Here is a 72,089-nt window from a genome sequence, read left to right on the forward strand (position 1 = left end):
ACATGTTGCACGTTCTTCAGTTGCACGATCTTTTCCGAAGTAAACTTCAGATTGACCGTACCAGCACCAAGTACAGCATCATGCGTGCCATTTCCCATGAACAGGGAGGAACCTCGCCCGACCTGATAAGATGAAAACAAAGAGATGTCAGCACACACATGAATATTAGCTCTTGTGTCAACCCACCAATCAGGCGAGAGTCAAACTAAAAGGACTGTAGGTAAATAATTACTATACCTCGATCCTCCAGGCTCACTAATGACCATGTTTGCTGTCTTCTTTGGCTTGTCCTTGCGGTCTGGGCACTCCTTTGTCCAGTGCTCATTGGACCCGCAGACATAACAGCCACCCTTTTCTTTGCTCTTCTTCTTAAAGGTTGTAGCTTTGGGCTTGATGAAATTCTTGATTTTCTTCTTCTTGTGAGCTGCATGAGGGTTCTTCCTTTGCACTAGGTTGGCGCCGGAGCCTCCCTCATCATGCATTTTCTTGCCACGTGTGTCTTTTGCCCTCGCATTCTCATCCACACCAAGAGTGGCAATGAGGTCAGTCACACTGAACTCCTGCCTCCTGCGCTTTAGAAAAGTGGCAAAACCAGACCAAGTAGATGGCAGCTTAGCCATGATACCGCCGACCACAAACTTGTCGGGTAGCACACACTCCATGTTCGAGAGTTCCTTTGCCAGCATATGTATCTCATGAGCCTACTCTACAACAGATCGGTCATCGACCATCTTGTAGTCATAGAGCTGCTCCATCTTATATAGCTCAATGCCAGCATCGGCAACCCCGAACTTGGCCTCAAATGCATTCCACATGTCCTTGCCCGTAGGCATGTCCATGTACACCTGCAGCATGCTCTCTACCAGGACACTGAGAAGAGCCCCCCTGAACAGGTTATCTGCCTCATCAAACCTCCTTTCTTCCTCAGCCGAGAGGGGAGGTTCGATGCACTTTCCCCTGACCACGTGCTCACAGTGCATAGCAGTGAACCATAACGTAGCCCGCCTATGCTAGATCTTGTAATTTGCCCCACCATCTTGCAGGGGCGGCGATTTCAGTGACGCAACAAAGCTTGCACTTGAAAATGACCTATCAAGTTTTTGGATTGTTGAATATCTAACCATTTTGCAACATGCTTTAATCCATAAAAACGATGTAATAGATACTAACATGAACATGAGCATCTCAACATAAGCATAAGCATTCTCTACTGTACTACTGAAGAAAATAACAAGTAGCATAGTACTAATCAAATGCTTAAACAGAGAAGATATCAGTTTATACCTTTGGGTGGACTCAGTACCGATGCCCGCGGTATGAGCTCCACCAGAACCGCTTTCAGTGTCGGTGCCGGCAGCCGCGCCCGCAGCAGTTCTCCTCGTCTGCGCCATGGCAGCGACGGTTGGGGAAGTGGCATTTGTCGGCGAAGAGCGGAAGGAGCAGTCGCGCCTGAAGGGGCGCTCCCCAAAAACTTGATCGCCCGCCTACCCGTGCAGGTACGCTGACGGACGGAGTTCCGGAGGCCTGCTCGCCGGAGTCCTCTGTGCGCGCAGAGAGCTCCGGCCGGAGATGCAGAAGCTTAGCGCAAGTATGAGAAGGGTGGAAGAAGTGGAGAGACCCTCCAGACATGGGCGCCCCCTTTTTAACCATGTTCCAGAACTTCCCGTTACTCCCTGTCGGGGGGATGAACCTGGACAGGGTGGTTGGGAGTTAGGAGTTGGCGGCTAGGGTTTTCCAGGGACTGCTGGCAGCTAAGGTTTTTGGCTGTTGGGCTGAGCGCCAAAACTTGGACCATCCACCATGGCCCGGCCGCGCATGTGGATCTCCATGTCTCCCTTCAACTTCTCTTATGTGAGTATCTCACAACTCGCTATTTAAGTTGAATACTTTATTAGTGTTAACACAATGTGGTACTAATCTCTTTTCCACTTAGCAACAATTGTGGGCCTTTGAAGTTCTTTGATTAATAGACTAATGGTGGGCCAAGCCCAATTAGTCCAACACATCACACTATAGTAGTGACCAAAATCGCAGTCAGTATGCTCCCCTGATGACAGCATGCATAAATAAGTTAAACTTTTTTTCTCAGAAATGAAATCGCAGCCAATGGCTGTGATATACGTGTCTTCCTTTGTTTGGAGGGAAAAGCAAGTGTGGAGGGAGCTGATACTATACAGAAGAAAGAACCGTGTGGCCATGATAAAAAAAACAAGAACAAGAAAGCCGTGTGGCTGTTCCATTGTTGACTAAACACGGTCGGGCCGCCCAGGGACTAAAATGCGAGCGCTTGCTAATTACTATATTGCCCATACCGTTTGTTTATCATTTCAAACCCTTGGAGCTGGCGTTTCTGCATCTCAGACCATCAGAAGACGACCTTTTCCTTGGTCCGAAGGAGTTGTCTGTCACTCGTGTGCACGCAGCCTTCGCAGTTCACCAGGCGCACTAGTCACCTAAGGGGCATGATGTAATTAAACTGTAATGGAGGATTAATCCGGTATTTGTGGCAATAGGGACAGGGAGGAGGGATCGAAGGAGGCATTGGTGCCGTGTGGTTCTGGACTAGTTAAGTTGCCGGCGGCCATCCTCGTCTGCGAGAACAAGCTAGCCTCTCCGCGCCGTCTCCCCGATCCCCACGGCGAGCGAGGATGTCTCTTTCGGTTCTTCGCCCGGTCGGTGTTGCTCTCGATGGCGCCGTCGTCGCACGGGTCGAAGTGAAACCCTTCCCCTCCGCCACGGCCTCCATGGAAGCTCTAGCGCGCGCCCTGTGCGCCATCGAGTCAGGGTATGAAGCCATCCCCTTCTCTTGCTCGATCAATTCTTACCTAGTCTCATGTGGTAAAGTACAGGGTTACCGTAAAGCAACTTTCTGCCTACTATTGAGTGACAGCAGGGTGAGTTTGTTATTTACTTTGCAACACTCCCATGTTCGAATGTCAAATCCAGCATCCTTTCAGTTTAGCCTGCTAACTGCCTTAATTGCCAAATTTGAAGTTTTCCCCTTCCGATGCTTCAAAGTTGTTTGCAAATTCGGTAGGATTCAGGGATGCATTGGTTTGGAAAATTCACTTTTTCGATTTCCTTCTTTAGATAAGAGAGCATTACTTGTCTATGATTGAGAACTAAATAGGTACTAATTAATAACTACTCCCCCTCCAATTTTAAATATATGGCTTTAGGAAGCTTAATTAGTTTTATGTTGTCCTCACATCATATATTTAAAATAATCAACGGATGTAAATAGAAAGAAACTAGCCCATTAGGATCAAAGGCCATGTTTTGCTCTCCCTTTAGGATATATCAAAAAAGAAACAAGACACCAGTCACTACTACAGAATAGGCCTTTGTTCCAGGCCATTTGTCCCGGTTGCCTTTAGGCTCGGGACAATAGGTGGCTTTTGTCCCGGGTCCAAATGCTAGCCGGGCCAGCGGGGGAGACAGGGGCCTTTTGTCCCGGTTGGAGGTACCAACCCGGACAAAAGGTCCCTCTTTTGTCCCTGTTGGTGGCTCCACCCGGGACAAAAGGCCCAACCATTTTATCCCGGTTGGTGGTACCAACCCAGATAAAAGGACCCTTTTGTCCCGGTTGGTGTTACCAACCCGGATAAAAGACCCCTCCACGTGATAGTTCAAAAGAGAGTTATTCTTTACTGAGTCACATGTACTACTTAGGTGAGTTGGTAAGGAAGTCATGCGCTAGGCAATAAGTCTTGGGTTCGAATCCCGCAGGACGCAAAGATTTTTTAGCGTGAGGGACCTTTTGTCCCGGTTCTACCACTCGGGACAAAAGCCTCCAGGGGCTTTTGTCCCGGCGGCAGAATCCCGGTTCCAAAACCGGGACAAATAGCCCTTTGGAACCGGGACAAATGGCCCAATCTGTAGTAGTGAGTTCAACTCAAATGAAACTTGGCATCAGAAGCCATTGACAGATTTGGGACTAGAACATTATTAAACCATTGCAGCATATTTTTCAAAAAATTTCCTACCTTAATCTTGGCTCTAACAAAGTTTGTGTAGAGAGGTACCTTCCATTTCAACATGAATGACAATACAAAAGATACATTAATCCAGCGTGGTTATATGTTTTGGCTGCTTGTTTATTTTATTCTTGACGTATTGGACGAATTTGACATTGAATTTTTACAGGTTTGTTTGACTTAATGTGAACTGCATACACCATTTTTCGATACTTATTGAAAATTTTCAACATGTTGAATTTTCTAGTTGGGTGCTAGCAAAATCCATAGATGTATGAAAAATAATTCACACTCATCTAGGGACAAATTTCTTTCCTATATATTGCCATTTGGTACTTTCCAAGCTATACCAGCGTAAACAAGCATCCCCTGCCTTTGAGGCACACCCAATTTACTATGCATATCAAAGATTCAAGGAATCACCAGTTGACTTAGAATATGGTCCTGTTCTCAGTTGTTTTTATACAATACCAGAAGAAGTAGACAAGAAGTAGAAAATTTGTGATTACACATTTCTCCTAGGATCTTGGCAACCTCTGTTTCAGATACAGACCTAGATTCTTATAACTATCTAGGATCGAAGCCCCATCAAGATATGAAAGCAATCGTACGTACCTGTCTCATGTGGCATTATCCTTAATAACCTTTCCTCTTTAAGTTTATTGTAAGGGATGCATCATTGTTACTTATGATATCTACCTTTTTCCAAAATAGGTAATGAGCACCCAATACCGCCACTGAAACCTAGCTTAGCATTTTAGCCAAGGCATGATGGCTCTCCTCTATGTAACAAACACAAAAGAACCATCTGATCCCACCACCAACATATCAACCATTTCTACCTTTCCAAAAATAGGTGATGAGCAGCTCCTTGTCAATTCGACCTACAACACCTCCATATCGATCATGGCATGGCATCCATCTTCACCATCTATTAGCTAGTAATTCCCCTCGATCATCACCACCAATCACAGAACACTATAAAGATAAATGAATGCAGATGCATATTTGGTAAGTCTTTTGTTTAAGTAAATCTCAGAGAAACCATGGGTACCTGTCCCATTGTAACATAAAACTACATGTTCTAAAACCTTTTTCATAGAACCACAAGTACTGAATGGTCCAGGCAACATAAAACCAAACTTTTTTTAAATTTCTCATCTCATTGCGAAACGAAGAACAAATTGATTTATTTGTCCCTCCCGCGTTGCAACAATGTCATGCAGCATATCGTATGATAGCTTTGTTTTATGCGAGCATGCATGGAGGAAAAATGTTCACATTGTCACATCTAGCAATTACTTGAAACCCTGATCCCTATCAATTTAACCTACTCATTAGTCATGTCTACCGAGGGATGGGGATTCAACCTGATTAATTAGCTTATGTTTGTATCTATATGAGGAAAACAAGCAAAAAAAACTGTGGTTTCATGTTATATCGACTAACTACATCTAATTTTTTGAAACAAATCTTTTCCTTATACATTTGCACACACACACACACACACACACACACACACACACACACACACACACACACACACACACACACCTTTGGTTTTATGAAATTTTGTTTGCTCTATTTGTTTTTATGTTACATGTTCCATATAGTGTGTGTAATGGTCAAAGTCGCATACAAATGATATACTTGTCACACCTACCAAGAACATGAAATCCATGATTGTTTGAAATGAAGCATTTTGATAAAACACTTCAAAAGCACAAGTACCTAATGTGAGAGATGGCACAAAGCTAGGTTTCGATGATGACAGCCCCATGTTAAAATTACATCCAAAACTCCTAGGAATCTAAACATTATTCTGGGATAAAAGTTTCATAGAATACATTACTTTGATCCAAAAGGAACACATAGGCCATATTCTTGTAGGATTGGAATCCTAAAATATTACATGGTTTTTTCTCCAAAAGCAGGCTTAGTGGTTGTTTGATTCCTAGACCGGGATGTCTGCTGCAATAACAAATCGATTGAGTATTTTTGTTTTTTGAAAGACCTATTAGTACATTATTGACGGCTTATATTATAAGAATATGAGATTACATGCGCAAGGCGTGCAGCTTTTTTTCTGGCCATCTTTCTTTACTGAAACCTGGTCGCGCTCGCGGCCAGGGAGAGGGGCCACGTCGGCTCCGAAAACATCGGCCGTCGGATCGCGATCCGATGGTCAGGAATAGATAGGGACGTAAATTTTACAAAAAAAACCCCGAGCTTTGTTAAAATGAACATGGAGTCCATCAATTTAATGGAAAACCCCTCGGACTTCATGGAGCCTTACTTTACAAAAAAAACCCTAACTTTTAGTAATCGTGCCGTACTCCGTGAATTTTGTAAAAAAAAACCCTGGACTTTGTCAAAATGATTCTGAAGTCCATCAATTTTATGAAAAACCCTTTGAACTTTTCAGTAATCGACCGGTACTCCGTTGACGCCAAATTTACCAAATAACCCCTGCAGTCTACCAATTTTACGAAAATCCCCCCAGACTTTTTGCAGTTCAATTTTTTAAAATAAACCTGAACTAGAGGGCATATTTCTGCGTGGCAACGCCGCGCAAGGAGAGGGGCCACGTCGGCTCCGAAAACATCGGCCGTCGGATCGCGATCCGACGGTCAGGAATAGATAGGGACGTAAATTTTACAAAAAAACCCCGAGCTTTGTCAAAATGAACATGGAGTCCATCAATTTAATGGAAAACCCCTCGGACTTCATGGAGCCTTACTTTACAAAAAAAACCCTGAACTTTTAGTAATCGTGCCGTACTCCGTGAATTTTGTAAAAAAAACCCTGGACTTTGTCAAAATGATTCTGAAGTCCATCAATTTTATGAAAAACCCCTTTAACTTTTCAGTAATCGACCGGTACTCCGTCGACGCCAAATTTACCAAATAACCCCCGCAGTCTACCAATTTTACGAAAATCCCCCTGGACTTTTTGTAGTTCAATTTTTTAAAATAAACCTGAACTGGAGGGCATATTTCTGCGCGGCAACGCCGCGCAATGTTCTAGTGCAAACTGCAAAGCGGAGACAACAGTCCTAGGCGCTCATTACTTGCCATGTTGTGTAGCAATTAGAACAGAAAGTGACTTGGCCCCCGCCAGGAACCAAGTCCTGGCCTCATTGGAAAGAACACTAACTACACCCCTCTAGGGAGTTTTTCCCTCTGTTGAAGAACATGCCCTCTCCCCTTCCAGATGCTCCATAGCACCGATGAAGCTAGTCTGTGTATTCCTTTTGAGTTAGGCTGGCTTGGAGGGGTCGATCAGGGCAGTGAACCATTCCAACACCGACCACCGGCTATTTCAAATTGTTTAGCTGGAGGCGGGTGGCAAATTACCTGCTATAACCAGTTGTGTATTACTTTGTGCAGAGGAAATTATTATGTGGCCACTGAGGAAAATATTCTTTGTTTCTGGGAAGTTTGATCCTCCTGTGCTCATATATTTAATTTTTTTTGTTTAGTACTCCCTCTATCCTAACATAAATGCAATTCTAGAGTTTGGGTGCGAAGATTAATGCTAGCGGGAAATTACATATATACCCCTATAAATATGTAATCATTGCATCTTGGAAGTAGAGAAAGTAGAAAAAGACAACTAGAGCTAGGTTGTCCTATTCATATATGTGTATTTATTTTGGGATAAATTTTGAACTCTAGAATTGCGTTTATATTGAGACGGAGGGAGTAGTGGTTTATTTGTTTCATTGATCTAATTATCCGTTCGGTTCCATCACTTGTGCAGAGGAAATCCTGATGACGTGCCAGCTGAAGACGGCGGTGCCCAGCGGGGCGCCTCGACCGTGCGTGGCAACATCTTTATGTTGGTTCCTGGAAGAGGACCCAATGACTATCGGTTTATCCTGGATAGCGGAGCATCTGTGCATGCCACACCACGGTACTACCTCCTCAAAGACCTGGTAGCGGTTGCACCGGGCCAGACAGTTCGTGCAGCCAACGGGAAGGATATACCAATCCGCGGCCGTGGGCGCGTGTCTCTCGAGAACTTCATCGCTCTGGAGGACGTCGACTACATCCCCGGCCTCGCCGCCAACGTCGTCTCGGTTTCCAAGCTGGCCGACCTCGACTACGAGGTGAAGTTCAGGGGTGCTGAGTGCTTCGTCAGGGACAACACGGCTGGTGGCGCCCTGGTCGGGAGGGGCCGCCGCGTTGGCGGAGTGTACGTGCTGGATTACCTCTTGGTCCCGCCCGGCAGGGTAGCTGCTGCCGCGCCCCAGGAACCAGCGGCGAACTGAGAGTGAAAGACAGGGAGATGAAGCTGACGACCGGACTTCTTGGAATAAATAGACTACCTGGTTGTCACAAGGATACACGTCTCTGTTATGTCTGTTGCGTGATTGGACCAAGAGAACTGCAAACCATTATTCTCGGTGCATATTCAGTGCGCTGCATTGGCCTGTGTTGGCAAACCTGTCCAAGAACTCTGAATGGTACAACTAGCTTGGCATACCAATAATAACTCTATCATCATGAGCACTACACAGATCAATAGGTACAAACTCAGATGGCACAGCACAAGAATACAAATTAAGCTACTAGCTAGTGAACTTGTTGCAAGGGTAACCACTGCCCACCTATCTCTTGAATTTTTGTTTTTTGATTGAGGTACCTCTAGGCTCGACTTCTTGTTTCTCTCGGTGTATTGGGTTTTTTAGATATATATACGTAGGCAAAGTCTCCCATTACAATGTTAACTACACTACGGGCTGAAGAGATATAGTTGATTCCAACTGGTCTGTACTATTGTCCGTTATTGTTACTAAAACATTTAAATGTAAATATTATTATACTACCATTCCTTAATACATACTAATTAACTGCACGAAATGATGAAGTTATAGATTCCATTTTTGCAATGATAACAGTAATTCCCATTATGAGAACGAATAAGCCAGTTCTGAAGCCAATTATAAAACTCTCTTGGCGAGGATTACTGTTTAAACTAACTATGCATGTTTAAGAAATGTAATTAACGAGACTCAGTAATTATTCATATAGTAAGTAACTAATCTCGTATGATATTTTGTAGATATTTACTTCATGGGAAACATTGCATCAATCATTTAGAAAACTCCACATACACCACATATACAACCTTATTTTCAGCGTGCATATGGCCATTATTTTTATGTGGAAGCCAAGTCGTTTGGAGTGACATTCATGTGACAGTTTAGTATATATTAATAAGGAATCTGTCGTTATAGACACGTACATACACTACCGGAAACCTCCAGTATGCCGTGTGCCCACGGCTTTGCCGTGTGCCAGTATATAGAGCACACGGCAAACTTCTAGCACACGGCAAACGTGATGTTTGCTGTGTGTCCGAGCAAAAAACTCACGGCAAAGATTCAACACACGGCAAAGAAGCATTATTTGACGTGTGTCTATTTTTTAACACACGGCAAAAATTTTACACACGGCAAAGAAGCAATATTTGCCGTGTGCCTAATTTTTTGCACACGGCAAAACCTTTACACACGGCAATTTTTTTTAAAAAAGTAGATTCTGCACTCCCAATTTTTTCTGCTATACATATACAGTGTATTGTACTCCTTGTTAAATTTTGGTATATTTATCTTTTTTTTGCTATATTTAGTTATTTGATTTCATTAATCAGATTTTTGGGGTTAAACTGGAAGTGTTTTGAATAGTGGAGTATAATGGATAGAAAAATGATTTTCATGGTAAGGAGTTCAAGGTGATGGCATAAGCCTGAAACAGAAGTAGATTTCGAAGATCTTGGTCGCGAATCATGCTAAGAACTGTTTGAACGAATCGTTCTAAAATTCCATTAAAAGCAAACAAATTCAGAAAATTATGAAATTTGTCATGGTATCATGATTTCATGCATGTAGATTGTGGTAAAATTTTGGGAACATTTTGCAAAAGTTTTAACGTACGCTTGTTAGAAATCGAAACATCTCCAAAGAAGATCCGTGAAATTGAGACGGAATCGTTTACATTTGAACAGAACGTTACGAACGAATTGGCGTTTTACTTTTAATCTTTTTGTTTGTGCAAAACAAAACATAGGTTCTTTGATGCCAAAGTTCGGTTAATTTTGAGATCAGTGGTATAATTATAATTTTTTTGTAATTAAACAATATCATGTCATATCTATTGATCTTGAGCTATCACTGCATAAAATAATAGGTTTGTTGTGTATAATTACTAAACATTAATTGTTGAGTAAATTTTGCAAGGTATTTGAAGTATATGCAATAAAATTTAGTTAAACAGTAGGCAAACTGAATGAAAATATAAATTGAAAAGAAAAAATATTTGCCCCGTGCTTGGCCCTCGGCACACGGCAAACACGGGCCTTTGCCGTGTGCATGGCCGGCGGCACACGGCAAACACAGCCGTGCCGCGCCGCCCGCCGGCCACGCCCCGCCCGCCCGCCGGGCAAGCCCCGGCCGCCCGCCACGGCTCGCCGCACGCCTCGGCCGCCCGCCACGCGTCGCCGCGTGCCCTGCCGCCACGCAGTGCCGCCGGCCCCGCACGTTTGCCGTGGGCCAGATCGGCGGCACATGGCAAACACTTGCCACATCATCAATCCAAGGCATGAAAATGAAGCTCTCCCATTGGTTCAAAAATTGTGTGCCGGATCATCCCCCTCTCTCCCAAGTCAAGGCCGCCGGCCCTCCTCCTCCTCCTCTCTCTCTCTCTCTGCGTCGTCCTCAACGACGGCCATATGGGCGGCGGCGGCGGCGTCGGCATCGGACCCTAGGCCGGCGAGAGCTCCTCCTCCCCGGCCACCTCCCTCCCCGGCCCTCTCCGTCCATCTCCCTCTCGGGGCTCCTCTCCTCCCCCTTCGCTCACACCTCACCGGAATAAATCGACCGGTGAGGAGGGGCGGCGGGGCGAGGAGCGGCGGCCGCGGCCAGCTAGCTTGCAGGAGCAGAGCAGCTCGCGGCGGCGGCACGGCAGGGCGACAGCGGGGCGACGGCGGCGCGGCGGTGCGTGAGAGGAAGTGGAGCAGCAGCGGCGTGCAAGCCGGGGTCTGGGCGGCGGCAGTGCATCGGACGGGAACCAAGCGGCGCGGAGCTGCCGGTGGCGCGCAAGGCGGGGTCCGGGCGGCGGCAGCACGTCGGACGGGGGTAGCGGCGCGGCGACCGCGGAGCCGATGGCGGCGCGCAGATCGGGACCGAGCGGTGCAATGGTGGCTGCGCAGGCGGCGACGCGGCCAGGGTGCGTGCTCCGGCGCCGGCAGGCGGCGCGGCGGCTGTGGGCCATGAGGGATTTTTTTTATTTTTCCAAAAATAATTTGCCGTGTGCCACGTTGGCAGGGCACACGGCAAACTTTGCCTCCACGTCACCTTTTCAGCGGCCCGCTTTTTTTGCCGTGGGCCAAGATTTGCACACGGCAAATGCTTTACCGTGTGCCCGATACAAGGCACACGGCAAAGGCCGCTTTTGCCGGAGGCTGAATGCCGTGTGCTCTTTGCCGTGTGCGGCACACGGCAAAACCTTTGCTGTGTGCATATAGGTGGTTTGCCGTGTGCTTTGGCACATGGCAAAGAGGCGGTTTCCGGTAGTGATAGTGGAATATTCGGTTGGTGGGACAGAAAGAACTGTAGACATAAGATACAAAAAATATCCTTATTTGTTTGGGTGGTGCGCATGATATTTAATTTAAATGGCATTTCAACTGGAATTTATTGAGTCAAGTTCTAACAGTTCCAAACATAATGAGTTTGTATTTGCACACTCATCTACTTGCTTGTACATTGGTTTGAAACAGATTATCAGCTTTATTGCATCTTTATCATGCAGCCAAATGATTTACTAAGAGGGTAAACAAGTACTAGGAATCCTTCTCTAATTAATAAGCAGGATTAAGGCTAGAATAATCCTCCAGCATCATGTACTGTCCTCCCAGTCCTTTCTTTTAAGCAGGGGAATTTAATTTGGAGAGTGTGACAAGGGAAAAGTTAACCTAGCCCTGGCCTCCTCCCTTTATTGGGCGCGAGGAAAGAGAAGATGTCGGCCGCTCGCCCTTAACAAAACCCCTCGCTGAGACAAAAAGTACTGATATTGTATTCGGTGATTTTCTAGCTCGACGAGATTTACGGCACACACACATACTATATATATATACATATATATATTATTATTACTTTGCCCTTTTTCTTTTCAATCGTGGATCCAATTAAGGCTTGGCCCCACCATCAAAGAGACGGGTAGTATGTACTACAAAACTTAAGGTACAAAAAACATTGCCTGATCAAGTAGTAGTAGCTTTCTCATTTCAAAAACAACCATTTCTTCCCATCAACTTCTTTCTCGTTTTGGTCTCTTTTTGTGATCTGCTATCATTTAGTACCGGTTGGTGTTATGACCCGGTATTAAACGGCTCCAAGGGCCTCCCAACCATTTAGTACCGGGCTGTAACACCACCCGGTACTAAATGCCACCATTTAGTACCGGGTAGTGTTATGGCCCGGTACTAAATGGTCATGGTCCGGTACTAAATGGTTTGTCCTGTTTACATCAAAAGGATAGCATCTTCTATCCACTCACATGTGCTGTGTGGGTGGGATGTTAGAGGAGACTACACGCGAGGCCACAGATCACAAGTTCGAACCCCGATGCATGCACAGTTATCCCAATGTATTTTTTCTAAAGAATGGTACATTTAGTACCGGACGCTGCGACCGGTACTAAACGGCGGCATGCGCTCGGTACTAATGGAGCTTTTTCTTGTAGTATGGTTTGTACTATTGTCTGCTGTTGTTACTAAAACATTTAAATGTAAATAGTATTATACTACCGTTCCTTGCAATGCATACTAATCAATTGCATGAAATAATGAAGTTAAAGATTCCATTTTTTGCATGAAATAATGAAGTTAAAGATTCCATTTTTTTGCAAGAATAACAATAATTCCCATTACGATAACGAATAAACCAGTTCTGAAGCCAATTAAAAAAACTCCCTTGGCGAGGATTACTATTTAAACCTATAGACAACTACGCGTGTTTAAGGAATGTATAACGACTAAGCAATTATCCATATATAGTAAGTAATTAGTATCGCATGATATTTCATAGATATTTACTTCATGGGAAACATTGCATCAGTCATTTAGAAAACTCCACACCATACATATTCGACCTTATTTTCAGCGAGCATATGGCCATTATTTTTATGTGGCAGCCAAGTCATTTGGAGAGTGACATTATTCATGTGACAGTTTAGTATATATTAATTAATACAGAGTCTGTCGTTACCACCCACCCACGCGCTGCGAGCTCTCCTCGAGATGCCGGCCGCTTCCGCCCGGCCGCCCACCGTAGCTTGGCACCATTGCAATAGCTAACCCCGGCTTGGGCCAGGCCACCCGACCTGACGCCAAAACAGGGGCGCCCAAAAGTCATGATCCATGATCCATCACGTCACATGTTTCTCACACAACCCTGTTCGGCTGTGGCCTGGCTACTGGTCGGACGGGTCCATTGCTCACAACTACATAGTGGAGTATTCGGTTGGTGGGACAGAAAGAAACTGTAGACATAAGATACAAAAAGATCCTTCTTTGTTTGGGTGGTGCGCATCATAATATTTAATTTAGATGGCATTCAATAGGAATTTGAGAGTCAGTTCTAACAGTTCTAAACACAATGAGTTTGTATAGGGACAATCATCTAGTATTAGTTTGAAACAGATGATCAGATTTATTGCATCTTTAGTAGCCAAATGACTTAAGAAGGTAACCAGGTAGTACAAGGAAGCGATCCTTCTCTAATTAAGAAGGATTAAGGCTAGAATTCTCCAGCCTCATGTACTGTCCTCCTAGGCCTTCCACAGTGGGTAGCTTCACTAGTGATGCTTGAAATGTCATGTCACGAGTGGTGCCTGTTTTGCTTGCAGGCCGTAGTGTGTAGCATCACTCACTTCCTATATCTGGAAACCAAATAGAATTAAAAATTCCAAACTCATCTCTTCTCTCCTTCCCTCCAAACACATGAAGTATACTTTAATAAGCAAGCATCGGTGCATGTTCTTTCACCGAAGCCAGAAATTAAAATTTTTATCAGGCATCGGGTGCCGCAGTGTTGGAGCAATGGTAAGAGTGATGCCCAAAATGCAAGAAGTGCTTTCAAGCATCACTTTAGCACTACACTGTGGAGGGCCTAACCCCTTTTAAACAGGGGAATATGGAGAGTGTGACAAGGGGAAAGCTAATAACCAAGGCCTGGCCTCCTCCCTTATTGGTCGAGGAGAGAGAAGATGTCGGCCACTAGCCCCTTAACAAAACCCCCTCACAGAGACAAAAAGTGCTGATATAATTTTCTACCTCGACGAGATTTACGTCACAAATTATCATTTTGCCCCTTTTCGTTTCTTTTCAGTCGTGGGCCCAATTAAGGCTTGGCCCCACCATCAAAGAGACGGGAATTTATGGTACAAAAAGTTGCCTTTCTGTTTTCAAAAACAACCATTTCTTCCCATCAACTTCTTCCTCGTTTTTTCTCTCATTTCATTCCTTCTTTCACTGCCATGATCCCAGTAGACAGTATTCGAGGCTATCAGATGCATCTGAAAATTTTTATCTTGTAAAGACATTTCTTTTAGTGATCTGCCTACAAATGTTTACTATACATATAATCTTATTGTTTATGTACTGTATTTAACAACTAATTTTACTACACGTATTGATCATTATTCTTGTGATACTTTTTCATTTAGAGTTTCAGCGACAGATATTATAGAAGTCCTGGCACGTTTGCATTCAATCCGGATCGAAGACATTGTTCAGCTTATTACGAAATTAACGATCACTAGCACATTATTGTGTGATGCTTTATTCCTGTTAACGATCACTAGCACATTCAATCCGGATCGGAGTATATATTCGAGTTGCCGTACATGTGATTATACTATTACCTTTGCAGCATCCGACATGGCACGATAACACATGCATGCATGGTTATTTGTTTGAATTCGCGGACGAATAGGCGTTAGGCAGTCTACTCATCATGCAGCAAAGGTAGTGGTCCTTGACTTGATTCTCAGCCTCATATCAGCTTTAGTCTGCCTCGACAAGCGAGACCTTGTTTGTTCTTAGCGGGGCGGCTATAAACCACACAGGAAACCCGTGGGATAGATGCATTCTCGCCGTTGTTGCTATAAGAGCAGGTATTATAACTGGTGAAAAGTGGACTAAATCTAAAATGTAAGAGAGAGAAAGTAGGAGAGAGAATAAACCGGGCGAGTTGTGAGGCGCCGTCGCAAGCAGGCGACGTGCAGCGACCCCCACCATTCACCAGATTTTTATTGGCTACAGCTGACGGAACGCATTAAAGAATGGCGGGTCTCATCACCATCTCTCCACCCTTTTGCGTGAGCTGGCGTTTTCTCGTCGCCGGCGGAAGGCGAAATCATAAAACTTGCTCTAACTACTACCACTACCGGAAACCGCGAGTTCGCCGTGTGCCTCAATGTTTGCCGTGTGCTTTTCTTCGGGCACACGGTGAACAGAACTTTTGCCGTGTGCCGAGAACTAAACACACGGCGAACAGAAAGCACACGGCGAATCGAGACTTCGTCGTGTGCACCAGGCCCGACACACGGCGAATCAAGACTTCGCCGTGTGCCCATCAGACAGCCCACGGCGAAATGGGCTCCACATTAACGGCCGTTCGCTGCAGCCCAACGCCGTCAGCATTCGCCGTGTGCCCACAGCCCAGCACACGGCGAACCTTCATCTTTGTCGTGTGCCTTGGGGTAGCACACGGCGAAGTCATGGCCCCGTTAAACCGATCCCAACGGCCGTGGACGTCGTCGCCTTTGCCGTGTGCTGGAGTTAGGCACACGGCAAACGTAAGGGTTTGCCGTGTGTTGCTTCTAGGCACACGGCAAAGAAGAATGTTCGCCGTGTGCTGAGCCTTTTGCACACGACAAAATAAAAGGAACTGGTCGAATCCTCTAAGCAAGGCCATGAATACAAATATTATGGATAATCGTTTACAAATTATATGAAATCGAAACGTGAACTAAAAATTATGAAAATTGTCATGAACTCATGTCATCATATATCGAGTCTCTAGTAAAAATTTGGTTGGATTATTCACTTGTTTCACAAACGCTGCTTATAAACTGCTGTTTCTCCGCAAAAGATCCATATACCTTGAAAGGTTTTAGTTACGTGTGTATGTGTAACGATTTGTAAGTAATAATTTGGATTCTAAACTATTTCTATGAGTAACACACCACATAATAGTAGTTTATGTGCAATCATGATATTTTTCTGAATTTGTTTGCCCTTTTTTGATTTTTTAGTACTATTAGAATTAAAGTGGAAATATTCAAATTGAGATATACATGCATAAAAAAATACAAAATTTTGAAATAAGCACTTCATATGATATGTTTATTTAATTTAATAATACTTTGCAATGTATATTTCGTTAAATTTAGTGAAACATGTTTGGAAAACAAAATGTGGACAAAATAAATTAGGTTTGCCGTGTGTCATAACCTAGGCACACGGCATATCAGCATAACCTAGGCACACGGCAAATCGCTGATATTGCGTGTAATTTCTAATTTTGTAAAAGAATCATTTGAAATTGAAAATTAAAAAAAATGTTCGCCGTGTGCCCTGTATATGGCACACGGCAAAATAGTGTCTTCGCCGTGTGCCCAGGTCCAGGGCACACGGCGACCTCCTAAATTCGCCGTGTGTCCTAGATCTGGCACACAGTGAACTGTTCGTCGTGTGTCCTGCATCTGGCACACGGCAAACTTTGCAACACTTAGCCGCTCTCGCCACCGCTGGAGAGTATTTTGGATAGAAAATTATATTGCCTGTGATGATATATGCTATATATATTGACCTTGAGCTTGAGCATGAGTGTTAGTCGAAGCGTGTTATTTCTGTTCTATGGATATGCTTATCATGGTTGTCATGAAACCATGTGACACATCCATGCCCAAGCAACAACTCTGGTACGATGATGTTAAGATTGGGCTGGATGTGTCGCATTTATTTTTTTTTCTCTTTATAAGATCGTTTTGTATATATGTGCTGATTGGTTTACTATTTTTAATTGCAAGTGATTGAAGAAAGATGCCGGGCGGCGGACTTCAACGATCGGTCGCCTCACTGTACAGAAGAATGATGCCACACTCGATGCTGGTGAGGGCTCCGATAGGGGTTCCGAGTTGGGGCGAGGCAAGGGTCAAGGGAAGGGTGGACCCAAGAGGGGTGGAGGGAAGGGTGGAGGCAGGAGGCGTTGAAAGCCTTCGCCTGTACCGCCGTCTGAGGAGGAGGAGGAGGAGCCTGCCCAGGACCAGGAGCAGGAGCGGGAGGAGGAGGAGTGGCAGGCGCACGCGCAGGAGGAGGAGGGGGAGTTGTCTGAGGAGGAGGACATGGCCGAGGATACCTCTACGACGGCTGTCTGGTTGCGAGGTCCCTCGCGACTCCCAGATAGGCCGATACCTGTTGACATGTTATTACTACCTTTTCATTTCCTAACTCGAAAATCAAGGTACAAACTAATATTTTATCTTAATCACTTTTGCAGGAGTTGGATTGTCCTCAGTGGCGGTGCTCACAAACACAAGGTCAACGGCATCCTGGGTCTTTTGTGCAGGGAGCACTTCCCAGGCCTGGTCCACTATCAAGGATGGTACGAGCCGGCCTGGACGTGGGAACACTACATCGCCGCCAACAACGATCAGTTGGATCGGAGCGGCAGAGCCTTTGAGAACAAGGCGGAGCGGGTAAAGGGCGAGCTCTGGGTAAGTTTTTCCCGGCAAAAAATGGTGAATACATCACATTTATTGAACATTTTGTTAATGATGACATGATCCATCGTCTTTATATGCAGGATTTTTACAGGTGTGATGAGGGATACGAGGAGCGGGCGGCGATTGTGGCTCACAATCGATGCGTTAAACTCATGAAGGACATGCATTATGAGGCGCAAGTCCAGTGCGTCATCAACTATTGTGCACATTTCCTAAAGCAGAAGATCGGGAAGTCTGAGGCGAGGGATTTGAAGCTGACCCGAGAGGAATATTTACAGGTAAGTTTAAATTTATTATAAGATAAAAAACATCGTTAAATGTCTCTTTTCTTACATGTCATGCATTTGATCACGTGTAGGTTCCTGCGTGGTCGTGTCGTAATGACACCGTGTGCTGGGAGCGCATAGTGGACAAGTGGTTCGACCCCGAGTGGCAGGCTTTGCACGACAATGGCCGGCAACGGCGATTGCTGATGCCAGGTCCAGCGCACCATCAAGGCAGCCTCAACAACGACGAGTACAGGGCTAGATGGGTACACAATACACAGACTCATTTCTCTAATCTAACATTCAATTCAGCATAATTTGTAATCAACTTCTTCCTTTTTCGCAGTCGTCCTCACATGAAGGCCAGGAGTGCAACCCGTTCGTGGGATGGGCTCTGGCCCGCAAGGGCAAGGCGACATCCAACGTCACCTACAACCCTGACGACCCGCCCTCGGCGTACAGCAACCCGTCCGTCCACAGTCGTATCCAGGTGTACACAGAGATGGGAAGACAGGTCAATGGGCCAGACTGGGATCCGAGCTCCCAGCCCTTTGATGGAGAAGTCATTATGAGGGTGGGAGGAGGCAAGAAACATGGGCGCTACTACATTGGCGATGGCCTTGTAGACACGGCCAGCACTCTCACCCTCTCCCAGATTCGAGCGAGGAGCACGGCCATAAGCCCACGGCTGTCCGCGTCGCAGCTCCAAGTTTAGGAACTTCAGGTTATTTCTTATTTATTCATAGTTCATTCGTTTTGTACATGTATTTGCTTTGCATTGTAACATTGTCATGAACTATTGTAGCACCGAATACAAGCGCAACAGGCGGCGTACGAGACAGCACTGGCCGAAGAGAGGAGGATACGACAAGAGAACGAGCAGAAGCAGGCGGCCGAGATGGCCCAGATGTACAACTACATTCAAAGTCTTTCTATCCAAATGGGTAATCCCATCCCAGCCATGCAATTCCCTGTGGCTCCTCCTCCTACTACTCCTCCGGTGAGTATCTTGAAAATCCTTTAGTTTTTTTTTGAAGTATTAGATACTTAGAGAACTTTAGACTTAGAGATTGTGACTTACATTACTCACTTAACGATTTAGGGGACCTACATCTGATCCTTTGTGCTCTATTTATTGGCAAAATAAGTAAGCGAAATGGAAAGCGTTTGCAATAGCGCTAGTGTGTCTAAATTTCAATTTGGAGTTTTCATTTGGATATCCGAGTTCGAAGAAAATTTAAAGTAGGTTCCATTTTGAAAAAAATTACTGGCTAAACTATCCCAAACTACATATAGAAATGTTGAAATTGATTTGTAAATAAAGTCATTGGCGAAGGTTTCTTCATAGAAGAGGTTCATGGATTCGTTTGCGGTAATTTGGTCGATCTAGTAATGCAAATCAAATTCGAAACTGAAGTTTCAAGCTCGAATTACAAGATGCATTATCATATGAATTCGAAATCAGGTATTTCAATGAAAGTTTGAACTTCTGTTCTGTTTGTCCCAATGCATTTCAGTAAACGAGTGTAGCATATCTCCTCTCATGAATTATAACTTGAGAACTTGGTTTTTGTCTCACCTGTAATTTACTGTCTTACTTTTTTTGCAGAATCTATCGGCGGCATCGAATACGCCAGAATTGTCGCCGGGCATCTCACCGACGCTCCCACAGCAGTTGTTCCCGCCTCAGTTCGGCGGCGCCCCACCGTTCGACGACCCACCACAGCCATAAACTTGTTTATTTCAATATTTATGGACTTGTGAACTTCTGGATATATATTTGTGAACTTCTGGATATTTTGTGAACTTGCAGGACTTTGCATTGGACTTCTGTATGTGTTTGATGTTATTTGTGGCTAGTTGTGATATATAATGTCTGTGATGTTTGTTATGATATGTAATGCCTGTGATATATATGTTGTGATATGGAGTCTTTTTTACGTGAAAAACTAAAAAAATAGGATTTGTTTGGTCACTTTGCCGTGTGCCGGGGACTAGGCACACGGCAAAGTGACCATTTGGCGAGCCCTGAACACCAAGTTCGCCGTGTGCCAAGCCAGGGGCACACGACGAACCTAAATACTTTGCCGTGTGCCAAAGCCAAGGGGCACACGGCGAACCTAAATACTTTGCCGTGTGCCAAAGCCAAGGGCACACGGCAAAGTGGGAAATTTCGTCATGTGCCTGATTCCTGGCACACGGCGAAGTTCTCCGTCACGCCGTTAGGCCGGCGGTGTCACGACGTCTGGCCTTTTTTTTGCCGTGTGCCCTTGGATACATTCACCGTGTGTGCGACAGATAACACACGGCAAACTAGGCCTCTGCCGTGACTGGCGCTGCCGTCGGGGGTTCACCGTCGGCTACTGACGGCGAAGACTTACTAGGCTTCGCCGTGTGCTTGGGGCACACGGCGAATTAGAAAATTCCGGTAGTGTACCGGCCGCAGGCTGCAGCTAGCCTGCGTAGCTCTGCATCCGGGAACCGCTCTCCGGCGTACGGACGCGACCAAATGGTGGGTGGGTGGGCGGCCACCGTGTTGATATATCTAGTCGAGGCACGCTTCGACTACTACTTTCTGTTAGTCTATCTACAGTGCACACATACTAGGTACTAGTAGTAGATCATTTTAATTTCAAACAATATGGTTTAATTTGGGTAGGTACGGCATACGCGGTCATGTGATTTACAGTTGATAACTAATAACCTTAGGCACGTCATTTACTTTTTGTTGATGTTCTAGACCTTTGATGGATGTTTGATACGCATTTGATTTTATGCTTAGGGCTCATGCATTATTCTCATTTAATTTGTTGATTTGCCTACGTGTGCGTATAGGAAATTATTAGATTTGCATACAATATAATTAACAACATATTAATATGCTGATTAGTTTAATTTGGTATGGAAGCAGATTAGTACCAGACGCATACACATGTTCTATACAGCTGAGTCAACGGAGGCTGATGCAGTGCTGTGCCGTGCGGCACCTGCTCGCTCGTGTGGACACTACTAGAAAATATGCCAAAGGTATAGATATCGGTTCATCTTCGTATCGATATTTTTGGGGTAAATGAAATCTATGGATGAGCCTTAGGTACCAGTTGGTAATACCAAATGGTACCTAAGACTCTCCATAGGTACCAAGTGGTAATTTTTACATTAGTATCAGGTGGTACCTCCAACCGGTACCTTAGGCTTATCTATGGGTTACTTGAAAAGTAAAATATTTCCTTCTCAATGAGATGGTAAAGGAACAACGCGTGAGGCAAAAGGTCGCAGGTTGGAATCCCAGCCAATGAATATTTTGCGCGAATATTTTAGTACTGGGTGGAACCTTGACGCGGTACCTAAGAGAGCCTTAGGCACCGGTTACTTTACCCGGTGCCCAAGATAAAGGCCAAAGGTCCCGATTTCGGGGTACCGGCTCAAAATCCGGTACCTAAGGCCCTTACTAACTGGTAGCTAAGGCCTTTTTTCTAGTAGTGGGACCTATTGGATACTGGTCACACTCATCTGGATAGTTGTGGGAAATAAGTTGCCCGAATGGTATAGTCTTGTAGAAAAAATTGTAATTGTTAATAGGAACAAATTAATGTTGCAGCTTTTGTAGTAATGAGAAAAATATTAACCAGATTTCCTTTTTTGCTAAAACTCTGTGCTTTCTGACAGAATACTGTATGATGTGCACAACAAAAAACACAGAATAAATATACAGACCTCATTTTACTCTCCGATAAGCAATTCTTTGAAAAAACACTAAGCAAATTAGATCATATACAAACGAATTTTAACCCATCTAATAAATATACAGACCTCATTTTTACTCTCCGATAAGCAATTCTTTGAAAAGCACTAAGCAAATTAGATAATATACAAACGCATTTTAACCCATCTAAATTGCCGACACTTTTGTACTGATCAAATTAAAAGATTAGAGCTATTACAACTGCTACCAAGCTAGTCTCATGAATCAAAATCGAGGTTGCATTGAGCTACAACTAACTACTGTCGATTACAATCTGATGAACTGAGGGCCACCAAACACCACGCTTAAGAGCATGTTATGGTGCTGATTCAATGAGGAAACTTGCGGGCAGAAAAAAGGCACATCAGGTTTCAACAAACACCAAGCTCAAGAGCATGTTATAGTGCTGATTCCATGAGAAAACTTGCAGGCAGAAAAAAGGCACATCAGGTTTCAGGTCCGAACATTGTTTTGTATGGCTGAAACGAATAGCAAGTGCAGTTAGTATTAGAACTAAAATATCAGGAATGCTGAATACCTCCGGTAACAAACATTATTTGTTCTATATAACCTAATTCATGCTCTTATTTTTGCTAATACACAAACACATTATTTTCTAAATTTCTGGTCATAATATTACCTAATTCAGAACCATATTATTGCCTAAAACAATTACATAATTTGCCTTACTAGAACAACATTATTACCAATGAAGTACATATTTATCGCAAGAAATGTACTTAGCTTGCTCTCACTGCATATGCACTTGTTTACTTGAGTTGGTTCATATGCGCATCATATCTTCTTTATGCATTGTACTTAACTCACCTGCAGGTTGGGGACCTACAATGTAAAAACCAAAAAATAGAGAAATTAGAGAAGAAAGAATGTTGTAAAAGTTGCCCAACGATTTGCATTGTATTTCCTTGACCATTGATTTGCCTGCTGAACAGTACATCATTGTTAGATGATTCATATTTAGTTGTTTTTGTTGCATGCAAAAAAAAACTCTCATGTAGCTGTTGCTGTCTAATCAGATTTGTGACTTGTTGAATGATTGCGCAGGGGATATAGAAGATTAAAAATGGATTTAATCGAGCTCCTACCAGAATTTGGTTATGATTTCCTAGATGAATAAGATGCAAATCCACCCTATTTACACTCAGAAATAGTTGGAGATGGAGCAATACATGATATTGAGCATGTTCCAAATCAAGAGACAGTTGCAGTTTTTGATGATGTAGTTTCTGGTGACAACAATTTAGCTAATATCGGTAAATAATCTAGTTGAAAGCACCCTAGGATATGTAGGCAAAATGATGATAACACACCAGGTTTAGCAATTGTAGAAGAGATTTGGTCAACAACTCTACTGTCGTACACTGGGCAAAACACCTAAGCTGCTTGCATGTAACATAAAAAATGCTAAGGCATGAAACATAAACTGCTTTAGCTAGTTTAGCATAAGCTCCTATCTAAAACCACAAAAGTGCTTAGCTGGTAAGATTAATTTGCATAATGATTTAGCATAAGTTGTATACATGAAAATCCAAATAACTAGTAGAAATACTTGAAAAATGCTATAATCAGAATGCAAAAAAATGCTAAAGTAAAATAAATAAGTTGCTTGATGATTCAGTGATAGTTGCCAACAGAATGAATCTGAGAGGGTATATTGCCTACTGATTACTGATTATCTAACAAAATGAATCCTCTAACTATTGGTTCAGTTGCACCACTGATTTTATGTAAGCAAGCTCTAGCACCAAAACAACAAAGCATAAAATTAATAAGTAGAAATGGTAGAGCTCCCCATAGTCGCGCGAGCTCCATCGCCGGAGCTCGCCGCTCCTCATGGTGCAGCGCCTTTTTGAACATTGCTTGTCATTGTAACCAGGTATGGTTATTTGAATAGCATTAACCAGGTTCTCAAGTGAATCACAAATGTGTTGTCTGCACTCTGCAGCTATACATAATTAAAAAAGATATACTATGTGGCCATTAGTTTTGCTACTCCATCTAAATTGCAGCTGTTAAATCACTACTAGAATCTAGCAGAAATAACCGTTCAGCTAAACAATTTCACGGGTAAAAAAGCTAAACAAAAAGAACAACAGAGCATTCAGTTATCTAGCTCTTGCTTTGGCTATCATTCAGTTAAGCTACTCATTTGTTCAGGTGAAAAAAGGCATGTCTAAAAATCAACACACTAGCTCTTAAGCTCCTGAACTTAGTTATCTATCCTCTACTGTATTTAATGAAACAAGAATATATAATGGTACTATATCTAGAGGCCCCTTTTCTTTGCAGTCATCTAGGGCCGTGTTTGGATGTGGAGGGGTAAATTTGCCCCAAGGCAAATGTTTTATTCCAATCATTTTCCCTCAACAATTTTACCCCATAAAGATGTTTGGATTAGGGGCAAATATGGTTGGAGAATAGCATTTAATTGGTCATTTTACCCCCATTTGACACCTAAAGAGGGGTAAAGGAAAAAGGAGGGGTAAAACATTTACCTCAACAAGTTTTACCTCATGTTTGGATGTTTGAGGTAAAAAGTAGATACTTTTACCCCTTTTACCCCTTTTACCTCTCCATCCAAACAGGGCCTAGGTACTACAGTTCAAAAAAGCTCTTCGCACTGTACTTGTAGTTCTGGACTTAAGAAAAATGATTTGAGAAGCTTCCATCATGTCGATTGACTGACCGAAGCCAAAAAAAAAATCTAGCAACTAGGTATGATGTTCTTTATACTGAATCTAGCAACCAGGTATGAATTCTCCCCACCCCCTACTGCCATTTGCAAAATACATGGGTCTCACTGCAGAATCATGCATACAAACATAGAAAAAAATGAGGTCATCCTAGAAATAGTATGTGTTCATTCATCAATAAATTTGCACCCCCTCCCCCACACCCCCAATTTCCCTGCGCATGACTTGAGACCTCCGTGAGTGAGATCTGCTCGTCCAAATTAAATTCACATGAATGAAGCATGCCAAATCAAGCTAACAGACAAAGCAATTAGGTTTCCTCACGGTGCATCCGAGAGAACAGTCGCACTAAAATAACGAATTGAAGATGCTGCATCTCAAGTTCTCAACTCAACTAGCCTTACCTGAGCGACAGCTACGGCGGGGCCGCAACCAGCAAGGGCACCGATGCCAGGCGAGGGAGTTGGCCCGATCTGCTACGGGAAGGTGACGACGACGCCCGGAGGTCGGGAAGGAGGAGGGAGGAGTGCGCCGTAGCAGCAACTGAGGATCCGAGATCTGCAGCTTCCAGTGCCCTCTCCCAAGATCAACGGATGAAATCGCTGGATTCTGGAAGCGCATGCAAATGACTTCTGCCAAAACAAAAGGTGAAAACGAAATCAAAATTGGCGAGAAAAATGTCTCCATGCAAGGGGATTCATCTCACCTTGGTTTGGTTCTACGATTCCCCTCCCCCGCTTCAATCCCACAGGTGCCTCCTTCGCCTCCCTCTCCAAACCCGCGTGGATCCAGAAAATCAGAAATGGCGCGGTGGATGCGAGACGAGAGAGAAACCGTAGAGAGAGAGAGAGAGAGAGAGAGAGAGAGAGGGGCAGGAATGAACGAGAAGGCGCGTGCTCTGTCTTTCTGAAATGTGGGACCAGTAGGTAGCACCTTCCGCCATTTAATGCAGCTGGAACGGTGGATGGAAAGCGGCCGCGTGAATGGACGAAAATACGGCCGTCCGTAACAGAGTCATTACCTTATATTATTGCAGCACCAATGCAACTTCGATGAATTACATGTTTGATTTATGGGTAAAGCAAGGGGCTGGGATAAAAGCCAAATACAAGCTTATTGATAGGAGCAGCCGCTTTTTGTTGGGCTATATATATGGCTAACGAGAAATTTGTTTTTGATAAGAACCAGCATAAACTTTTTTTCATGTTCTATTCAGGAGCCTTATTGTTGGCTCCTTTTCTAGGCTCAAATATAATGCAGGCTTGCAGCAACATGAAGCCCAACAATATTTTATGGAGGCATGCCGTACTTTGGAGATAATGGTTTTGCACTTCTTTACTTCCATGGATGGCTCTCTTCATTTATAAATTTGTGTTTAAGTTGGAGCTTTTGTTAAATTCAACTACGTGGTCTGGGTAGTGTTTAGCCTTCTTTTGTAATAAGTGAGGATTGATTCCTTTATTTTGAGAAGGTCGAAGTCGGAATTTTCTTCCACTATTTTAAAAAAAATCTGGATAGGACTGGGTAGTTGCAGACAAAATCAACTGACGCCCTTATATATCAATTTTAAACACCTGCTGGAAACTAGCTTATTAGGGCCGCTGACTGGGAAGCAAGATATATAATCATATCTGGTGGTACTTAAGAACCAAGATATGAACAAAAATTATTCTGCAACCTTCTGAAATATGGTTCGATCCATTAATGCTAGCTGACAAGGTTTGAAAAAATTCAAGCCAGAGCCGATACACCTTCTATTCGGTCACTACTCCATGATGCATGAGGTAACAGTTGCATAAATCACCGGAAACAATAAACTCAGTCTACAAAATTAAAACGACGCGGATTACACAATAGATTTTCGTATAAACAAAATCAAATTGACACGAATTTTCTGCAACCTGGAACTAGAGATGTGTGGCGGCTTGGGTCGCTCCCAGCCTCTCTGATTCACATAGTATATTCCCCCTTCAGCGATCCATTCCCTTGGTCCCCCGTCCATTTATCTAGGCAAAAAGCATAGCTCAGCTCTGAATTGACTTTGACTTTGAGAGTACAAAAACGCTTCGCTGCTAAACCGTGTGTAATATAAAATATGAGGGAATCTTCAGCCACAGCAGATGGGATAAACACCAAACGCCATGGTCTACTTGTCACACTGCAAAACGCGTACGTGCCAGCCGATAACAACGTCTCACGCGTATCCAATTCTCAGATATACATAAATCGATGCCATGTCCAATAATCATCAAGACACATGATCGAGCGAGCCTTTGGCGCACCGTACCGCCCCGCGACAGATCCTTCCAGGAAATTTTTCGGGAAAACTGATTGAATTGGAATGTACAAGAGAAAACGACTGGGTTGACAACTTGACATTACTACAACACCCAATGCAAATTTCTTATTAGTCCCCTTTTGCGGAAGAAGAGCATGGTAGAGAGAGAGGCACGGGATATCTCTGCTTTTAGGTACACACAATCTTGTAGTCATCTGGTCATGACCTGGGCTTCTCTATTTTGGCGGGGTTTATATAAAGACAAACGAATTTAAAATTGGGGCACTGGATATACATCTGGCCTTCTGGAATGATATTTGGATGTACATTTCGTTTGACGGACCAGCTCTGATTCCTTTGTTTTTTCAGTACTTGTGGTGATCCTCAGATAATAATATCTCTCACCACTTGTTGTGGATCATCCAATATGATACATATATATTCATTGCAAAAAAATAAAAAAATGGGGTAGTTGACATGAAGGAATCCAGCCCTTTATTGACATTACGAACAGGCTGACGTCACCGGCTCGTACAGATAGATAAATCTAGAACTTATATACATTCATCCACATCTCTTCATTGCTTCTTATCTTTCCAGAGGGTGATTAACAGTATAGGGTGACAAAAACTTGTAAAAAAGTTTAATCAATTGAAAATCAGTTTAGTGTACATGTGGCCCTACTGCAGGACATAATTCAATGCAGGCTGTGTTTAGTTCCAAAATTTCTCTCTCCAAACTTCACTATTTACTTATCACATCAAATCTTTTGCCTCATGCATGGAGCATTAAATGTAGATAAATAAAAAAACTAATTGCATAGTTTTGATGTACACGACGAGACGAATCTTTTGAGCCTAATTAGATCATAGTAGGACAACAATTATCACAAACAAACGAAAAATACTACAGTGTGCCACAATGTCCGATGTGACTTTTTTTACCACCATTTTACGGATGTAAACACAGCTGCAGTGTGGTACTCTACTATTAAAATGAGGAAAAAAAATCTGGACTGGATTCATGATCAGAGAACCGACGGCGGTATGCCTGCTTCTATATTACCTCCCCCCGGGCACAGTTTCTGTTGAACCCGAGCATCAACACCCTTGCTGGGGATGGACAAATAACCTAAGGATTTGCCTGATTAATTCCTTAATAGATTAGTTGGGCTGTTCTAAAGGGGTTGATGCTAATCTAACTAATTTTTGCTACGACCACCTAGCTACTCTTATAGACGAAAAGTAATACCTAATTCTATATGGAGTAGCAAAACTAATGGCCACTTTTAATCTAACTAACAATTCTATGATATTTTTGTTTTTCTTTACACATGAAGATTTTCAAAAGGGGGCTCAAGATAAAAAATGGGTATATGATCAGGCAGAAAAGAATCAAAGCATTACCATTTTTTTTTCTTGCATCGGAGCAAAGCGTCATTGTTTCAGTGCCATAGATACAGATCTATCAGTGCTCCGGAGTGACAGACAGGTGGGTCACCAAATATGTACATAGACCCTCTTCCCAAATCCCAACCCCAATTTTTATTTATGAGCACACCAACATTTTCTTCCTCGATCTTCCTCCTCCCGTCTTGACCACCACCACCACCACCTCTACTAGACCAAACTAATCCTCCTCCTCTCCAGAGCACACCGCCTTCCAGAAGCTTCTACGCGAGGTAAGCGAGAAGCTAGCTTTCCCTTTTCCTCTTTCAATCTGACTTGGTGCTTGCAAGAGTGACGAGAATTTCATCTTCACCCTAGGGGTCCGAGAGGCTTGCAGCTCCAGGCACAGGGGGATCGGAGATCAGGTGCTCTCGAGCACATCACCACCAGGGAAACACGATCCATCAACAAATCTTTCCTCCTGCACTGGTTGGTCTTTGCTTCTTCGGCTCCCTTGTTTGCTTAATTTCCCCCATGGAAAAGTACTACTCCCCCAACTACTAGGCTAGGCCCACTGGAAGTCCCTCCTAGTTTGCTTAATCTGTATACCAGACCATGGATCTAGCTTCTGATCCTCCTTTTCTGGTGTGCATCTCCTAGAAAATCCGAAACGAAGGCAGAAATTCCATGGTTCAAGGATAAGCAAATTGTAATTATCCAACGATTTTATGCTTTTAGATGATGTACAATATTTCCCTTTGTTTTGATGTGGTGATCGGTGTCCGGTGGCTGAAAGGAAAAATAATCCGTCTTAGATTTTCTTATAGACCTCTCAAGTAGGGTCCATTATACATGTCAATTGACCAGTATGAATGGATGCTGAACTGATCAAATATCAGCATGTTTACAATTTGATCGACATAATGAAGTTTCATGCGGAGTTCATAGTGGAGGGCATAAAACTATTTCTCTTGTTGGACGTTTAGTCTGCTTGGCTCATGTTCTCACAGGGTCGTTGATCATACTACGGCTTCCTTGTTTTGGCTGCAAAGCTTGTCCCTTTGGCTTGAGCTAGGTATCAATACTACACAAAAAATGGCTCCGCAATTGAGCATTATTTTGATTTGGCTGCTATTCTATTGTTGTTCAAACCAATTAAGCAACTTTTATTGCACTGTGGCTAAGTGTTTCTCATTTGAGCACTTAGGTTTCCATCTATTTATTACCCATTTGCAAGATTTTCTGCCCCTAGCGATATACTGGCGAAACTCCCGTTCTGTTGGAGCATGCTTACTTTAGCTAGTGATTTGTGCATACAAATTGATATATGAGTGTATACTGGCCAAATAAAACTAGACCTACTGATCCCCTATACTGTGCATCTTCTAGAAAAAAAATGGTAAAGGAGTAACTGCTAAAATGTTTCCCTTTGTTTCGGTGTGGTGTTAATAATTTAGTGTTTCTTATTTTGTGAAAGGAAGGATGAAGTTTTGTTTATTATGCACTGTTTCTTGTGAATTAGAATATGACTGTACTCTTTGTCGACGGCCAGTGGTTCAGAGAGAAGCCCATTTTATTTTATTTTTTAGGCATCTCCACTATAGCACATGTCAATAGTATGAAATAATGCTAAACTAATTATACAGTATGTTAGCATTTTCATTGTGACAGTTTCATAGCTAGTAAAGGGCATCAGAAAATTGTTCTTGCTTGTTGCCGTTCGGGCTACATGGCTAATCTAGTGTTGTGAGTTGACTGGTTCCGTCATAGTCAATTCACAACAATATTGTTGATTTGCATTGGCTGCTGTTGTATTATTGCTTATAAGCCATTTAAGTTTGCACTGCGGCTGATTTCCACCATGTATTCTTCGCATCTTTTGTTGAACAAGCCTGTTGACTTGTTAATCCCTGTTCCTGCGTGCAGCGACCTTTTGCTAGCACCATGGAGCTCAATGCTAGCACTAGAAATCTGACGGCGACGAGCTCACCCTACTATTCAAAAGATGCATTCATTATCAGCTCTGGAGCTTCTCATCATCTCACAGGGAACATTCTGCTCTTCGATCAAGAAAGCTTGTTCCAGTACTATGACACCCTCAAGGTGGGCAATGCTTATCCGATGGACATAGTGGGATTTGGATCCATAACCCGCCCCAGTCTCACGCTTCCGGATGTCAGATACGTGCCCGGGCTCAAAGTTAACGCCGTGTCTATCGGGCAGCTTTCTGCAATGGATTACGACGTCTTGTTTATCAAGAACGGGGGGTGCGTGGTGAAGGAGAGGCTTGGCGGCGAGGTGGTCGGCGAAGCCACCCTTCTGAATGGCTTGTACATGGTCGATTATTTGCGGATTCCTCTAGACCGCATCTGCTTACCCGACTACGAAACAGTTGAGGCTGCTCTCGGGTTCTTGTAGGAGCTAGGGCCGCACTGCAACCCTTGGCTCTTCATCACGGCCGGCAACTACGACATGGGTTATATTATGAGGAACATATCTTTGAAGGCGCAAGGAATGTGTTGCCTGTTGTATTAGAGAAACATTTTTAGCATATATAATAATACAGTGCGTGCTAGCTTATGGGGCACTTTAGAAGAGGGAGAAAAATTGCCTGGGTCTGTTTGGATGGAGGGGTAAATGGAGTAAAAAGGGTAAAAAAAGGTACTTTTTACTTTTAACATCCAAACAATGAGGGTAAAAGGAGTTGAGGTCAATGTTTTACCCCAAATTTCTTTTACCCCTCTTTAGGTAAAACTTGGCTAGATCCCACAAAAAATAGGGCAATTATTGTATGGCTCTATCTTATGGCTATCCTACCAAGCCTAGCTACCTATTGAACATTAAACGTTATCCCCAATCACATTTACCCCTAATCCAAACACATTTATGGGGTAAAACTATTAGGGGTAAATGGTAGGAGTAAAACATTTATCTTGAGGTAAATTTACCCGAAATCATCCAAACAAGGCCCTGGAATTAACACTGTTTTGATTCTTGTTTGCGTTAAATAATCTTGAGGATATGGAACTTAATTAATGCCTCTTTCCCACCTAGGCCCTTGCTTTAATTGCTCTGCTAGTTCATGCATGGACCTATATGGTGCCCTTGTTTTAATTAGGCCCTTGCGTTAATTGCTCTGCTAGTTCTGCTAGTTCATGCATGGACCAAACAACCCACTAATTATCCCTTGCTTTAATTGTGGTATGGTTCCTAAACTCTTTGAGGGGTTGTTTGGTTTCAGAGGATAAACTTTAGTCCATGTCACATCAAAGAGAATCTTAGTATTTAGAAATATTAAATAAAAGTTAATTATAAAACTAACTGTGGAACTCTTAGGCTAAACGGCGAGACGAATCTAATGAGGTATATTAATCCATAATTAGCGGATGGTTACTGTGCATCACTGTAGCAAATTATAGATTAATTAGGCTCATTAGATTCTTCTTGCGAATTAGCACTCAGCTGTCAAAAAAAATTTATAAATAGATTTTATTTGATACTCTAAAATAGTAAGATTCTTTTTAATGTGACAGGGACTTAAAAAAGTCTCTGGAAATAAACAATGCCTTATTATGTTGCTGCCCTCACAGATTGATTCCTGAGGAAAACATCTGCCTGAAGGTACCCAGCGAATCAAAATCGAATATGCTCGATGAAGGCACCAGATTATCTTTGCTGTTGATTTGAAAAGAGAAGCCTGAAATAAAAACGTCTTTCTGAAAATACGCTTTGTCGGTGAAAAAGATAAATGCAAAGAATACGTTTTCTGGTGCACCACTGAACCTGTCGTCCATGAGTGCTCTCTTCCTCTGAGCTCGGCGGTGGCGAGGCTCAGCTGGACTGCTGGAGAGGTTGCCGAAACTATTGGTAGTGCACATTGGAGGGTTGAATCGCCATACCATGCATGGGATCTTCTGCAGTAAGTACTATCGTGAAAGTTGCTAGTGTACCATTTCTTCCCGTTTCCTAACTAAACTCGGTGAGACACATCTCCTACAGGCCCATTTCAGATTTACACCATCCCACAACCCCGCTATAATTGTTGATTGTTCCTGGACTCTAGGACATATACAAACGAATACACAATGGACAGACTAATTGATCCCAACCAATTATCATCCCAAAAGCGGATATGCCTACCATCTCCCACCTGACACTTGTATCCCAATTTCGAAACTTGAGCAGCCCATATGGAACCCCTCAAAAAAAATTATGAAAGGAACAGATTGCGGCCTCTATCATTCACAAATAAATGTCTACATCCACTCAAACACGCCACTCAAACAAGCATGCAGTACACATACTGCTGGCATACGCCACCAAAGACACAAAGTTTATAACAAACTAATAAAACAAAAACTAGTTATTAAGCCTCAATTCTGCTCCTGAACTTCCATCCAACCATTGAAAGCATCTAGGCCCCCAAATTTGAGTTTTGTTAATTAACGGCAACATTTATGGACTAATATTTTCTTGAGAGAATTTGAATATAAGGTTGATCCATGAGAATGTGTGCATGAGTTGATCGCATGAAAAGAATTTTAGATAACGATTCAAATGAGAAGCTCAAGGCAAAGGTATATGATAAGATTTTTCTATTTTGTCAGTCATGAGGTGATTAGAGGATGATATATGACCGGATTAATAGGATAAATAGCCGTACTATCAAGAGGAGTCGTTGTACCCTTGCTTAACTGCTCTTTAGTGCCATTTTGCTCAACACTTGCATTGCATGCATGAGGGTTAACTTCGTTTGAAAAATGGCTAAACTAAATTTCAAAATGAGAGCTGGCTGCTAGGGGCGGACGGTCCGACCCTAGGGAGCAGACGGTCCGCCCCTCCTTTCAAACCTCTAGACAGAAACACTTGTTTCTGTGTTGTGCCGAACAACATAAGGGTGGACGGTCCGGCCCTTCTGGGCGGACGGTCCGGCCCTTCTGGGCGGACGGTCCGGCCCCAAATTCTTTGACTCAGATAGAAACTGTGTTATTTATGGTGGGATTTAAAAAGTGATGAGCGGACGGTCCGCCCCTCAAAACTCAGTTTACCCAGAAACGTTGTCTTCTCTGAGCTGTCAGACTTTTGAACAGCAGACAGTCCGCTCCTAGGGTGCGGGTAGTCCGTGAAGTGCTATAATTCTGACACGTAATTATTGCGAATCTAGCCATTGGTTTTGAATGACGGACAGTCCAGTTTGTCTTCCGGAGAGATATGACACAATTATGACTTTGCTAGTGAGATCGAACTTGAAGACCACAACTCTCACACAAATTTTGGGAGAAGTGCTCACCCATGATATGTTCAAGAAGTCACAAGATGAAGTGCATGGTGCAGCCAATAATGAGAAAAAGATGAGTGTGGCCTTCAAGGCACAAAGTTCCAAGGGTGAAAATGATGAAGATAGCAATGAGGATGAGTCGGATGAAGAAATGACTCTCTTTTAAAGAAGATTCAACGAGCAAGAAGAGCTATGGCAAGAAAGGTCAATTCTCAAAGAACAATCCTTTTTGTCAACAAGAAGTGTTTTGAATATGGTGAAAAAGATCATATTTTCATCAATTGTTCGAACAAGAAAAATGACAAAAACAAAAAGGGAAAGAAAGAAGATGACAAAAAAAAGAAGTTCATCAAGAGGAAGAAAAATGACCAAGCTTACTTTGTGGAGTGGGATTTCGATGCAAACTTCGATGATGATGATGACGATGATGACAAGCCATCCAAGGGTGTAGCCGGAATCGCCATCAAGGAGGCTCCTTCGCTCTTCTCTATACCCTATTGTCTTATGGCAAAGGGTGGTGATAAGGTATTACAAGATGGTGAACTTGATGAACTCACTTATGATGATGTAAGGATCACCGGGGTGTCCGACCCTAGAGGGGGAGGGGGTGAATAGGGTCGCTAATCGCTTTTTAACCTAGGGCTCAAACTACTTGCATAAGATAAACCTAACACGTCCTACACATGCTAGTTATGACTAAGGTTTATCTATGTTACTCTCTACTTACCCCTAAAAGACTTTGCAACCTAGCTAATCCTAATCAAACTAACTAGGAAAGTAAAGGTATGCAAGGTAGAGTAAACGCGGAAATGTAATGCGGTAAGTAAAGAGGAAAGTGCAAGAGGGATGCAAACTCCCGAGTAGACACGGTCATGTAACGTGGTTCGGCATAAACGCCTACGTCCACGGGACACCGAGGCTCTTCCGATCACCGTCTTGCACAACGCCACCAATGGCGATGCCGGCAAGCAAAGGCAAGTGCCCACAAGACACTGAGTCTCGTGCACCGCCACCGTCTCTCTCGGTCACCCGGCCGAAATCCACTACGGAGCTTCTCCACCAAGGAAGGGGCCTCCTCTTCCCCTGCACAAAGTGTCGTTGCCACTCCACACCAAGACGGAGGGTCACACGACGGATCACAAGTTGCTTGCCGCAGCAAGGCTTCTCTCAAGGGAGCTCTCGCAAGAACTAATCCCTATTACAAGCACTAAGCACTCTCACAAGTGTGCTTAAGCCTATATGATGTACAATGAAGCTCTATGGTGGTTGGAGATGTTCTTGGGTGTGTGTGGGATGTCCAGCAACTCCAGCAAACTTCAAATGGACGGGGTGAGGTGTATATATAGGCCACCAAGTCTTGTAGCCGTTGCTCCAATGGTCAGCTGTAAATCTGCGTATCACCAGAAGAACCGATGCCTCTTGGCAGGGTAGCGTCGGTTCATCCGGTCACTCATAACACGAAGTAGCCGTTGAAGTCCTGACAGCTGACGCAGTGACCACCGGTTGAACCGATGCAATGCACCGATGCTTCACCGGTTCAACCGGTGCTGAAGGAATCTTTTCCTGGACGCTGACGTCATTACACCGGTGGTATGCACCGATGCACCGTCGGTTGAACCGGTGCTGAAGAAACTTCTTCGGGGCACTTGACATCATCTCTGGTACAAAGGACGGCCATTGCACCGATGCCCTTTCTTGGACCGTCGGTTCAACCGGTGCCTATAGGCTGACTTGGCTTCGATTCCCTTCTGCACCAAAGTATTATGGCGTCACTTTGGGCCTAGCTACGCCTATCTTCTCTTTGTCATCACTTGAACCTAAAAGCCTGAGAATGGTCATCTTAACAATCATATTAGTCCAAGTGTTGTGTGTGTCATTAATCGCCAAAACATTATATTGAAATATGGCATGAGAGGCCATTTTCGCTACAGATGATCTTGTTGAAATGCTCATTGATGCCGATGAATTCATGAGTAAAGAAAAGGCAAAGTTAAAGGACTTAAAGTTGAAATTCAATTCACTTCAAGCATCCTATGAGGAGTTAAAGACCTCTCATGAAAATCTTAAAGAAACTCATGAGAAGCTTTAGGAAGCTCACAACACCTTGATTGCTCATGAAAACAAGATAAAATTGAGCATGGATGTTAGTTGTGATTTATTCAAAGATAAGTGTTGTGCTTCTAGTTCAACTAACCCATCATGTAGCTCAAGTGACTTTTCACGCTCAAGTGAAAAAAATTCTTGTGATGAGTCACTCATTGTAGAAAATGAACTATTGAAGAAGGAGGTTATTTGCTTGACCAATGACTTGAGAAAGTGCTATGGTCAAATGACTAAATTCAACATTGTTGGGTGAATCAAAAATTTTCAATGAACAAAGAAGGTTTTGGATACATTCCCAAGAAAGAGAGGGCAGCTTTTGTTCAAACAAGGACTACATTTATGAAGGCTAGTGGTATTCCTTTTTGTGAAAACTGTAAAAATCTTGGTGATGATGAGAAAAACTGCACGAACAAGAAAGCTATATCCTTTGATCCTAGATATGTTCTTTGAAAAAATTGTAAAGGTTGTATTACTGCTGAATTTGTTGGGATACCTATAAATGGTGCAAAAAAGAATGCCATTTGGGTGGCTAAAGCTTTGGCCTCTAACATTCAAGGACCCAAGAAAATTTGGGTACCTAAACGAGGCTAATTTTCTTTTGTAGGTGAACTACAATGCCAGAGAAAGACATTGGATGCTTGATAGTGGATGCACTCAACACATGACCGGTGATCCAAAATGTTCTTCTTCTCTTGAAGAAAATGTTGTTGGCTATAGTGATTTAATTTTTGGTGATAATAGTCGAGGCAAAGATGAAGAAGTTGGTAAAATTGCTATCTGAAATGATCACACTCTCTCAAATGTGTTGCTAGTTGATTTACTTAAGTTTAATCTCTTGTCGGTTACTCAACTTTGTGATCATGGATACAAATGCTCTTTTACTTGTGATAGTGTTGAAGTGACTATTGGATGGTAAAGACAAAATATTCAAGGGTTTTAGACATGACACTATTTATCTTGTAGAATTCTCTTCCGATGATGCAAAGTTGACCACATGTTTATTCTCAAAATCATCTAGGGTTGATTGTGGCATAAAAGGCTTGCTCATGTTGGCATGAGACAACTCAACTGGCTCTTGAAACATGATTTAGTTGTTGGGTTGAAAAATGTGAAGTTTGATAAGGATAAGTTGTGTAGTGCTTGTCAAGCCGGAAAGCAAGTTGCCAATTCACACCCCCTCCAAAAGCACTATGCCAATATCAAGACTTTGGTATTATTGTATATGGATTTATTTGGTCCTACTACATATAGAAGCATCGAAGGAAATTGTTATTGTCTTCTGATTGTGGATGATATACTTGGGCATTCTTTCTAAATGATAAGGCCGATACTTATGATATTTTGAAAAAAAATTGGCAAGGGCCGAAAATGAATTTGATCTTAAAGTGAAGAAAGTGAGAAGTTGTAATGGAAGTGAATTTAGAAATACAAGGGTTGAAGAGTTGTGTACTGACAAGGGAATCAAGCATGAGTTCTCATCTAAATACATGCTGGAACAAAATGGTCTTATTGAAAGGAAAAATAGAACCTTGATTGATATGGCAAGATCAATGCTCTCCGAGTATAATATTTCGGATAGTTTTTTGGGCTGAGGCAATTTACACCGCTTGTCATGCTTCAAATAGACTATATTGTCATAGAGTTCAGGACAAAACTCCATATGAGCTGCTAGTTGGAAGGAAGCCAAATATCTCATATTTTTGGGTCTTTGGTTGCAAATGCTACATTCTCAAGAAAGGAACTCGGTTATCAAAGTTCCAAAGCAAGTGTGATGAAGGATTTCTTCTTGGATATTCATCTTGTAGCAAGGCGTATCGGGTTTATAATAAAACTTATGCTATTGTTAAAAAAGTATATGATGTGGAGTTTGATGAAACACAAGGCTCACATGAAGAAAAAAATCTTGATGATTGTTGGTACTTTGTAACATCACGAATAAAATCTGCAAGCGCACGGATACTGCTGTAGCTTTCACCCAAGAGTATTCCAGGGTATCGTATCCACTGGGGAACGTGAGTACACTATCTACGGGTTCAGACAGTCCAAGAACACCCACACTGGTGTAGGAGGATAGGAAAGAGAGGACTTTCTATATCTAGAATCTATGCCTAGAAGAAGAGATCACGTCGCCGTTATACTTCGAGCTAAAGGTATCGACCGGCTTATACAAGCCCGTAGCTCCAATATGTGCTCTATCCAATATCCGAACGTGGAGGATTACTAAAAGACTCGAACAGGGCTGTCACCACCTGCCGGCTACCTATACAAACCGTGGTACTATCAGACAACTGAGTGGTATAGTCCAGCCTAGACACCACGTCTACGCCTTTCCCTACTAACTCTAGAGGCGATCAGGGTTATCCTTTTTCTATCCGAAGCCCACTCTAGAGTCAAATGCTACTCGCTAGCATACACATCAACTAATATAAGGCAGAGATGATAACTTGCGATCTAGGCTCTAATTCTAAATAAATAAACAAAGAAAGTCTCGACCACTTACAACCGAATAAGCATCCGTCAAGGCAAGCGGAGAAGAGCGCCGACAAGCCTGGCACATCCCCCGACTCCTCCTCACTCTCGTGTAGAGGTACAAATTGGAGAAGAGCGCCATTGCCGGCGTCCCTCCTGAGTACCTCTACTCCTAAACTCCTATTAAACACAAGCTAGAGAGGCTCTACACTTGGAGGTGAGTGATGTCTTCATTTGAACCCCGTCCCCTTGTATTTATAGGAGGGAACCACCAGCCATTCGCCCGGGGATTAAGCCAAACCGCCATTGGGGACCAATCACACCTCGCCATGTGTCATCTGAGAGGCAGTGGGGCCCGTGGGCCGCCACCACTGGGTCGGGCGACTGGAGGTCGGCCGACCATGGGCTGGGCCCGTTTGGCCCGGTCTTCGGTCAGGTGGCTGCTAGGTGGGCCCCTATGTCATGTATATGGGTAAGGGCTTGTCTTAAGTCGGTTTGGTAGCTCTGGTGGGCCCATGGATCCTCGTGAATGCATCTGATTTGTCGAGAAGGTGTTGCCTCGGATTGATGACATGTCACCTTGCTTATGGGATGCGTCTCTCTCTTATGTGCAGCTGCCAAGTGGGCCCTTTTAGCCTTTGGACTTGGATAATATGCTTGTCACATGCAATTTTGGCCCAAATTCACCTGCACACATTCTCAGACCAGCATCAGTGGAATTCGTCAAATAATCATCCTATGCTAACATTTATTCCTTCTGATGCTCGACTTTTGCACAATAGTTGACGGTCAAAATGGGTCGTTAGTGACCGTCAACAAGATCCCTCACACTTAGTTCTTTGCTCGTCCTCGAGTAAAGGCAAGAACTAAGGTAGACCCAACTTCACATGATATGACACATGCATACAAATTATTCTAAGCCTTACCTTTGCCTTTGAATTTTGATGTGTCTACCATAAATGTTTGGGAAGTTGAAGAGCGGAACGGTGTTGACTTCAGTCTCCTCCACTTTCTTGCTTTATGACTGGGGTTTTGAAAATATTTTTGCAAAGACCAACCATAGCTTTACTTCTCCATAGAATCTCTCATGTCACTCATTGTGTATATATCCTCACCAAGGCATTGCTTGTTTTTATCCTACTTCTAAATATGGCCTATGTGGAGCTCATGGTAGGAGAAGTGGAAGCATGCACTTGTGTCACATATATTGCAAAATCAAACAAAGGATCCATGGAGATGACAAATCAAACAAGCTAATCAAGATCGTGCACATATGTGGAGGGTGGATGGTGAAAATGGAATACTCCTTTTATGAATCTCTCTCTCCTTTATTTGGATAACAAGAGGACATGGCTATATATATATTTTTTTTCCTCTCCTTTTTGTTCATGGAATTGATGTGTCCATTTCTTTTTGGGGTCATGCTTCTTGGGCATGCCATCTTTTCTTTTTTTTCTATAGCCCATGCCTCATTTGAGAGATACTAGAGAGAGAGATCATTCAACATGGAGTTTTATTTTGTGGATGGATGGAATGGCATAGCTGACTTCCAGTGTAGAAGTTCAGCTGGTGGAGTGCATGTGATCTTGATCAAACAAGTATGAAAGACATCTCACTAGGGTCACAAAGTTTGAAGAAGCTCAAAGCAACAACAAGGCACATATGTGTAAAGATTTGTATCATGAAGGTCAACATATGGCTTTGGTAGGACAAACACGTGGAGTTGTAAAGCTATGGAGGTTTAAAAAATTTCCAGACACATAAGCAAATAAAGCAAGGATTCTTCCATTAAACCATATCACACTAGTCAACAATTTAACAATTATGGGTTCCCTAAGATATGATTCACAAACTCAGGCTTAGCAAAGAATAAAGAGTATGCCAATCATTGAGAAGCACAAGAACCAGAGGATACCTCGAGTTTAATTTTAATGATTAAGCAAGATTTCATTTAAAATCATAGGTTAGGGAGAGTATGAGGGGTAGAGTGCACAAACTGTCGCGATGAAGATGATCGGAGCTAGTGCTAGTCAGCCAAACCTGGTGTTCCACTACCAAATACTAACTCTGATTCGTCTTGGCCTAAACCCTAAACCCGCTGGAGAGTATTTTGGATAGAAAATTATATTGCCTGTGATGATATATGCTATATATATTGACCTTGAGCTTGAGCATGAGTGTTAGTCGAAGCGTGTTATTTCTGTTCTATGGATATGCTTATCATGGTTGTCATGAAACCATGTGACACATCCATGCCCAAGCAACAACTCTGGTACGATGATGTTAAGATTGGGCTGGATGTGTCGCATTTATTTTTTTTTCTCTTTATAAGATCGTTTTGTATATATGTGCTGATTGGTTTACTATTTTTAATTGCAAGTGATTGAAGAAAGATGCCGGGCGGCGGACTTCAACGATCGGTCGCCTCACTGTACAGAAGAATGATGCCACACTCGATGCTGGTGAGGGCTCCGATAGGGGTTCCGAGTTGGGGCGAGGCAAGGGTCAAGGGAAGGGTGGACCCAAGAGGGGTGGAGGGAAGGGTGGAGGCAGGAGGCGTTGAAAGCCTTCGCCTGTACCGCCGTCTGAGGAGGAGGAGGAGGAGCCTGCCCAGGACCAGGAGCAGGAGCGGGAGGAGGAGGAGTGGCAGGCGCACGCGCAGGAGGAGGAGGGGGAGTTGTCTGAGGAGGAGGACATGGCCGAGGATACCTCTACGACGGCTGTCTGGTTGCGAGGTCCCTCGCGACTCCCAGATAGGCCGATACCTGTTGACATGTTATTACTACCTTTTCATTTCCTAACTCGAAAATCAAGGTACAAACTAATATTTTATCTTAATCACTTTTGCAGGAGTTGGATTGTCCTCAGTGGCGGTGCTCACAAACACAAGGTCAACGGCATCCTGGGTCTTTTGTGCAGGGAGCACTTCCCAGGCCTGGTCCACTATCAAGGATGGTACGAGCCGGCCTGGACGTGGGAACACTACATCGCCGCCAACAACGATCAGTTGGATCGGAGCGGCAGAGCCTTTGAGAACAAGGCGGAGCGGGTAAAGGGCGAGCTCTGGGTAAGTTTTTCCCGGCAAAAAATGGTGAATACATCACATTTATTGAACATTTTGTTAATGATGACATGATCCATCGTCTTTATATGCAGGATTTTTACAGGTGTGATGAGGGATACGAGGAGCGGGCGGCGATTGTGGCTCACAATCGATGCGTTAAACTCATGAAGGACATGCATTATGAGGCGCAAGTCCAGTGCGTCATCAACTATTGTGCACATTTCCTAAAGCAGAAGATCGGGAAGTCTGAGGCGAGGGATTTGAAGCTGACCCGAGAGGAATATTTACAGGTAAGTTTAAATTTATTATAAGATAAAAAACATCGTTAAATGTCTCTTTTCTTACATGTCATGCATTTGATCACGTGTAGGTTCCTGCGTGGTCGTGTCGTAATGACACCGTGTGCTGGGAGCGCATAGTGGACAAGTGGTTCGACCCCGAGTGGCAGGCTTTGCACGACAATGGCCGGCAACGGCGATTGCTGATGCCAGGTCCAGCGCACCATCAAGGCAGCCTCAACAACGACGAGTACAGGGCTAGATGGGTACACAATACACAGACTCATTTCTCTAATCTAACATTCAATTCAGCATAATTTGTAATCAACTTCTTCCTTTTTCGCAGTCGTCCTCACATGAAGGCCAGGAGTGCAACCCGTTCGTGGGATGGGCTCTGGCCCGCAAGGGCAAGGCGACATCCAACGTCACCTACAACCCTGACGACCCGCCCTCGGCGTACAGCAACCCGTCCGTCCACAGTCGTATCCAGGTGTACACAGAGATGGGAAGACAGGTCAATGGGCCAGACTGGGATCCGAGCTCCCAGCCCTTTGATGGAGAAGTCATTATGAGGGTGGGAGGAGGCAAGAAACATGGGCGCTACTACATTGGCGATGGCCTTGTAGACACGGCCAGCACTCTCACCCTCTCCCAGATTCGAGCGAGGAGCACGGCCATAAGCCCACGGCTGTCCGCGTCGCAGCTCCAAGTTTAGGAACTTCAGGTTATTTCTTATTTATTCATAGTTCATTCGTTTTGTACATGTATTTGCTTTGCATTGTAACATTGTCATGAACTATTGTAGCACCGAATACAAGCGCAACAGGCGGCGTACGAGACAGCACTGGCCGAAGAGAGGAGGATACGACAAGAGAACGAGCAGAAGCAGGCGGCCGAGATGGCCCAGATGTACAACTACATTCAAAGTCTTTCTATCCAAATGGGTAATCCCATCCCAGCCATGCAATTCCCTGTGGCTCCTCCTCCTACTACTCCTCCGGTGAGTATCTTGAAAATCCTTTAGTTTTTTTTTGAAGTATTAGATACTTAGAGAACTTTAGACTTAGAGATTGTGACTTACATTACTCACTTAACGATTTAGGGGACCTACATCTGATCCTTTGTGCTCTATTTATTGGCAAAATAAGTAAGCGAAATGGAAAGCGTTTGCAATAGCGCTAGTGTGTCTAAATTTCAATTTGGAGTTTTCATTTGGATATCCGAGTTCGAAGAAAATTTAAAGTAGGTTCCATTTTGAAAAAAATTACTGGCTAAACTATCCCAAACTACATATAGAAATGTTGAAATTGATTTGTAAATAAAGTCATTGGCGAAGGTTTCTTCATAGAAGAGGTTCATGGATTCGTTTGCGGTAATTTGGTCGATCTAGTAATGCAAATCAAATTCGAAACTGAAGTTTCAAGCTCGAATTACAAGATGCATTATCATATGAATTCGAAATCAGGTATTTCAATGAAAGTTTGAACTTCTGTTCTGTTTGTCCCAATGCATTTCAGTAAACGAGTGTAGCATATCTCCTCTCATGAATTATAACTTGAGAACTTGGTTTTTGTCTCACCTGTAATTTACTGTCTTACTTTTTTTGCAGAATCTATCGGCGGCATCGAATACGCCAGAATTGTCGCCGGGCATCTCACCGACGCTCCCACAGCAGTTGTTCCCGCCTCAGTTCGGCGGCGCCCCACCGTTCGACGACCCACCACAGCCATAAACTTGTTTATTTCAATATTTATGGACTTGTGAACTTCTGGATATATATTTGTGAACTTCTGGATATTTTGTGAACTTGCAGGACTTTGCATTGGACTTCTGTATGTGTTTGATGTTATTTGTGGCTAGTTGTGATATATAATGTCTGTGATGTTTGTTATGATATGTAATGCCTGTGATATATATGTTGTGATATGGAGTCTTTTTTACGTGAAAAACTAAAAAAATAGGATTTGTTTGGTCACTTTGCCGTGTGCCGGGGACTAGGCACACGGCAAAGTGACCATTTGGCGAGCCCTGAACACCAAGTTCGCCGTGTGCCAAGCCAGGGGCACACGACGAACCTAAATACTTTGCCGTGTGCCAAAGCCAAGGGGCACACGGCGAACCTAAATACTTTGCCGTGTGCCAAAGCCAAGGGCACACGGCAAAGTGGGAAATTTCGTCATGTGCCTGATTCCTGGCACACGGCGAAGTTCTCCGTCACGCCGTTAGGCCGGCGGTGTCACGACGTCTGGCCTTTTTTTTGCCGTGTGCCCTTGGATACATTCACCGTGTGTGCGACAGATAACACACGGCAAACTAGGCCTCTGCCGTGACTGGCGCTGCCGTCGGGGGTTCACCGTCGGCTACTGACGGCGAAGACTTACTAGGCTTCGCCGTGTGCTTGGGGCACACGGCGAATTAGAAAATTCCGGTAGTGTACCGGCCGCAGGCTGCAGCTAGCCTGCGTAGCTCTGCATCCGGGAACCGCTCTCCGGCGTACGGACGCGACCAAATGGTGGGTGGGTGGGCGGCCACCGTGTTGATATATCTAGTCGAGGCACGCTTCGACTACTACTTTCTGTTAGTCTATCTACAGTGCACACATACTAGGTACTAGTAGTAGATCATTTTAATTTCAAACAATATGGTTTAATTTGGGTAGGTACGGCATACGCGGTCATGTGATTTACAGTTGATAACTAATAACCTTAGGCACGTCATTTACTTTTTGTTGATGTTCTAGACCTTTGATGGATGTTTGATACGCATTTGATTTTATGCTTAGGGCTCATGCATTATTCTCATTTAATTTGTTGATTTGCCTACGTGTGCGTATAGGAAATTATTAGATTTGCATACAATATAATTAACAACATATTAATATGCTGATTAGTTTAATTTGGTATGGAAGCAGATTAGTACCAGACGCATACACATGTTCTATACAGCTGAGTCAACGGAGGCTGATGCAGTGCTGTGCCGTGCGGCACCTGCTCGCTCGTGTGGACACTACTAGAAAATATGCCAAAGGTATAGATATCGGTTCATCTTCGTATCGATATTTTTGGGGTAAATGAAATCTATGGATGAGCCTTAGGTACCAGTTGGTAATACCAAATGGTACCTAAGACTCTCCATAGGTACCAAGTGGTAATTTTTACATTAGTATCAGGTGGTACCTCCAACCGGTACCTTAGGCTTATCTATGGGTTACTTGAAAAGTAAAATATTTCCTTCTCAATGAGATGGTAAAGGAACAACGCGTGAGGCAAAAGGTCGCAGGTTGGAATCCCAGCCAATGAATATTTTGCGCGAATATTTTAGTACTGGGTGGAACCTTGACGCGGTACCTAAGAGAGCCTTAGGCACCGGTTACTTTACCCGGTGCCCAAGATAAAGGCCAAAGGTCCCGATTTCGGGGTACCGGCTCAAAATCCGGTACCTAAGGCCCTTACTAACTGGTAGCTAAGGCCTTTTTTCTAGTAGTGGGACCTATTGGATACTGGTCACACTCATCTGGATAGTTGTGGGAAATAAGTTGCCCGAATGGTATAGTCTTGTAGAAAAAATTGTAATTGTTAATAGGAACAAATTAATGTTGCAGCTTTTGTAGTAATGAGAAAAATATTAACCAGATTTCCTTTTTTGCTAAAACTCTGTGCTTTCTGACAGAATACTGTATGATGTGCACAACAAAAAACACAGAATAAATATACAGACCTCATTTTACTCTCCGATAAGCAATTCTTTGAAAAAACACTAAGCAAATTAGATCATATACAAACGAATTTTAACCCATCTAATAAATATACAGACCTCATTTTTACTCTCCGATAAGCAATTCTTTGAAAAGCACTAAGCAAATTAGATAATATACAAACGCATTTTAACCCATCTAAATTGCCGACACTTTTGTACTGATCAAATTAAAAGATTAGAGCTATTACAACTGCTACCAAGCTAGTCTCATGAATCAAAATCGAGGTTGCATTGAGCTACAACTAACTACTGTCGATTACAATCTGATGAACTGAGGGCCACCAAACACCACGCTTAAGAGCATGTTATGGTGCTGATTCAATGAGGAAACTTGCGGGCAGAAAAAAGGCACATCAGGTTTCAACAAACACCAAGCTCAAGAGCATGTTATAGTGCTGATTCCATGAGAAAACTTGCAGGCAGAAAAAAGGCACATCAGGTTTCAGGTCCGAACATTGTTTTGTATGGCTGAAACGAATAGCAAGTGCAGTTAGTATTAGAACTAAAATATCAGGAATGCTGAATACCTCCGGTAACAAACATTATTTGTTCTATATAACCTAATTCATGCTCTTATTTTTGCTAATACACAAACACATTATTTTCTAAATTTCTGGTCATAATATTACCTAATTCAGAACCATATTATTGCCTAAAACAATTACATAATTTGCCTTACTAGAACAACATTATTACCAATGAAGTACATATTTATCGCAAGAAATGTACTTAGCTTGCTCTCACTGCATATGCACTTGTTTACTTGAGTTGGTTCATATGCGCATCATATCTTCTTTATGCATTGTACTTAACTCACCTGCAGGTTGGGGACCTACAATGTAAAAACCAAAAAATAGAGAAATTAGAGAAGAAAGAATGTTGTAAAAGTTGCCCAACGATTTGCATTGTATTTCCTTGACCATTGATTTGCCTGCTGAACAGTACATCATTGTTAGATGATTCATATTTAGTTGTTTTTGTTGCATGCAAAAAAAAACTCTCATGTAGCTGTTGCTGTCTAATCAGATTTGTGACTTGTTGAATGATTGCGCAGGGGATATAGAAGATTAAAAATGGATTTAATCGAGCTCCTACCAGAATTTGGTTATGATTTCCTAGATGAATAAGATGCAAATCCACCCTATTTACACTCAGAAATAGTTGGAGATGGAGCAATACATGATATTGAGCATGTTCCAAATCAAGAGACAGTTGCAGTTTTTGATGATGTAGTTTCTGGTGACAACAATTTAGCTAATATCGGTAAATAATCTAGTTGAAAGCACCCTAGGATATGTAGGCAAAATGATGATAACACACCAGGTTTAGCAATTGTAGAAGAGATTTGGTCAACAACTCTACTGTCGTACACTGGGCAAAACACCTAAGCTGCTTGCATGTAACATAAAAAATGCTAAGGCATGAAACATAAACTGCTTTAGCTAGTTTAGCATAAGCTCCTATCTAAAACCACAAAAGTGCTTAGCTGGTAAGATTAATTTGCATAATGATTTAGCATAAGTTGTATACATGAAAATCCAAATAACTAGTAGAAATACTTGAAAAATGCTATAATCAGAATGCAAAAAAATGCTAAAGTAAAATAAATAAGTTGCTTGATGATTCAGTGATAGTTGCCAACAGAATGAATCTGAGATGGTATATTGCCTACTGATTACTGATTATCTAACAAAATGAATCCTCTAACTATTGGTTCAGTTGCACCACTGATTTTATGTAAGCAAGCTCTAGCACCAAAACAACAAAGCATAAAATTAATAAGTAGAAATGGTAGAGCTCCCCATAGTCGCGCGAGCTCCATCGCCGGAGCTCGCCGCTCCTCATGGTGCAGCGCCTTTTTGAACATTGCTTGTCATTGTAACCAGGTATGGTTATTTGAATAGCATTAACCAGGTTCTCAAGTGAATCACAAATGTGTTGTCTGCACTCTGCAGCTATACATAATTAAAAAAGATATACTATGTGGCCATTAGTTTTGCTACTCCATCTAAATTGCAGCTGTTAAATCACTACTAGAATCTAGCAGAAATAACCGTTCAGCTAAACAATTTCACGGGTAAAAAAGCTAAACAAAAAGAACAACAGAGCATTCAGTTATCTAGCTCTTGCTTTGGCTATCATTCAGTTAAGCTACTCATTTGTTCAGGTGAAAAAAGGCATGTCTAAAAATCAACACACTAGCTCTTAAGCTCCTGAACTTAGTTATCTATCCTCTACTGTATTTAATGAAACAAGAATATATAATGGTACTATATCTAGAGGCCCCTTTTCTTTGCAGTCATCTAGGGCCGTGTTTGGATGTGGAGGGGTAAATTTGCCCCAAGGCAAATGTTTTATTCCAATCATTTTCCCTCAACAATTTTACCCCATAAAGATGTTTGGATTAGGGGCAAATATGGTTGGAGAATAGCATTTAATTGGTCATTTTACCCCCATTTGACACCTAAAGAGGGGTAAAGGAAAAAGGAGGGGTAAAACATTTACCTCAACAAGTTTTACCTCATGTTTGGATGTTTGAGGTAAAAAGTAGATACTTTTACCCCTTTTACCCCTTTTACCTCTCCATCCAAACAGGGCCTAGGTACTACAGTTCAAAAAAGCTCTTCGCACTGTACTTGTAGTTCTGGACTTAAGAAAAATGATTTGAGAAGCTTCCATCATGTCGATTGACTGACCGAAGCCAAAAAAAAAATCTAGCAACTAGGTATGATGTTCTTTATACTGAATCTAGCAACCAGGTATGAATTCTCCCCACCCCCTACTGCCATTTGCAAAATACATGGGTCTCACTGCAGAATCATGCATACAAACATAGAAAAAAATGAGGTCATCCTAGAAATAGTATGTGTTCATTCATCAATAAATTTGCACCCCCTCCCCCACACCCCCAATTTCCCTGCGCATGACTTGAGACCTCCGTGAGTGAGATCTGCTCGTCCAAATTAAATTCACATGAATGAAGCATGCCAAATCAAGCTAACAGACAAAGCAATTAGGTTTCCTCACGGTGCATCCGAGAGAACAGTCGCACTAAAATAACGAATTGAAGATGCTGCATCTCAAGTTCTCAACTCAACTAGCCTTACCTGAGCGACAGCTACGGCGGGGCCGCAACCAGCAAGGGCACCGATGCCAGGCGAGGGAGTTGGCCCGATCTGCTACGGGAAGGTGACGACGACGCCCGGAGGTCGGGAAGGAGGAGGGAGGAGTGCGCCGTAGCAGCAACTGAGGATCCGAGATCTGCAGCTTCCAGTGCCCTCTCCCAAGATCAACGGATGAAATCGCTGGATTCTGGAAGCGCATGCAAATGACTTCTGCCAAAACAAAAGGTGAAAACGAAATCAAAATTGGCGAGAAAAATGTCTCCATGCAAGGGGATTCATCTCACCTTGGTTTGGTTCTACGATTCCCCTCCCCCGCTTCAATCCCACAGGTGCCTCCTTCGCCTCCCTCTCCAAACCCGCGTGGATCCAGAAAATCAGAAATGGCGCGGTGGATGCGAGACGAGAGAGAAACCGTAGAGAGAGAGAGAGAGAGAGAGAGAGAGAGAGGGGCAGGAATGAACGAGAAGGCGCGTGCTCTGTCTTTCTGAAATGTGGGACCAGTAGGTAGCACCTTCCGCCATTTAATGCAGCTGGAACGGTGGATGGAAAGCGGCCGCGTGAATGGACGAAAATACGGCCGTCCGTAACAGAGTCATTACCTTATATTATTGCAGCACCAATGCAACTTCGATGAATTACATGTTTGATTTATGGGTAAAGCAAGGGGCTGGGATAAAAGCCAAATACAAGCTTATTGATAGGAGCAGCCGCTTTTTGTTGGGCTATATATATGGCTAACGAGAAATTTGTTTTTGATAAGAACCAGCATAAACTTTTTTTCATGTTCTATTCAGGAGCCTTATTGTTGGCTCCTTTTCTAGGCTCAAATATAATGCAGGCTTGCAGCAACATGAAGCCCAACAATATTTTATGGAGGCATGCCGTACTTTGGAGATAATGGTTTTGCACTTCTTTACTTCCATGGATGGCTCTCTTCATTTATAAATTTGTGTTTAAGTTGGAGCTTTTGTTAAATTCAACTACGTGGTCTGGGTAGTGTTTAGCCTTCTTTTGTAATAAGTGAGGATTGATTCCTTTATTTTGAGAAGGTTGAAGTCGGAATTTTCTTCCACTATTTTAAAAAAAATCTGGATAGGACTGGGTAGTTGCAGACAAAATCAACTGACGCCCTTATATATCAATTTTAAACACCTGCTGGAAACTAGCTTATTAGGGCCGCTGACTGGGAAGCAAGATATATAATCATATCTGGTGGTACTTAAGAACCAAGATATGAACAAAAATTATTCTGCAACCTTCTGAAATATGGTTCGATCCATTAATGCTAGCTGACAAGGTTTGAAAAAATTCAAGCCAGAGCCGATACACCTTCTATTCGGTCACTACTCCATGATGCATGAGGTAACAGTTGCATAAATCACCGGAAACAATAAACTCAGTCTACAAAATTAAAACGACGCGGATTACACAATAGATTTTCGTATAAACAAAATCAAATTGACACGAATTTTCTGCAACCTGGAACTAGAGATGTGTGGCGGCTTGGGTCGCTCCCAGCCTCTCTGATTCACATAGTATATTCCCCCTTCAGCGATCCATTCCCTTGGTCCCCCGTCCATTTATCTAGGCAAAAAGCATAGCTCAGCTCTGAATTGACTTTGACTTTGAGAGTACAAAAACGCTTCGCTGCTAAACCGTGTGTAATATAAAATATGAGGGAATCTTCAGCCACAGCAGATGGGATAAACACCAAACGCCATGGTCTACTTGTCACACTGCAAAACGCGTACGTGCCAGCCGATAACAACGTCTCACGCGTATCCAATTCTCAGATATACATAAATCGATGCCATGTCCAATAATCATCAAGACACATGATCGAGCGAGCCTTTGGCGCACCGTACCGCCCCGCGACAGATCCTTCCAGGAAATTTTTCGGGAAAACTGATTGAATTGGAATGTACAAGAGAAAACGACTGGGTTGACAACTTGACATTACTACAACACCCAATGCAAATTTCTTATTAGTCCCCTTTTGCGGAAGAAGAGCATGGTAGAGAGAGAGGCACGGGATATCTCTGCTTTTAGGTACACACAATCTTGTAGTCATCTGGTCATGACCTGGGCTTCTCTATTTTGGCGGGGTTTATATAAAGACAAACGAATTTAAAATTGGGGCACTGGATATACATCTGGCCTTCTGGAATGATATTTGGATGTACATTTCGTTTGACGGACCAGCTCTGATTCCTTTGTTTTTTCAGTACTTGTGGTGATCCTCAGATAATAATATCTCTCACCACTTGTTGTGGATCATCCAATATGATACATATATATTCATTGCAAAAAAATAAAAAAATGGGGTAGTTGACATGAAGGAATCCAGCCCTTTATTGACATTACGAACAGGCTGACGTCACCGGCTCGTACAGATAGATAAATCTAGAACTTATATACATTCATCCACATCTCTTCATTGCTTCTTATCTTTCCAGAGGGTGATTAACAGTATAGGGTGACAAAAACTTGTAAAAAAGTTTAATCAATTGAAAATCAGTTTAGTGTACATGTGGCCCTACTGCAGGACATAATTCAATGCAGGCTGTGTTTAGTTCCAAAATTTCTCTCTCCAAACTTCACTATTTACTTATCACATCAAATCTTTTGCCTCATGCATGGAGCATTAAATGTAGATAAATAAAAAAACTAATTGCATAGTTTTGATGTACACGACGAGACGAATCTTTTGAGCCTAATTAGATCATAGTAGGACAACAATTATCACAAACAAACGAAAAATACTACAGTGTGCCACAATGTCCGATGTGACTTTTTTTACCACCATTTTACGGATGTAAACACAGCTGCAGTGTGGTACTCTACTATTAAAATGAGGAAAAAAAATCTGGACTGGATTCATGATCAGAGAACCGACGGCGGTATGCCTGCTTCTATATTACCTCCCCCCGGGCACAGTTTCTGTTGAACCCGAGCATCAACACCCTTGCTGGGGATGGACAAATAACCTAAGGATTTGCCTGATTAATTCCTTAATAGATTAGTTGGGCTGTTCTAAAGGGGTTGATGCTAATCTAACTAATTTTTGCTACGACCACCTAGCTACTCTTATAGACGAAAAGTAATACCTAATTCTATATGGAGTAGCAAAACTAATGGCCACTTTTAATCTAACTAACAATTCTATGATATTTTTGTTTTTCTTTACACATGAAGATTTTCAAAAGGGGGCTCAAGATAAAAAATGGGTATATGATCAGGCAGAAAAGAATCAAAGCATTACCATTTTTTTTTCTTGCATCGGAGCAAAGCGTCATTGTTTCAGTGCCATAGATACAGATCTATCAGTGCTCCGGAGTGACAGACAGGTGGGTCACCAAATATGTACATAGACCCTCTTCCCAAATCCCAACCCCAATTTTTATTTATGAGCACACCAACATTTTCTTCCTCGATCTTCCTCCTCCCGTCTTGACCACCACCACCACCACCTCTACTAGACCAAACTAATCCTCCTCCTCTCCAGAGCACACCGCCTTCCAGAAGCTTCTACACGAGGTAAGCGAGAAGCTAGCTTTCCCTTTTCCTCTTTCAATCTGACTTGGTGCTTGCAAGAGTGACGAGAATTTCATCTTCACCCTAGGGGTCCGAGAGGCTTGCAGCTCCAGGCACAGGGGGATCGGAGATCAGGTGCTCTCGAGCACATCACCACCAGGGAAACACGATCCATCAACAAATCTTTCCTCCTGCACTGGTTGGTCTTTGCTTCTTCGGCTCCCTTGTTTGCTTAATTTCCCCCATGGAAAAGTACTACTCCCCCAACTACTAGGCTAGGCCCACTGGAAGTCCCTCCTAGTTTGCTTAATCTGTATACCAGACCATGGATCTAGCTTCTGATCCTCCTTTTCTGGTGTGCATCTCCTAGAAAATCCGAAACGAAGGCAGAAATTCCATGGTTCAAGGATAAGCAAATTGTAATTATCCAACGATTTTATGCTTTTAGATGATGTACAATATTTCCCTTTGTTTTGATGTGGTGATCGGTGTCCGGTGGCTGAAAGGAAAAATAATCCGTCTTAGATTTTCTTATAGACCTCTCAAGTAGGGTCCATTATACATGTCAATTGACCAGTATGAATGGATGCTGAACTGATCAAATATCAGCATGTTTACAATTTGATCGACATAATGAAGTTTCATGCGGAGTTCATAGTGGAGGGCATAAAACTATTTCTCTTGTTGGACGTTTAGTCTGCTTGGCTCATGTTCTCACAGGGTCGTTGATCATACTACGGCTTCCTTGTTTTGGCTGCAAAGCTTGTCCCTTTGGCTTGAGCTAGGTATCAATACTACACAAAAAATGGCTCCGCAATTGAGCATTATTTTGATTTGGCTGCTATTCTATTGTTGTTCAAACCAATTAAGCAACTTTTATTGCACTGTGGCTAAGTGTTTCTCATTTGAGCACTTAGGTTTCCATCTATTTATTACCCATTTGCAAGATTTTCTGCCCCTAGCGATATACTGGCGAAACTCCCGTTCTGTTGGAGCATGCTTACTTTAGCTAGTGATTTGTGCATACAAATTGATATATGAGTGTATACTGGCCAAATAAAACTAGACCTACTGATCCCCTATACTGTGCATCTTCTAGAAAAAAAATGGTAAAGGAGTAACTGCTAAAATGTTTCCCTTTGTTTCGGTGTGGTGTTAATAATTTAGTGTTTCTTATTTTGTGAAAGGAAGGATGAAGTTTTGTTTATTATGCACTGTTTCTTGTGAATTAGAATATGACTGTACTCTTTGTCGACGGCCAGTGGTTCAGAGAGAAGCCCATTTTATTTTATTTTTTAGGCATCTCCACTATAGCACATGTCAATAGTATGAAATAATGCTAAACTAATTATACAGTATGTTAGCATTTTCATTGTGACAGTTTCATAGCTAGTAAAGGGCATCAGAAAATTGTTCTTGCTTGTTGCCGTTCGGGCTACATGGCTAATCTAGTGTTGTGAGTTGACTGGTTCCGTCATAGTCAATTCACAACAATATTGTTGATTTGCATTGGCTGCTGTTGTATTATTGCTTATAAGCCATTTAAGTTTGCACTGCGGCTGATTTCCACCATGTATTCTTCGCATCTTTTGTTGAACAAGCCTGTTGACTTGTTAATCCCTGTTCCTGCGTGCAGCGACCTTTTGCTAGCACCATGGAGCTCAATGCTAGCACTAGAAATCTGACGGCGACGAGCTCACCCTACTATTCAAAAGATGCATTCATTATCAGCTCTGGAGCTTCTCATCATCTCACAGGGAACATTCTGCTCTTCGATCAAGAAAGCTTGTTCCAGTACTATGACACCCTCAAGGTGGGCAATGCTTATCCGATGGACATAGTGGGATTTGGATCCATAACCCGCCCCAGTCTCACGCTTCCGGATGTCAGATACGTGCCCGGGCTCAAAGTTAACGCCGTGTCTATCGGGCAGCTTTCTGCAATGGATTACGACGTCTTGTTTATCAAGAACGGGGGGTGCGTGGTGAAGGAGAGGCTTGGCGGCGAGGTGGTCGGCGAAGCCACCCTTCTGAATGGCTTGTACATGGTCGATTATTTGCGGATTCCTCTAGACCGCATCTGCTTACCCGACTACGAAACAGTTGAGGCTGCTCTCGGGTTCTTGTAGGAGCTAGGGCCGCACTGCAACCCTTGGCTCTTCATCACGGCCGGCAACTACGACATGGGTTATATTATGAGGAACATATCTTTGAAGGCGCAAGGAATGTGTTGCCTGTTGTATTAGAGAAACATTTTTAGCATATATAATAATACAGTGCGTGCTAGCTTATGGGGCACTTTAGAAGAGGGAGAAAAATTGCCTGGGTCTGTTTGGATGGAGGGGTAAATGGAGTAAAAAGGGTAAAAAAAGGTACTTTTTACTTTTAACATCCAAACAATGAGGGTAAAAGGAGTTGAGGTCAATGTTTTACCCCAAATTTCTTTTACCCCTCTTTAGGTAAAACTTGGCTAGATCCCACAAAAAATAGGGCAATTATTGTATGGCTCTATCTTATGGCTATCCTACCAAGCCTAGCTACCTATTGAACATTAAACGTTATCCCCAATCACATTTACCCCTAATCCAAACACATTTATGGGGTAAAACTATTAGGGGTAAATGGTAGGAGTAAAACATTTATCTTGAGGTAAATTTACCCGAAATCATCCAAACAAGGCCCTGGAATTAACACTGTTTTGATTCTTGTTTGCGTTAAATAATCTTGAGGATATGGAACTTAATTAATGCCTCTTTCCCACCTAGGCCCTTGCTTTAATTGCTCTGCTAGTTCATGCATGGACCTATATGGTGCCCTTGTTTTAATTAGGCCCTTGCGTTAATTGCTCTGCTAGTTCTGCTAGTTCATGCATGGACCAAACAACCCACTAATTATCCCTTGCTTTAATTGTGGTATGGTTCCTAAACTCTTTGAGGGGTTGTTTGGTTTCAGAGGATAAACTTTAGTCCATGTCACATCAAAGAGAATCTTAGTATTTAGAAATATTAAATAAAAGTTAATTATAAAACTAACTGTGGAACTCTTAGGCTAAACGGCGAGACGAATCTAATGAGGTATATTAATCCATAATTAGCGGATGGTTACTGTGCATCACTGTAGCAAATTATAGATTAATTAGGCTCATTAGATTCTTCTTGCGAATTAGCACTCAGCTGTCAAAAAAAATTTATAAATAGATTTTATTTGATACTCTAAAATAGTAAGATTCTTTTTAATGTGACAGGGACTTAAAAAAGTCTCTGGAAATAAACAATGCCTTATTATGTTGCTGCCCTCACAGATTGATTCCTGAGGAAAACATCTGCCTGAAGGTACCCAGCGAATCAAAATCGAATATGCTCGATGAAGGCACCAGATTATCTTTGCTGTTGATTTGAAAAGAGAAGCCTGAAATAAAAACGTCTTTCTGAAAATACGCTTTGTCGGTGAAAAAGATAAATGCAAAGAATACGTTTTCTGGTGCACCACTGAACCTGTCGTCCATGAGTGCTCTCTTCCTCTGAGCTCGGCGGTGGCGAGGCTCAGCTGGACTGCTGGAGAGGTTGCCGAAACTATTGGTAGTGCACATTGGAGGGTTGAATCGCCATACCATGCATGGGATCTTCTGCAGTAAGTACTATCGTGAAAGTTGCTAGTGTACCATTTCTTCCCGTTTCCTAACTAAACTCGGTGAGACACATCTCCTACAGGCCCATTTCAGATTTACACCATCCCACAACCCCGCTATAATTGTTGATTGTTCCTGGACTCTAGGACATATACAAACGAATACACAATGGACAGACTAATTGATCCCAACCAATTATCATCCCAAAAGCGGATATGCCTACCATCTCCCACCTGACACTTGTATCCCAATTTCGAAACTTGAGCAGCCCATATGGAACCCCTCAAAAAAAATTATGAAAGGAACAGATTGCGGCCTCTATCATTCACAAATAAATGTCTACATCCACTCAAACACGCCACTCAAACAAGCATGCAGTACACATACTGCTGGCATACGCCACCAAAGACACAAAGTTTATAACAAACTAATAAAACAAAAACTAGTTATTAAGCCTCAATTCTGCTCCTGAACTTCCATCCAACCATTGAAAGCATCTAGGCCCCCAAATTTGAGTTTTGTTAATTAACGGCAACATTTATGGACTAATATTTTCTTGAGAGAATTTGAATATAAGGTTGATCCATGAGAATGTGTGCATGAGTTGATCGCATGAAAAGAATTTTAGATAACGATTCAAATGAGAAGCTCAAGGCAAAGGTATATGATAAGATTTTTCTATTTTGTCAGTCATGAGGTGATTAGAGGATGATATATGACCGGATTAATAGGATAAATAGCCGTACTATCAAGAGGAGTCGTTGTACCCTTGCTTAACTGCTCTTTAGTGCCATTTTGCTCAACACTTGCATTGCATGCATGAGGGTTAACTTCGTTTGAAAAATGGCTAAACTAAATTTCAAAATGAGAGCTGGCTGCTAGGGGCGGACGGTCCGACCCTAGGGAGCAGACGGTCCGCCCCTCCTTTCAAACCTCTAGACAGAAACACTTGTTTCTGTGTTGTGCCGAACAACATAAGGGTGGACGGTCCGGCCCTTCTGGGCGGACGGTCCGGCCCTTCTGGGCGGACGGTCCGGCCCCAAATTCTTTGACTCAGATAGAAACTGTGTTATTTATGGTGGGATTTAAAAAGTGATGAGCGGACGGTCCGCCCCTCAAAACTCAGTTTACCCAGAAACGTTGTCTTCTCTGAGCTGTCAGACTTTTGAACAGCAGACAGTCCGCTCCTAGGGTGCGGGTAGTCCGTGAAGTGCTATAATTCTGACACGTAATTATTGCGAATCTAGCCATTGGTTTTGAATGACGGACAGTCCAGTTTGTCTTCCGGAGAGATATGACACAATTATGACTTTGCTAGTGAGATCGAACTTGAAGACCACAACTCTCACACAAATTTTGGGAGAAGTGCTCACCCATGATATGTTCAAGAAGTCACAAGATGAAGTGCATGGTGCAGCCAATAATGAGAAAAAGATGAGTGTGGCCTTCAAGGCACAAAGTTCCAAGGGTGAAAATGATGAAGATAGCAATGAGGATGAGTCGGATGAAGAAATGACTCTCTTTTAAAGAAGATTCAACGAGCAAGAAGAGCTATGGCAAGAAAGGTCAATTCTCAAAGAACAATCCTTTTTGTCAACAAGAAGTGTTTTGAATATGGTGAAAAAGATCATATTTTCATCAATTGTTCGAACAAGAAAAATGACAAAAACAAAAAGGGAAAGAAAGAAGATGACAAAAAAAAGAAGTTCATCAAGAGGAAGAAAAATGACCAAGCTTACTTTGTGGAGTGGGATTTCGATGCAAACTTCGATGATGATGATGACGATGATGACAAGCCATCCAAGGGTGTAGCCGGAATCGCCATCAAGGAGGCTCCTTCGCTCTTCTCTATACCCTATTGTCTTATGGCAAAGGGTGGTGATAAGGTATTACAAGATGGTGAACTTGATGAACTCACTTATGATGATGTAAGGATCACCGGGGTGTCCGACCCTAGAGGGGGAGGGGGTGAATAGGGTCGCTAATCGCTTTTTAACCTAGGGCTCAAACTACTTGCATAAGATAAACCTAACACGTCCTACACATGCTAGTTATGACTAAGGTTTATCTATGTTACTCTCTACTTACCCCTAAAAGACTTTGCAACCTAGCTAATCCTAATCAAACTAACTAGGAAAGTAAAGGTATGCAAGGTAGAGTAAACGCGGAAATGTAATGCGGTAAGTAAAGAGGAAAGTGCAAGAGGGATGCAAACTCCCGAGTAGACACGGTCATGTAACGTGGTTCGGCATAAACGCCTACGTCCACGGGACACCGAGGCTCTTCCGATCACCGTCTTGCACAACGCCACCAATGGCGATGCCGGCAAGCAAAGGCAAGTGCCCACAAGACACTGAGTCTCGTGCACCGCCACCGTCTCTCTCGGTCACCCGGCCGAAATCCACTACGGAGCTTCTCCACCAAGGAAGGGGCCTCCTCTTCCCCTGCACAAAGTGTCGTTGCCACTCCACACCAAGACGGAGGGTCACACGACGGATCACAAGTTGCTTGCCGCAGCAAGGCTTCTCTCAAGGGAGCTCTCGCAAGAACTAATCCCTATTACAAGCACTAAGCACTCTCACAAGTGTGCTTAAGCCTATATGATGTACAATGAAGCTCTATGGTGGTTGGAGATGTTCTTGGGTGTGTGTGGGATGTCCAGCAACTCCAGCAAACTTCAAATGGACGGGGTGAGGTGTATATATAGGCCACCAAGTCTTGTAGTCGTTGCTCCAATGGTCAGCTGTAAATCTGCGTATCACCGGAAGAACCGATGCCTCTTGGCAGGGTAGCGTCGGTTCATCCGGTCACTCATAACACGAAGTAGCCGTTGAAGTCCTGACAGCTGACGCAGTGACCACCGGTTGAACCGATGCAATGCACCGATGCTTCACCGGTTCAACCGGTGCTGAAGGAATCTTTTCCTGGACGCTGACGTCATTACACCGGTGGTATGCACCGATGCACCGTCGGTTGAACCGGTGCTGAAGAAACTTCTTCGGGGCACTTGACATCATCTCTGGTACAAAGGACGGCCATTGCACCGATGCCCTTTCTTGGACCGTCGGTTCAACCGGTGCCTATAGGCTGACTTGGCTTCGATTCCCTTCTGCACCAAAGTATCATGGCGTCACTTTGGGCCTAGCTACGCCTATCTTCTCTTTGTCATCACTTGAACCTAAAAGCCTGAGAATGGTCATCTTAACAATCATATTAGTCCAAGTGTTGTGTGTGTCATTAATCGCCAAAACATTATATTGAAATATGGCATGAGAGGCCATTTTCGCTACAGATGATCTTGTTGAAATGCTCATTGATGCCGATGAATTCATGAGTAAAGAAAAGGCAAAGTTAAAGGACTTAAAGTTGAAATTCAATTCACTTCAAGCATCCTATGAGGAGTTAAAGACCTCTCATGAAAATCTTAAAGAAACTCATGAGAAGCTTTAGGAAGCTCACAACACCTTGATTGCTCATGAAAACAAGATAAAATTGAGCATGGATGTTAGTTGTGATTTATTCAAAGATAAGTGTTGTGCTTCTAGTTCAACTAACCCATCATGTAGCTCAAGTGACTTTTCACGCTCAAGTGAAAAAAATTCTTGTGATGAGTCACTCATTGTAGAAAATGAACTATTGAAGAAGGAGGTTATTTGCTTGACCAATGACTTGAGAAAGTGCTATGGTCAAATGACTAAATTCAACATTGTTGGGTGAATCAAAAATTTTCAATGAACAAAGAAGGTTTTGGATACATTCCCAAGAAAGAGAGGGCAGCTTTTGTTCAAACAAGGACTACATTTATGAAGGCTAGTGGTATTCCTTTTTGTGAAAACTGTAAAAATCTTGGTGATGATGAGAAAAACTGCACGAACAAGAAAGCTATATCCTTTGATCCTAGATATGTTCTTTGAAAAAATTGTAAAGGTTGTATTACTGCTGAATTTGTTGGGATACCTATAAATGGTGCAAAAAAGAATGCCATTTGGGTGGCTAAAGCTTTGGCCTCTAACATTCAAGGACCCAAGAAAATTTGGGTACCTAAACGAGGCTAATTTTCTTTTGTAGGTGAACTACAATGCCAGAGAAAGACATTGGATGCTTGATAGTGGATGCACTCAACACATGACCGGTGATCCAAAATGTTCTTCTTCTCTTGAAGAAAATGTTGTTGGCTATAGTGATTTAATTTTTGGTGATAATAGTCGAGGCAAAGATGAAGAAGTTGGTAAAATTGCTATCTGAAATGATCACACTCTCTCAAATGTGTTGCTAGTTGATTTACTTAAGTTTAATCTCTTGTCGGTTACTCAACTTTGTGATCATGGATACAAATGCTCTTTTACTTGTGATAGTGTTGAAGTGACTATTGGATGGTAAAGACAAAATATTCAAGGGTTTTAGACATGACACTATTTATCTTGTAGAATTCTCTTCCGATGATGCAAAGTTGACCACATGTTTATTCTCAAAATCATCTAGGGTTGATTGTGGCATAAAAGGCTTGCTCATGTTGGCGTGAGACAACTCAACTGGCTCTTGAAACATGATTTAGTTGTTGGGTTGAAAAATGTGAAGTTTGATAAGGATAAGTTGTGTAGTGCTTGTCAAGCCGGAAAGCAAGTTGCCAATTCACACCCCCTCCAAAAGCACTATGCCAATATCAAGACTTTGGTATTATTGTATATGGATTTATTTGGTCCTACTACATATAGAAGTATCGAAGGAAATTGTTATTGTCTTCTGATTGTGGATGATATACTTGGGCATTCTTTCTAAATGATAAGGCCGATACTTATGATATTTTGAAAAAAAATTGGCAAGGGCCGAAAATGAATTTGATCTTAAAGTGAAGAAAGTGAGAAGTTGTAATGGAAGTGAATTTAGAAATACAAGGGTTGAAGAGTTGTGTACTGACAAGGGAATCAAGCATGAGTTCTCATCTAAATACATGCTGGAACAAAATGGTCTTATTGAAAGGAAAAATAGAACCTTGATTGATGTGGCAAGATCAATGCTCTCCGAGTATAATATTTCGGATAGTTTTTTGGGCTGAGGCAATTTACACCGCTTGTCATGCTTCAAATAGACTATATTGTCATAGAGTTCAGGACAAAACTCCATATGAGCTGCTAGTTGGAAGGAAGCCAAATATCTCATATTTTTGGGTCTTTGGTTGCAAATGCTACATTCTCAAGAAAGGAACTCGGTTATCAAAGTTCCAAAGCAAGTGTGATGAAGGATTTCTTCTTGGATATTCATCTTGTAGCAAGGCGTATCGGGTTTATAATAAAACTTATGCTATTGTTAAAAAAGTATATGATGTGGAGTTTGATGAAACACAAGGCTCGCATGAAGAAAAAAATCTTGATGATTGTTGGTACTTTGTAACATCACGAATAAAATCTGCAAGCGCACGGATACTGCTGTAGCTTTCACCCAAGAGTATTCCAGGGTATCGTATCCACTGGGGAACGTGAGTACACTATCTACGGGTTCAGACAGTCCAAGAACACCCACACTGGTGTAGGAGGATAGGAAAGAGAGGACTTTCTATATCTAGAATCTATGCCTAGAAGAAGAGATCACGTCGCCGTTATACTTTGAGCTAAAGGTATCGACCGGCTTATACAAGCCCGTAGCTCCAATATGTGCTCTATCCAATATCCGAACGTGGAGGATTACTAAAAGACTCGAACAGGGCTGTCACCACCTGCCGGCTACCTATACAAACCGTGGTACTATCAGACAACTGAGTGGTATAGTCCAGCCTAGACACCACGTCTACGCCTTTCCCTACTAACTCTAGAGGCGATCAGGGTTATCCTTTTTCTATCCGAAGCCCACTCTAGAGTCAAATGCTACTCGCTAGCATACACATCAACTAATATAAGGCAGAGATGATAACTTGCGATCTAGGCTCTAATTCTAAATAAATAAACAAAGAAAGTCTCGACCACTTACAACCGAATAAGCATCCGTCAAGGCAAGCGGAGAAGAGCGCCGACAAGCCTGGCACATCCCCCGACTCCTCCTCACTCTCGTGTAGAGGTACAAATTGGATAAGAGCGCCATTGCCGGCGTCCCTCCTGAGTACCTCTACTCCTAAACTCCTATTAAACACAAGCTAGAGAGGCTCTACACTTGGAGGTGAGTGATGTCTTCATTTGAACCCCGTCCCCTTGTATTTATAGGAGGGAACCACCAGCCATTCGCCCGGGGATTAAGCCAAACCGCCATTGGGGACCAATCACACCTCGCCATGTGTCATCTGAGAGGCAGTGGGGCCCGTGGGCCGCCACCACTGGGTCGGGCGACTGGAGGTCGGCCGACCATGGGCTGGGCCCGTTTGGCCCGGTCTTCGGTCAGGTGGCTGCTAGGTGGGCCCCTATGTCATGTATATGGGTAAGGGCTTGTCTTAAGTCGGTTTGGTAGCTCTGGTGGGCCCATGGATCCTCGTGAATGCATCTGATTTGTCGAGAAGGTGTTGCCTCGGATTGATGACATGTCACCTTGCTTATGGGATGCGTCTCTCTCTTATGTGCAGCTGCCAAGTGGGCCCTTTTAGCCTTTGGACTTGGATAATATGCTTGTCACATGCAATTTTGGCCCAAATTCACCTGCACACATTCTCAGACCAGCATCAGTGGAATTCGTCAAATAATCATCCTATGCTAACATTTATTCCTTCTGATGCTCGACTTTTGCACAATAGTTGACGGTCAAAATGGGTCGTTAGTGACCGTCAACAAGATCCCTCACACTTAGTTCTTTGCTCGTCCTCGAGTAAAGGCAAGAACTAAGGTAGACCCAACTTCACATGATATGACACATGCATACAAATTATTCTAAGCCTTACCTTTGCCTTTGAATTTTGATGTGTCTACCATAAATGTTTGGGAAGTTGAAGAGCGGAACGGTGTTGACTTCAGTCTCCTCCACTTTCTTGCTTTATGACTGGGGTTTTGAAAATATTTTTGCAAAGACCAACCATAGCTTTACTTCTCCATAGAATCTCTCATGTCACTCATTGTGTATATATCCTCACCAAGGCATTGCTTGTTTTTATCCTACTTCTAAATATGGCCTATGTGGAGCTCATGGTAGGAGAAGTGGAAGCATGCACTTGTGTCACATATATTGCAAAATCAAACAAAGGATCCATGGAGATGACAAATCAAACAAGCTAATCAAGATCGTGCACATATGTGGAGGGTGGATGGTGAAAATGGAATACTCCTTTTATGAATCTCTCTCTCCTTTATTTGGATAACAAGAGGACATGGCTATATATATATTTTTTTTCCTCTCCTTTTTGTTCATGGAATTGATGTGTCCATTTCTTTTTGGGGTCATGCTTCTTGGGCATGCCATCTTTTCTTTTTTTTCTATAGCCCATGCCTCATTTGAGAGATACTAGAGAGAGAGATCATTCAACATGGAGTTTTATTTTGTGGATGGATGGAATGGCATAGCTGACTTCCAGTGTAGAAGTTCAGCTGGTGGAGTGCATGTGATCTTGATCAAACAAGTATGAAAGACATCTCACTAGGGTCACAAAGTTTGAAGAAGCTCAAAGCAACAACAAGGCACATATGTGTAAAGATTTGTATCATGAAGGTCAACATATGGCTTTGGTAGGACAAACACGTGGAGTTGTAAAGCTATGGAGGTTTAAAAATTTTCCAGACACATAAGCAAATAAAGCAAGGATTCTTCCATTAAACCATATCACACTAGTCAACAATTTAACAATTATGGGTTCCCTAAGATATGATTCACAAACTCAGGCTTAGCAAAGAATAAAGAGTATGCCAATCATTGAGAAGCACAAGAACCAGAGGATACCTCGAGTTTAATTTTAATGATTAAGCAAGATTTCATTTAAAATCATAGGTTAGGGAGAGTATGAGGGGTAGAGTGCACAAACTGTCACGATGAAGATGATCGGAGCTAGTGCTAGTCAGCCAAACCTGGTGTTCCACTACCAAATACTAACTCTGATTCGTCTTGGCCTTTTGCATTCTAGTTCGTTCGGTGTTATGCACGTGTTGTGGGAGATCTCGAGTGTATATGCATGAAAGTTCCGAGAGATCTCCCCCACACTTGTTCTTGTACCTGGTGCTTATTCGAAAACAAGAATATGGAAACAAACTAATAGCTCTACCGGTTTTAAGAACCAGGGAGCTCCTAAAATTTACCGAAACTAAACTTTAATCTCACCATGATACTTACTCAAGCAAGGCTAAATTAAGATTGCATCAACATGAGTATGTTGTGCAACATTAATCTAAAACCTTGTCTTACCATTCCATTTGATTTCAGCATCGATGTCTCACCCGATTGGATTTGATATTCCTGTAGGGGTTAGTCCACATATGCAACCAATATCTATACAAGTATTAACTCCAGAACGTCAATCAAACTTGACACAAGGTCTAGTTTGACTGAAGAGGACATTTCAACCCAAACACCATGATTGATTTAAAATGCCTATGAGTGTGTGATGCATCAAACACACTCAAACTAGAGCATGCGAGAATAGATAAAGGGAGCAAGGAAGCATGATTGAGCTTTATTCAAAGAGAGATAGGCATGAGTACATACCTGGTGATCCTCGGGCGACCTCCCGGCAGGGCTTTGCTTAATGTCAAAAGCAGGACATTGAGAGTACTTACCATGTCATTTTTTTGATGGAATATTATCACCATGGCAACTCCTCTCATTTTTTTCCATTTTTTTAGAGCAAGATGCGAGGACATACACCAATTCTAAGACAAGATGCGAATTGAGAAAAGAACTTACTTTGGGGTACTCACATACCTCCCCCATACTTGGAGTTTGCAAAACATCAAGTGTATGGAGTTCAAGTCTCCTTCAGTAGTTGTTCCTCCATCAAGACATAACGAGGTGTTGTAGTCGGTGTAGCTCATATGTTCGTGGGTGTTGTTTGTCCATCATTCTTCTTGATCTTCCCCTAGAAAGGTTAGCGACCAAAAATACCCGAAGCAAAACTATATCCTAGAACATGCCCTTGCTTTTTATTGAAAGGGAAATAAATAAGTAAATAAATAAAGATAGTCCGGGCTATCTTCCGGCAATGCTTTATTTCTGCCTTTCTGGTCATAAGCTCAACCATGATAACTCTTGCAGTCATCATTGGTGATGGGTCATTGTTTCACCACCAATTGTTGCAGCTAGATACAAGGTTAGTGCCACAGTGCACCCACGAAATTTGTAATGTTTACGATAAACATATACATCTACAACCAACCTTCTGAAGATTTTGCAAAAGAGGACCTTAAGTTGGTTGTAGTCCTCGTGTGTGCACGGTGCACTAAGCATTCCTGACTCTGGAGCTGTATTGAATGAGCATGGTTTACGCGGTATGTCAAAAGTGAAATTCCCATGCTCATTTGAGGAATCCTTTTTATTGGACTCCAGAGTCGGCGCCTCACAGAATTCCATGGCCCATTGATTCTCTATCTCAAGAGATGCATTGTGAAAGCTTGATGTTGATTCTCGATCGTAGTCGAGAACAACATATTCTAGGCCAGCAGGAAGAGGCTCAAACTCGGTCAAGGGTGATGATGAACGTTCATCTTCACAAAAGTGAAGGCTATCTTCCGAGTCGAATTCTTCAGAGGATTCTAGAACTCCCAAGAGAATGGGCTCGGATGATATGAACGGAGATGTATGCATCATCTCCTTGAGTGGGTTTTGCTCGGGAATAGGCTTTGCTAGAAGATTTTCTGAATGAGGAGTGGCAGTGGCAAAAGCAGTTTCCCCAAGCAGTCCAGCTAGGCTCCCTTGATGAGATATGAGTGAAATTTCAAGTGGGTAGCCTATGAGAAGATCAAAATCGAGGACATTGAAGATATGAAAGTCTAGGTGCACCTCGATTTTATTTAAGGTTAGCAGCACAGCACTTGCGACCCCCCGACATTCAATAATGTGTCCAAAGGGACAACATTTGAGTAGCTTGGCGGATGGTCTTAGCGTAACATCGCCCAACAAAGTATACGCTAAGTGCCATAGCATGATGTTAACCTCCATGATGGGGTTAACATGGGCTTCTACGGTAATTCCTCCTATAGAGCATGGAAGGATCGTGGAGGGTATACTCGTCCAAACATCTTCGGAAAAGCATCTCGCTCCATCTGACTGTTCCACCTCTATGACCTCCTCGAGAAATTGTTTGTGAAGAGGATCGGGAGAAGAAGGAGGTATCGTAGGACTAAGGGAAGGTTCTGTCAGGAGATTGTGTAATTGATCGATACTGACAGAAGAAAGTTCATCCCTTAATTGGGCGTGGTGGAGATTCGAGGTGTTTTGGATGTTTCCTGAAGGATCATCCTCGAATCGGGAAGAGAACTCCGAAGGTTGAATTTCTTCTTCCCTCGGTGTTCGTGGTTCGGGAGAGGGCCCAACAGACAAATATTGGGATGTGAAAGGTGGAAGCTCAGATTCAATTGTTGAGTGACTCTCATGGCTCGACGCGGATTCCTTCCGGCGGGGTTCTCCTCGGTCGGTGGGAAAGGAAGAGTTTCCTAAGAAATTATCTAAGATTGCTCTCCCTTCCGCTGGAGTTAGGTGTGCAAACGAACCTCCGGCGGTGAAGTCGAGTTTAAGGGCAGACTCCATGTCTAAACCCCAGCAAAAGATGTTCAATGATACATCATCAGGTATAGATAAGTCTGGGCTAGATGCCAAAAGACGTAAAAATCTAACCCAAGCTGCACCTATAGACTCATTCTCTAATTGTTCGAAGTCGAGGATGTCAATCGGTAGGGAGTTTATGCATTTAATGAGAGAGAATAAGTGACAAAAGTCAGCTCGAAACTCTTCCCAATCACCATTCATACTTCCTATCGTGAGGGTGTACCATTGTTCCGCGCTCCTAATGAGAGAGAAAGGAAACAATTTCCACAACAATATTTCCTGTGTCATGCCTGGGATTACCAAGCTCGAACACAGTTTCTCAAATTCTCGCAAATGGTCAAGGGGTCGTTTCCAGAGAAGGGTCGTTTCTGAACCATGGCTATAAAGCCTGGGCCAAGTTCATAGCTAGATGAGGAAGATGGTAATGGCTCAGAGAACTCACCCATTGGGGTAGAGAGCTGTGGAAAGGATAGCTGCTCCATGGGTAGCGGGGGTAGAGGTAAAAGGAAAGAAAATGAAAAAGATACGAGGACGACTGAGTCCGAAGATAATGTAGCTGTCGTTCCCCTGCAACGGTGCCGGAAAGCTTGTTGGTACTTTGTAACGTCACGAATAAAATCCACAAGCGCACGGATACCGCTGTAGCTTTCAACCAAGAGTCTTCCAGGGTATCGTATCCACTGAGGAACGTGAGTACACTATCTATGGGTTCAGACAGTCCAAGGACACACACTGGTGTAGGAGGATAGGAAAGAGAGGACTTTCTATATCTAGAATCTATGCCTAGACGAAGAGATCACGTTGCCGTTATACTTCGAGCTAAAGGTATCGACTGGCTTATACAAGCCGGTAGCTCCAATATGTGCTCTATCCAATATCCAAACATGGAGGATTACTAAAAGGATTGAACAGGGTTGTCACCACCTGCCGGCTACCTCTACAAACTGTGGGACTATCAGACAACTGAGTGGTATAGTCCTCAACTTGTTACTCTTGGGAGTTGCCGCTCTCTAGACGGCTTGGAGAAGGTAATTTCGTGGAGCCCTTCAAGGAGATTGTGGAGGAGCCCCGATTGGTTGGAAAGGTCTTTGTGCTCACCTCGCCGAAGTGGTGAAGAGCAACTCTAGTGGAATCGAGGTTTGAGCGGTTGATTATTTGAATCCACCTCAATGTGGATTATGGGTGACCGACAAGTCATCGACACCACGAGAAAAAATACTTGTGTCAATCTCGGTTATTTCTTTGCTCATTTCAATTCTTGCAATTTATTTTGAGCAATAAAATTTCAAGTAGTGCCAAAAAAATTTAACAGCTAAATGTAAATATTAGTAGCACATCAACATAAATTGTTCATAATTTGAAATTGTTCACATATAGATAATAGATGTACTAAACGATAAAAATAGCAAAGTAGGAATATCTGAAATAAATAAAGGATAAAATTCTAAAACAACAAATGTCATTGATAAGGATGTTTACAAATTACAAGATAATTTTACTGTTTTCATAGCTTGATTCAAACCTTGGTCACTTTCAATTCCACCCAAATCCAATGCTTCAATCATGTATTCAGCTTGAGCTATGCTTCAGAAATTGATAAGCAGCATTGCAACAACCTTTTCTACATCTATAGAACCATCACGACATCACCTACGTACACAGTAGTACATACCTAGAAATTGAAGCACAGCTCCCTCCCTGGTGAACGAACGTCGGCAACTCGGCTGCCCGCACGCGGCCCGCCTACACGCTCCGCGCCGCGTCCTGTTCGTGGCCACCGCCCACCGAGCAGGGCAGCCGGGGTGCAGGAGGTCGCTCCTGTGCCACTCGGCGGCTGCGTCCCGCGACAGCACGAGCGTGCGGCTGGCGGCCCCTCCGGTGCGGCTAGGGTTGCCAGTTGGGATGGGTTTGGGAATATGGGAGGGAGCTGGAGCAGAGCTGTGTTGACAGTCACTAACGACTCATTTTAACCGTCAACTCCTGCACAAAATTCAACCACAATGTGGAACAAATGCTAGGATAGCTTTATTTACTAACAAATTTCACATATGGTGTTTGAGAATATGTGCATGTGATTTTAAGCTAAATTTGTAGCAAAATGGTGTGGCATGATCCAAGACACGACGTTCCGACGAATCAGAGCGCGACAAGTGTCACTACATGGATTAGAGGGCCCGCTGTTGATGCTCACTAACGACCATTTCCAGGCATCAACTTGATCAGAAAATCATGAGACTTTGCATTTCTTACACGCATCTTTATCCAATAAAGTACCTAAACCACACTTCACCTTCTAGAAAATACAAGTTGTGCTTTTGAGCTAATATGAAGGTTGCAAGCACACTTTGGCCCGACATAAAATCACAGAAATTATCAGAGCATCGATTCAGGCTCATCGGACCAAGTGTAGCCCAAGAACCAACCCAAATCCACACAAGACAAGCCGTATCCCAGTGTTCAGACAAGGACAGGCCCAGAAAAGCCCAACCCCGGGCAGTTGGGGGTAGTGGGCGCCACCAGTAGGCCCGCCGACCCCCTGGTCGGCCGACTAGCCCGTGGGCCCCACCGCCTTAAGGTTGCTACGTGGCTGCTGGGGATTGGCTCACAACATCGGTTTGCTGAGGATTGGCAGCTTCTCACCCGTGGCTTCCTGCTATAAATATAAGGGGGGGTAGAGAATAGAACACACACACGCCACACACACCTCAACACACTCACCTCCTGCATAGTCTTTAGGCTTAGTGGAGTTTAGGAGAAGTCTAGGAGTCATCGAGTCGCCGGAGTTGCTCGAGAGTTCTGGTATGGGTTCATCTCTACTCTCTCTTGTAATATTCGGTTGTTTGTAATAGAATTAAACTATGGTTACCGATATCTGCTCGAAGTATGTTCTGAGTTATCGGATATATGCTTCTTGATCTAGTTGCATTATTGTTCAATGCTTGCATTGCATGATTGCCCTGTGCTTGCGATGGTTAACATATCGGCCTTAAAACTCTATCAACTACTCCAGTATTCATATGTTTGCTCTAGTGTGATGTCTGCCCATCCGGAGGGTGGGGGCTCCGCGCGGGACACTAGAGTATCGCTTACTAGTGTAGATATGGTGTCTAGATTAGCTAAGAGTTGCTGGATGTCAACTATACCCACAGTTTGTAGAGGTAGCCGGCAGGTGATGACAGCTCTGTTCGAGCCCTAGTAATCCTCCACGTTCGGTATGGGGATAGGAGGTGCATAAAGCCGTCGGGGTGTACGGGCTCCTCCCGTTACTTCGATAGTGGTCTCCCTGTTGTATAGTTTAGTCTCTGACGATCTAACCATAAGATAGCATAGATATAGCTAGCCTAGCACAGTTGACTCGAGCTCTAACTTCTATCTTGCTCCCGGCCTAAAGCATCTTTTTATTTCTTTTATTTATTTATCTAGAGGGTAGTTTGTGTGTGTGTGTCACACTACCTTCTACCATGTTATCTATCTTACCCCTGTTTATGCAAGAGAATATCCAATCTAGATAAAATTCATCAACTAGTCTATATCTCTTCATTCACCGCCTTCCCTGCAAAAATATAAATGACACCCCGGTATACTCCCGGGTAAAATGCTACAGCGGTATTCCGTGCGCTTGCGGATTTATTCGTGGTTCATGAAATACTGCCACCCCAATTGGCGCCTGCGGATGTCATCGATGTTTTCCCGGTGGTGACACTGGTAGGCGCTGTGGCAGAACCAGTTTGAATTACACCAGTTCGAGTGCACATCGCACTTCAACCGATATAATCATTGGTCTGTCGGGTAACATCCCGATGTAACCATTGAGTATCCGTTCGTAACACAAGTATACATCCCACACGAAGGCGAGTCAGAGATATAATAATTCCACAAAATTTTACATCACATAGATAAGGGTGTAATTTACATCAGAGTTTTCAAGCTAGTATACCGAAGTTCTAGCTTTTACAAACTTTATTCTGAGGGAAACTAGAGAAGTTTAACAGAAGTTCTGCAGCGGAAAAGAAACACAATATTACACAACCGTCATAGGGTAGATGTCATGGTAAGCCCGAGCATGACATCATTCAGTCGAGTCATTACTGGTTGGAGACGGTTCCCATTCCATGGACCAACCAGTAGGTAACACACTAGGCCAAGTTAAGCTAGTGTTTGGTTCTTCCAAAGGCATTCCTGAAAACAAGATCACAAGCAAGACTGAGTATGCTAATACTCAGCAAGACTGACCCATCTAAGAGTATATAACAGCCCTTTAACTAGACATGCAAAGCTTAAGAAGGTTCTGGGGTTTCTTTTGCTGAAAAGCAACAAAGAGTAGATCCTTACTTTCAAATTTTAGCTTTCAAATTATAGTTGAATTATTCAGTCTAGATAAACACCTATCTATACAAACATGGTAGAAGATATAATTGCATCTAACAAGATTTAATATCAAGAATGTTTCACTCTTACTCTATGTAGCAAAGGGATCAAGCAGTCTCAATATCCGCGAGAAACGGACGATTCTGAATCGAATTTCCAACCTTGCAAGGGTAAACCTAACTCACACGGTTGGAGCACTGCCGAGTCACTTCCAAGCAACCGTTTGCTTCTCATTCCGGTTCGTGGATCAGCGCCACTCTCCCCGACTACAGAGAACCGCCATTCTCTGCACCCGTGGTTGTTGCAACATAACTTAACTTTCAATATTTTTAACTTCCTATCTCTAATAGAGAGTGGAAAGTATGTCCACTTGCTGGGACGATCAGTTACTAGACTTGTCGCGTACCAAATTTACGGCATGTGGCTAGTACTTTCAAACGCTTAACCACCGCTATCACACACTGCGACCTTATCAAGTTCATCAACACAGACGGACTTCAACAAATCCATCCACGGTCCTTATAGTCATTGCAAGAAAGTAAACAATCAACTCCTATAAAGCTCGCGAGTGACAGGCAATCACTCGACTTTTACCGGTCCTATTAGCATAGCATCAATTCGGACTCAAATCTAGTGTTCAATCAATAGGAACCTAGAATAATGCATCTAAGGTTTTCATTCAACTCCAATAACTTAAATGCACAAGTAAATAGTATAACAAGTGGTAATAATTTGAAATAGTAGGATCATGCACCGGGGCTTGCCTATAATAGTGTCTAAAAAGTCAGTGGACTTTGGTTCTTCTGAATCAGTGTTCGGGGCTTCAGTTAGATCATCAACGTTGGCCTGAGCTTCAGAGAAATCCCCGTCTGGCTCCTGGGTGAGCTCGTATGTTCCGTCTGCTAGCGAGGTGATTTCTATATGAAATGCAATATTTGGAAATTAGTGAAGTGCTTGAGTATAGTTTTTCTTCACTAAAAAGTTGAAATCCAATAAAGTAAATATTAAGACTAAACTTAATAATTTTATTTTATTGGACAATTGTTTATAGAGTAAAAGTGAACACAAAGAATTCCATAAGATAACATGAAGAAGGGTTTTATTTCATCAAAAAGGATTTTTAAAAGAAAACCTGAAGAAAAGTAAACAAATACTTAAAAGAAATTTTAAAATATGAACTAGAGTTCACTAATAGTTTTAGAAAAATTATATAGAGTTTGACACATTGTAAAGAGCATGTGGTCAAAAGGGTAGTCAAAATAGAGTTTTTAGAAATAAAGATATAAATAAAAGGAGTCATATCCTAACCTTATTTTTAGAATTAGTTACACAAGGAAAAAAATTCAAATTCATCACACCAGATGGTAGAGTTAATTAAAAGGAACATAACAAAATCAATTTGGTATTTTCCTGATTTTTCTACATTTTTCTAGGATTTTGCAAAATTCACTAGAAAAATAATAAAAGGAAAAGATCTTTTTGCAAAAAAGACCCTAGGAAGATTCAAATCAATGCAATCGGGCCCTTGACTCAGGGAGGAAGAAGATAGGGGAGGTCCGGCCGGATTTCGGCGACGGTGATCGCTGGCAACGAGGGGGAAGTGGCCAGGGAGACTCAGGGGTTCGAGCACTACCTATTGATGGGTTTGTGAGCTAGAA

The 72,089-nt window shown here is 42.8% G+C and overlaps 5 protein-coding genes and 1 long non-coding RNA gene across 6 annotated transcripts; all 6 read left to right on the forward strand.

Annotated features, from left to right (window-relative positions):
• Positions 1-2,517: 2,517 nt before the first annotated feature.
• LOC120644122 lies at positions 2,518-8,807 on the forward strand. Its single transcript, XM_039920682.1, has 2 exons — positions 2,518-2,785; positions 7,740-8,807. Exons 1-2 carry the CDS (start codon positions 2,649-2,651, stop codon positions 8,248-8,250), a joined length of 648 nt encoding a protein of 215 aa, XP_039776616.1. The 5' UTR covers positions 2,518-2,648; the 3' UTR covers positions 8,251-8,807.
• Positions 8,808-17,395: 8,588 nt separating this feature from the next.
• LOC120645527 lies at positions 17,396-18,075 on the forward strand. The gene is made up of 3 exons (XM_039922311.1): positions 17,396-17,427; positions 17,551-17,767; positions 17,857-18,075. Exons 1-3 carry the CDS (start codon positions 17,396-17,398, stop codon positions 18,073-18,075), a joined length of 468 nt encoding a protein of 155 aa, XP_039778245.1.
• A 793-nt stretch (positions 18,076-18,868) lies between these two features.
• LOC120646203 (formin-1-like) lies at positions 18,869-19,805 on the forward strand. The gene is made up of 2 exons (XM_039922887.1): positions 18,869-19,042; positions 19,652-19,805. Exons 1-2 carry the CDS (start codon positions 18,941-18,943, stop codon positions 19,772-19,774), a joined length of 225 nt encoding a protein of 74 aa, XP_039778821.1. The 5' UTR covers positions 18,869-18,940; the 3' UTR covers positions 19,775-19,805.
• Positions 19,806-28,428: 8,623 nt separating this feature from the next.
• LOC120644123 lies at positions 28,429-30,831 on the forward strand. The gene is made up of 3 exons (XM_039920683.1): positions 28,429-28,460; positions 28,546-28,656; positions 30,094-30,831. The coding sequence occupies exon 3, from the start codon at positions 30,112-30,114 to the stop codon at positions 30,583-30,585; it is 474 nt and encodes a 157-aa protein (XP_039776617.1). The 5' UTR covers positions 28,429-28,460; positions 28,546-28,656; positions 30,094-30,111; the 3' UTR covers positions 30,586-30,831.
• An 11,354-nt stretch (positions 30,832-42,185) lies between these two features.
• On the forward strand, positions 42,186-43,122 carry LOC120646204 (formin-1-like). Its single transcript, XM_039922888.1, has 2 exons — positions 42,186-42,359; positions 42,969-43,122. Exons 1-2 carry the CDS (start codon positions 42,258-42,260, stop codon positions 43,089-43,091), a joined length of 225 nt encoding a protein of 74 aa, XP_039778822.1. The 5' UTR covers positions 42,186-42,257; the 3' UTR covers positions 43,092-43,122.
• Positions 43,123-51,821: 8,699 nt separating this feature from the next.
• Positions 51,822-54,148, forward strand: LOC120644124. The gene is made up of 2 exons (XR_005663420.1): positions 51,822-51,973; positions 53,411-54,148. It is a non-coding gene; the product is annotated as an uncharacterized LOC120644124 (long non-coding RNA).
• Positions 54,149-72,089: the final 17,941 nt, after the last annotated feature.

The sequence above is a fragment of the Panicum virgatum genome, chromosome 8K (genome assembly GCF_016808335.1).
Source record: "Panicum virgatum strain AP13 chromosome 8K, P.virgatum_v5, whole genome shotgun sequence".
Classification (NCBI taxonomy): Eukaryota; Viridiplantae; Streptophyta; class Magnoliopsida; order Poales; family Poaceae; genus Panicum; species Panicum virgatum.

Excerpts from the sequence above, each read along its gene's own strand:
- LOC120644123 (XM_039920683.1), top strand. The coding sequence starts at position 30,112 with ATGGAGCTCAATGCTAGCACTAGAAATCTGACGGCGACGAGCTCACCC.
- LOC120645527 (XM_039922311.1), top strand. The coding sequence starts at position 17,396 with ATGGCCGAGGATACCTCTACGACGGCTGTCTG. Across the intron at positions 17,428-17,550 it reads ACCTCTACGACGGCTGTCTG|GAGTTGGATTGTCCTCAGTG; the intron begins GTTGCGAGGTCC and ends TCACTTTTGCAG. Across the intron at positions 17,768-17,856 it reads GGGTAAAGGGCGAGCTCTGG|GATTTTTACAGGTGTGATGA; the intron begins GTAAGTTTTTCC and ends CTTTATATGCAG.
- LOC120646204 (XM_039922888.1), top strand. The coding sequence starts at position 42,258 with ATGGCCCAGATGTACAACTACATTCAAAGTCTTTCTATCCAAATGGGT. Across the intron at positions 42,360-42,968 it reads CTCCTCCTACTACTCCTCCG|AATCTATCGGCGGCATCGAA; the intron begins GTGAGTATCTTG and ends CTTTTTTTGCAG.
- LOC120644122 (XM_039920682.1), top strand. The coding sequence starts at position 2,649 with ATGTCTCTTTCGGTTCTTCGCCCGGTCGGTGTTGCTCTCGATGGCGCC. Across the intron at positions 2,786-7,739 it reads CTGTGCGCCATCGAGTCAGG|AGGAAATCCTGATGACGTGC; the intron begins GTATGAAGCCAT and ends TCACTTGTGCAG.
- LOC120646203 (XM_039922887.1), top strand. The coding sequence starts at position 18,941 with ATGGCCCAGATGTACAACTACATTCAAAGTCTTTCTATCCAAATGGGT. Across the intron at positions 19,043-19,651 it reads CTCCTCCTACTACTCCTCCG|AATCTATCGGCGGCATCGAA; the intron begins GTGAGTATCTTG and ends CTTTTTTTGCAG.